Source organism: Theropithecus gelada, chromosome 11 (assembly GCF_003255815.1).
Source record: "Theropithecus gelada isolate Dixy chromosome 11, Tgel_1.0, whole genome shotgun sequence".
In the NCBI taxonomy this organism is placed as follows: Eukaryota; Metazoa; Chordata; class Mammalia; order Primates; family Cercopithecidae; genus Theropithecus; species Theropithecus gelada.
The window spans coordinates 44,954,519-45,026,607 of NC_037679.1; the positions used below are offsets into that span (position 1 = coordinate 44,954,519).

Sequence of the window (72,089 nt, forward strand, 5' to 3'; positions counted from 1 at the left end):
TTGTGTGAAATAATGGCCATGTAATTTTCTTTCTAAGAATGGTATATTACTTGTGTATCCAACATGTTCATTGCTAAAATAATCCTTTTAAAATTATACATTAAGATAAAAGTAGGATCTAGTCTCTTTCCAACTGTACCATATTCAAAATGTAACTCCTTACATGCCAAAGTTCAGTCATAAATTGCCTCCTCTCTAGCTTAACTAAAGTGAAGTAACATTAGAGGAAGATGGTTAAATGTTATTGATAAACAGATATTTAAAAATGTTATAAATGTTTCTAAAGATTACTGGTAACTCACACCTTATATTAGGTCAAAATCCATGTCTAAGATGCATCTTAACTTAAATGCCATTTGATCCTTTTAAAAATTGTTTTTCTTAAATTTGTATAATCTGACTACCTCCATCTTCTTCAGGCTTCTGGAGTTATCTTTCCTTTTGATATATAAATAAAGCCACTTGAAGCTCTCCTCTCATGTGCTATAGGTAATAAATGTTCTAATATTTCCTACGATTACCAGATGAAATGGAAACTTGCTGCTTCCATCTTTTTCCTCCAGATTTATTTTCCTAAATTAGATTTTTTGTTTTTAAGAATCATATTGGGAGATTTTTGTTAAGTAAAATTGACATTTTAAATTTTGTTTGCCAGATTCTTAGCAAATATGCCTCTATTTGATACAAACTTAATGGTATTGCTTAATATCATAGAATCATGAAGACTTTAAGTTATCAGTGTTTCGTAGTTGTTAAAACAATCCTCAAATAATTAATAAGTTATTTCATTGAAATACTTTTAGAAAGAATATTCGGGAGAGTGTTTGAAAGCTCTTTTTTTACAAATAGTGGTAATATGTAGTGTATTTCATGTTGAAGATAAACACTTCATATGAAACATTGATTTCATACATTTTTCTAATAATAATTCTAGGTATTAGATGTATTTCCAAGACTGTAGAATAAAGTTTTAAATTCATATTAATACTTACTTTTCCCTGGCCTTATCAGTGAAGAACTTTGTATCCAACTAATAAACAGGTATATTGTACATGGCATTCTGTAGGAGAAGCAGAAAGGAAGGATGCAACAAAAGAAACTAGATAACTGTATTATCCATCTTTCACACAAACAGCCCATTGTGAACAGTAGAGTTAATTAAATGCAGACCAGATGCTTTTAAAAGTTTGTTTGTCTAAATGGCAATTACAACCTCCACATACAAACAAGAAAATTAAAAATAATACAGGACACCATATTTGTAATGCTTATAGTACACATATCACTTTTAGTCATTAACTGGGTTCTCCCATATTATAATTTGTTTTCTGCTCAGCGTTTTACTTTCCCCAGCTTCTCTCAACTCCACTTTTTCTGAGAGGTGGACATGGAATCTTTTTTATTCTACAAAATATTATAAAATAATACTTCTGCATGAAAAGAATGCTAATGAGGTTTGAGGATAATGACTCAAGTGAAGCTCAGAAAAGGAACAATTTAATTCAAAGTGTGACCACAAAATCCATTGCCAACTTCTCACTAGGAATCACCTGCCTACTATCACTTTATAAGGCTCAAAACTCAATATTGCAGCATTATTTTTAATTTTTGATCACTTTTTTAAAAATTTTACATCCCTTTGTTAAAATTTGAATCCTCTATTCCACCATGGTTTCTTAAGCAATTTTTTTCAAATAAACAAAAATAATTACTCATACAGAGTACCTAAGACAAAACAACACAAACCACTGAGATAAATTTTTACACTTGCCACAGCAAGTTTTCCTTTGTATAGCAATTTAAATTTTGTCCTGATCGATAGATTTACATAATAATTTTTGTGTTACAATCTTTTGCATTTTTTGGAAATTAAAGTTTTTATTGTAACACTCTTGATGTTATCTGTTATAAAACATGTGTTTAAAAATAAGATATCTGTACTGTACTTATAATAATACAGTTTTTCTAAAAACAGTTTTTGAAGAATAAAATAAATACATGCTGTAATATATTTAGCCAACAACCATATGCTTTTTTTTCTGTTATATTAGCATTTTAGGTCTAAGTGTTCTCATTAAGAATTTCTAAATTGTTCTATATTACTTTTAAGCATTGAGAATTATGATTAATTTGTATGTATATAAAATATTGGTTTTCATAACAAATATTTATGACCTTTATTTCTTTATTTTGAGAAAAACATGGAATATAACAATCTGTAATTCTCCTTGACCATAACTTGATTCCTTAACATAATTAAGTATTACTGGAAAAAATATTTTTCTCTAAAAATAAGGCAGATTTTTTTTTGACAAATTGTCATTCGATACCTGAGCAATAATCTTTATAATACATAAATACATCAGCCTCTCTTAACTTTGAAAATTCTGTGGTTTATTTTGGGATACGTGGATGTTTCTACTGCCTTTAATTGCTCAGCTTATTTTGTGAATAGAAAATCTTTTCAATGACCATATACAGTGCAACTTTATCTTGTCTTATCAGGTGTTAGAAAACTTTTGGCTATTGCCTCAAATTAAGTATAAACATGTGGTCATCCTTCAAGGAAGAACACATGCATTGATTATAATCCTTGTGCTACATCTGATCTCATAGCTCTGTTTTTGTTCTATTTTTATCCACATACAAACTTTTTATTTCAGTGATGGGCTGTAGTAAAATATTATAAATAAACTTTTATGATGGAGTGAAATTTGCATAAATACCCAAATGAAATATCAGTAGAATGAACAGATAGTTACTCTATAAATAATCACCAAGAACTAAGACCAGAAACCGCAGCAAAACCTACTGTTCAAACTGATGGGCACTTACATACTTTCTGACATAAGTACAGTGATGCACCCTTCATTATAAAATCAAGAAAAGGACGGGTACGGTGCCTCACGTGTGTAATCCCAGCACTTTGAACGGGTGGATCATGAGGTCAGGAGATCGAGACCATCCTGGCTAACATGGTGAACCCCCGTCTCTACTAAAAATACACACACACACACACACACACACACACACAAATTAGCCTGGCGTGGTGGCAGGCGCCTGTAGTCCCAGCTATGCTGGAGGCTGAAGCAGGAGAATGGCGTGAACCTGGGAGGCAGAGATTGCAGTGAGCCGAGATCGGGCCACTGCACTCCAGCCTGGGCAACAGAGTGAGACTCCATCGCAAAAAAACAAAAACAAAAAAAATCAAGAAAATATTGGACTAATAATAGTTGCTATAATGATAAGAGTCTACTCTATACAAGGTGAGATGCTGAGTATTTTTCATGCTACGTCTCCTATCCTTAAAGCATTCCAGAAAGTTAGGCATTATTATTATCACAATTTTCCAGTTGAAGAACTTCATGAACAGAATAGTTGAATAATTTGATTAAAACCATGCAAGTAACTAGGGCTTGAACCCAAATTTGAACCGAATATGTCCGGCTTCTTAAAAGAGGCTTGTCTTAGTTATTTTGTAGAATAAATTACTTTTAATTTGAGCCAAGAAAAACAACACTTTTGGACAATTAACTAATATACAAGTCCTGTTAATGTTGTATTTGAGGAAAATAGTGTAAGACACATTAAAAAATATCTGCAGTACTCGTATGATAACAGGAGTTCCCACAATGGTCTAATTTCTTCTATCATTTTCATCTTAGATTAGACACCATTTAAAAAAGAGACAATAAGCCTTGGGTACCTGTAGTCTCTGACGCAGCCCTTTAACACATTTCTGTTTCCCAATTACCCTTGGCTTGGGACCTAGTGCTTTTTATGTTTCTTCCAAGTCAATGAGCTCTATGGATCACTTTAGGAATGCTTGCTCTCCACATCCTTCATTTAGCTTGGTAAAGTGTTTAGTCATCAGCTTTGCTGAGTTAATAAACCACACTCTAATGCCATTTCTTTAGAATCATTTGGCTAGATATTTAAAATCACTAAAGTTAGGGCTGCAATCCAGACCACCTCAATCAAATTCACCAGGGCAAAGTTGAGGAATCTGCATTTTTAACAAGTACTCTTTGTGAGTTTGTTGTGGAAACAGGTTTGGGAATTACCTCCAAAAGACTCATGACTTGACTTGACCTAATTTTAAAACTCCAACTCAGGATATTTTCCTCCTTAGTCGTCTTACTTTTGAACGATAAATCCCAGTTACTATTACCACCCTCATCCTCTGTGAAGCTGCTATTCCTCACATTATTTGACATTTTTGTATTTTATGATTTTTTGGACGATGACTTCAGGAGTGGGGTGGTATGGGTAGATGCGAGAAGAGGGATGTGTAGCTTTGATATCCATCTTCGGGCTCTTTCCCTCTAAGGTAATTTAGAGGTTTTGTGATAAGATTCGTACTTGGAAAGCAGAGCAATTACCAATCACCATGCTATGCACCTGCACTTACTTGAGAAGAGTGACTTGCAAACGTCACAGAATGCTAACAAACATTTCAAAATCTTAGTTTCAGTTCTGAAAAGGTATAAAACTTTTCTGCTCCCTTGTCTGGGATATTGCTACTTAGAATAATTTTTTGTTGTTGTTGTTGAGATGAAGTCTCACTCTATCGCCCAGGCTGGAGTGCAGTGGCACAATCTCAGCTCACTGCAACCTCTGTCTCCCAGGTTCAAGCGATTCTCCTGCCTCAGCCTCCAGAGTAGCTGGGACTACAGGCACGTGCCACCAAGACTAGCTAATTTTTGCATTTTTTTAGTAGAGACAGGGTTTCACCATATTCACCAGACTGGTCTCAAACTCCTGATCTCGCGATCTGCCTGCGTCGGCATCCCAAGGTGCTGAGATTACAGGCGTGAGCTGCCGCTCCCGGCCTAGAATAAATTTTAAAACTTCAAAAATAGTATTTGAAATGGAAAAACCATACCTTGATTGTATATCTTAGTACCAATGTACTTGCCCTGAGTAATGGAAACAGGAGAGGAAGTAGTGTTCTTTTCAAATAAAGTATGTAAGCAATACTTTACCTGTAATAGACATTGAACTTTTCTTTCATTACTTACAATAATAAGGGTTAACATTTATAGAATAACTATAAAGTTCCCGACACTATGCTTGCCCTTTAGTTACATATCTAATTTTATTAACATTTATTGGTAAATATTAGGTTCTAATCTCTGTTGGGCACTAGAGATATTAAAATAAATAATACAAGTTACTATTCTCTCCACCTCTATTTCCAGAATAGCTTTTTCTGTTCTGGAAACACAAACGCTGTTCTTTTTTCCCTAGCCATACATTGTTTAACTAACATAACCGTGACTCTTTTGTCTATCATGGCCAATAATAACAACCCTAGAGCCCCCCCTAACTAATCTGAAAAGAAATGAGAGATAAGAGTAAACATATCAGGAGAAGCAGAGTTTTGAGTTTTAACTCCCTCTTTTTCAGTTAGTAGGCTACTTTAACTTCTTTTTAAGGTGGCTCTATGAAGAATAAAATAAAATAAATAGAGCCATGTCCAACAAATAAACACCTAATATTTGTTGTGCATGTACCAAATCTATTGAATGCATTATTTAATGTAATTTGACCGAGCTGAAAACCTTATAGGTTATCTAATTTAGCTTTTTAATATTTTTATTTTAAATTATTTTCTAGTTTGGAATCTGACATCCTAGAATTCAATTTGTTTACAGCCTTCAGGTTTCCAGTTCTCAGTTAGTTGATTTTGACATTTCCCATTACACTGTAGCTGTTTCATGTTCATAAAGGTCTTTAAAGAGCCTTGGCAAAGAAATAAGAAAGTTAGAAGGATATTATATACAGGAAACACTTTTAAAGTTTTTAAATTATATTTTTGAAATATATTTATAGTGGAAAAGAAATATGTCATCCCTGAAATCATCAAGTTAATACAAAAACTTGTAGAAAAATGTTGCATTTCCAATTTCATATGGATTTGCTTTTAGTTACGTAGGTTTTATTTTTCAGCATAGTTTGTTTACATACATTTGTGAAATAATTCCTTTTAAACTAGATTTTACTATTGTATTGTCTTATAATGATAAGTATTGGTATTTGTAAATTTCAGTAATCTGAACTTACTCCAATAATACCCCAGAACCTACTTAACACTTGCTCTATTATCAGGGTTTTAATTTGCTGTTATGAATAAAGCTAAGACAAGTAATTTCATGCATATATGTTTTCACACATTTTGGATTATTTTCCCTCTACTTATTATGAAATGTAGGAATGCTGATTGAAAGCTATGAATAATTGTTGATCTATACTATTATTTCCAAATTACTTTCCAATATGTTACACCAATTGCCGTAAGTAAATCTAGGGGTTTACTTATCAAGGAAGGCCATTTCGTTCATTTTATTCAAATGGAAAGTTGTTCAATAATAGGAATGGTGGAGCTGTTGCATGATAGAAACGCATAAACTCTGGCAATGCTGAGAAATGAGAACTAAATACCTAAAATTCTGATACTTACAGACCAGAGTCATTATAGACATATTTAGTCTTATTTTTTTGTTTGTTCTGTAGAGACAGGTTCTCTATGTTGGCCTGGCTGGTCTCAAACTCCTGGCCTCAAGCAATTCTCCTACTTCAGCCTCCCAAAGCACTGGGATTACATGTGTGACCCACAACACCTGGCCTTAGAGACACATTTAGTATTTATGACTGCTACTTGTTCTCTAATCTCTAGTCTACCTTTTTGTTTTCTGTATGGCCGCCGTTTGAATTTTTAAGTAGTAACTTGTAAGCAACATTTTCTCATTTCAGAATAATAATTAGTGTTTTAATTTACCCCTATAGATATGAATTAAACAAAACTGAAGAAAAATGTTCTTCCCACATTGAGTCTTTTGGAACTTTTGTTTCATCTTAGTAGAAATTACAGAATACTTGTGCTGAGACAACTGTTTCAATAACTGATAAACTGATCAGCACTTTCTGAAGCACCATACCTATGGAAGCATATGAACAAGATTCTGTAGATTTTGGAATCAACTTGGGCTGCTGAACTCCTGGCAAATGAGGATGATGTCAATCATCACTCAAGAAAAAACCTAAATTGTCTCCTATCTTTATGTTTATGTCTCAGTCTCATAAATTATTATCCGGCTGGATCTAAGGCCCTCCTTCCTTTGATTTAAGCAGATTGTTCTGTGCATTTGTACTTAATATAACAAGCTCTTGTCATTGATTCTTCTTTTAATTTTATTTTTAAAAGATAAGTGGTATTTTATTCTAACAATAGTTGAACTCCCATATGACTTCATTATTTGCAAACAGGGACAATACTAGCCTCTAGGGAATGCTTGGGAACAGGGGTGAGAGGAGGGGTTAGAAGAAGACAATTTTGCTTGTCCCAGTATATAGTGATACCATTGCCATTTTGTAGGGGGCATCCTGGTGTGCTAAATGTTTTTCAGTTAATGGGAGAGTCTCTCAGACAAAAAACTCTCCTGCCAAAAATGCCGATAATGCCACAGCTGAGAAACTCTGCAGGTTAAGCATTTTTCTTATGCAAACATTCATTTCGTAGCCTCACAAAGTTCCTAACTGGACCAATGGTACAATATTAATAGACATCCTATTTTTATTTATGTCATGGCCATTACAAATATTACTAGTTAAACTTAGGTATTCTATACTATGCAAATTAGGTTAAAATCTTAGACTTCTTTGCATTCAAATGTGTTTTAATCTGAATTTTGTTGGTCAGTTAATTTGTTTTTCTAGGGTAAGGAGAGTTGTTTGTTTGAAATTTCAGGTAATTTCCTAACTTTTTCAATTTACTTTTCTGGTATGCAAAATAATGTAAGAGAGAAAGTCTACATGCATGAGAGTAAGAATAATTTGAATAGGTGGTTGAAAGTTTAAAACTTAAGCATGAATGCACTATAAAGAATTAATGTACTATTAATCCACTATATTCAGTGAAGTTATTGAATTCAATGGATACAACATAGTTCTGAAGTGAGGGCCTAAAACAAGCAATGACTAGGGAATTTCCAAATTTTAACTTGGATGAAGATACTTATTAGTTGAATAATTTAATGAGGAGAGACAAACCTCATTTATGACAGTAACACAAAAGGTATGAAATTCAGAAATAAATCTTATACTGCTTGTGCAAGAAGAAAAAGTTTTAAATCCTGCTGAGGGACACAACTGAAGACTTGAACAAAAGGAAACACATAAGGCTCTCAAACAATAAGTCTCAATATTTAAGTAGTCAGTTTTCTCCAAATATATATATAAATTTAGGCCGGGCACGGTGGCTCACGCCTGTAATCCCAGCACTTTGGGAGGCCGAGGCCAGTAGATCATGAGGTCAGGAGATTGAGCGTATCCTGGCTAACACGGTGAAACCCCGTCTCTACTAAAAATACAAAAAATTAGCCGGGCTTGGTGGCGGGCGCCTGTAGTCCCAGCTCCTCGGGAGGCTGAGGCGGGAGAATGGCGTGTACCCGGGAGGCGGAGCTTGCAGTGAGCCGAGATTGTGCCACTGCACTCCAGCCTGGGCGACAGAGCAAGACTCAGTCTCAAAAACAAACAAACAAAATGCATATATAAATTTAGCATGATCTCAATTTAAAATACCAACAGACTATTTGTGTAGCTGTGCAAGATGATTATAAATATTTCAAAATGTATAAAACAAGAACAGGAAAAATTTAAAAATACACACGAGTAGTAGGAATATATAAATAATTAAAATATACCAAATCTTAAAAGGATTATAAAGTCACAAAAATTCAAATCATGTAGATCTTGAATGTGAATACTCGGCCAAATCAATAGGATGATAGAAAAAGTCCAAAAATAGATTCGAAATATGTACCAGAATTTGGTTCACAATAAAGGGATATTTAAAAACAGTGGCACAACGTTATTTGGTAAATAATGTGGAATAACTTGTAATCACCTAAACAAGAGTCAATTATCTCCCTACTTTTAAGCATTGTAACTAACTTAATTTCAGACGGTTGAAAGTTTACAACTAAAGCACGAATGCACTCTAAAGAAGCATCAGAGAAATTATTTTACAAATTATTTATCACGCAGTGTGAAGGCCTATTCAAAAATGACCAAAAAACACTTCATGACTTATTTATCCATACATTCAACTATATAACTTAATTTTTTGCTTTAAGATAAACAAGTTAAAAGACAAATAGCATACGCTGTGGGTGGGAAGAGTACATTAACAACTTGGGTAATAAAAGATTAATTTTTATAAAGATAAATTGTCAATGTTTATTAAATTTGAAAATGCCTTTGTCACCCTTTAAGCCAATATTCCTACATCTGACAATCTAGTCTTACAGAAATGCATTGATAGAATGACATTGTTTATAATAGTAAATTATCGGAAAATATCTAAATTCCCCAAAGAAGCAGATTAGTTAAAATAATTATTATAATTGATACAATGAATTTCCCTGCTGCTATCAAACAGAGTAAGGAATCTCTGTATGAACAATATGGGGCCATCTCCAGAATAACCACATCTCAGAGTGAGTAAGGAGTTATGTAAGAAAAATGTGAGTAAGAGTCTGCATAATCTTCCACAATAAATTGGAACAAATATGTATAAAACCTAATAAGTAGTTTTGTTCAATCTTATTTGCTATATATTTATATTTTCATGAAATAACTAACCTTAAAATAAATTGTGTATTAGATTAGCAATTATATAATTTATGGTTGGGCGCAGTGGCTCATGCCTGTATTTCTAGCACTTTAGAAGGCCGAGGGGGCAAATTGCCTGAGTTCAGGAGTTCGAGACCACCTTGGGCAACATGGTGAAACCCCGTCTCTACTAAAAATACGAAAGAAATTAGCCAGGCGTGATGCTGGGTGCCTGTAGCCTCAGCAACTCGGGAGGCTGAGACTCGACAATTGCTTGAAGCCAACCCGGGAGGTGGAGGTTGCAGAGAGCCGAGATCGTGCCACTGCACTCCAGTCTGGGTGACAAAGCTAGACTCTGTCTCAAAAAAAAAAAAAAAAAAGGTAGCAATTATATAATTCGAACTGAAAGAAGATTTATTTTTAATATAGTCAAATAAAAGACCCCCAAAAACCATATCACATGAATGGTATAATTATTTCTTTTATTATTTTGGATCAGTTACAACATGAAGAAATGATATATACTTAATATTTGTCACATCATGTTTATTAAACCAATCAGGCAGCATGAAAAGAAATAGTCTAATAGTTAAAAACTATATATCAGGATAAAATGTATTTGTCACTAGAAAAATATGTTTTAAATAGAACAATATGTCTACTTGGAAAAAAAATTATAAAATGCAGCCACAGAAATACATTTTGTCATGTACAGTAGATATTTAAATAAATATAAAAATAAAATTTTAATGGATTAAAATAGCTTCTACACACTAATGAAGTGTTGTTATTTTACTTAAGAAGAAAAATGAAATAGATATTTTGTTTAGGATATTTTAAAGTTACTTTCTGTGTCTACCACTTAAAACCTAACTCTAAAGTATGTTTTTTTCTTATAAGCACACAATGCAATAAAAAATTCTAAAATATAATCATTAAATCAGCTAAAAGAGACAACATATGAGTTTTATTAAGTCAGTAATTCTATGAATTAAAAATAAAAATAAAAACTGATGTCACATTTTAAAAAATCATAGTAGCATGAGGATTTAACTTTTCTTTCCCAAAATTTATAAGCTCAATTACTGTTAATGTTTTAAGTCTTCTAAAATACATATTCATTCATGTACAAAATGTATAGGCATCATTTGCCATGTATAAAACACACACCACACACACACACACACACACACACACAAAAGCTACAAACCTCTAAAATTTAGTCACTCAATTCAGAAAGGGAGTAGCGGACAAAGAAGTTAATAGGAAAGAGTAAGGCTAACAAGACAGATGATAAAGTATTATAATAAGAATTCACTGAAGGAGGGGAATTAGGTAAGTGCATAAATATATATAGCCTAAGCCAGAATAAAAATGCTTCTTATGAGAAGTACCTCTAAAATATTTCTGGGTTCAGAGATGAGATTCCAACTGATTGAATGGAACAAACATATCATAGAAGAGCTAGCACATTAAAAAGACTGTGGAAAGGGTAAGACTTCAGAGCACTGCAGAAGGAGAAAAAGGAGAATTCCAAGTGGAAGGATGAACAAGGATGAATCTAGGTCTTGTTACAGAAATTTAGAACAGTCAGCTTTGGTTGTTTCTTCTAGCTGCATATAGCAATTTCATAGTTAACCTGTCAGGTTACTCAAGAATTTATACTTTAACATTTCTATAGATAATAACATTATTTTCTATCAAATTCTATACTTATAATTCTAATTCTCACTTAATTTAATAACAAATAGTTCAGTATCCAGACGTGACGGCATTGTATTTCAGTACTTCTATTTGTGTTAATATACTAACATATAACTGTAAATTAAGAGGTTCACCACAGTAGCTGATGAATGATTAAAGCGTAAAGATTGTAATGATCGAAAGCACAAATGCATTTGTATAACTAATGAGCAAATGGAAATTCTAAAATGAATTTATAAAGCAATGGTACTGCTTTCTGAGACTTGCAAACATTATTTACTGTAAAATGTGGAAGAATTGACCCTTAAATGCATCACTGTGCTTAACTGTATAAAAGGAGAAGTTAATTCAAAGTTTCTAAGATGAAATTATCTCTCCAGGCCTACTTCTTATCAGAACCTTTTTCGAATTCAGATAATTAGTCAAATAGATAAGCATGTTCTTTCATTATTTTCTCACTAAAGATAAGAGTAATTCAAAGAGATTACTTCCACTGTAGGAAAATGTTACAATTGATTTATCATTTATGATGATCTTCTGAATTTGATCCCCATTAGTGAACAATGAATATGTCAGTAGCTAATATTGTTGAATAATTTTATGGACTCTTAGGCAGGTGAACTTTCCTTTCACAGATGACTATTCAATTCTATCTTTTTGAAAAAATATATAACCAATGTCAGAATTATTACTCTTTATCACTGTATTTTTCCATGGAATGGAAATTTCTATTTTTCTTTCCAGCCAACTTCAAATAAGACCTGAAAATATCTATTTTGGTGCAAGAAATGATAGTATAAATGCTCATGAAACTGAAGCAATAAGAAAAATCTAAATATCTTCCCAAAGATGAGTTAAAAGACAGGAGAAGGCAGGAACAAATAAATATGTTAAGAAAATTTAAGGAACAATAGTTTTTTTTAATGAGTTAACAATAAAGTTGCTTTAAAAAATTAAATACTTTTCAAATGTTGAAAGTAAAACAATAAGAACACTGAGTTAAAACCTGCACTGAAGTATGCATAAGAATAAAAGAGAAGAAATGAGAAAGATTGGGATGCTTAACCAATGTCCACATATTGAAACTAACTAAAATAATATTTCTACTTACATGTGCACTGACACACAGGAAAGGTATCAGCTAAATAAAAAATAAACTGCCGCAGTATTCAGTTAACAGTACAATAAAAAATAATTATTTCATTATGATTGCATCATGTGTTCATTGGCAGGAAGGAAGAAAAGGAAAAAAAGAAGACGGGAGAAGGAGAGATGAAGGCAGGAAAAAAGAGAGGAAGTAAGGCAGACAGGAAGGCAGATAAGAAGAAAGTAAGCAAAGAAGGGAGAGAGAAGAAAGCACATTTCTAATTAAAAAACAAGCATCGTCGGCCATAATAATGATTGTCAGTCAAGATAAGACCTAAATAATCCCTTCAGTTTCTTGGATTCTTACTAGTGTGTCTGGGATTTTGCTAGTACTTTTTTAGGAACTAAGTTTTTTAAAGCACTTTAGACGAAGAAATAAGACAATCTGAATTATGGCATAGCAGAATAGGTCTTTTGTCCATGTGGTTTCCTCTCTGTAGGTTCAGAGACAAAATGCTAATAATTACAGCAGATTCTATTTTATCCACAGAAGGTTTCCAAATTCCATCACTGCAACTTTTGTAGACAAGACATAAACAAATAACACTTTGACTGATTTTCTCTGTAACCCACACTGTACCTCACTCAGTGAATGAACATGGGTTTCGTCAGGAGATCTGAATTGCCAGATAGCAAATACCCATGCATAGCTCTTAATAATTTTAGACTTCTTTATAAAAATTGCTGTTTGCATGCAGCACTTGGCCCTGCCTCATCTGTATCCTATATATGTCTGATTCCCTGCCAGTGTTTATACATGTCCCAACAGCAGCTTGTTTCATAGGCCTCAACAGGTAGAAGGGTTCAGGAAGTGATATACATGATATGTTGTATTATCAAAGGATCAATTAAAAAAACCAAAATTTGAATTAATGCAGTTACAACACAGTAGCTTCCATATACTTTACAGATATAAAAACTCCAATGATACAGTTTTGGAAAAATATATATCACTGCACATTTTAATTCTACTTCTTCATGTTTGAATATTTGGGCTGTCTAATATGGAGGATTGCTTTTAAAGTTTACGTAAATCATTTTCCATAGACGCTAAAGAAGATTATCATATGATTCCCATCAAATTATTTCTGTGTTCTCCACCTACAAGCTATCTGTGCTGCATTTGTAATAAATAGTTCATCGCTTGAAATTGTAATATTTAAAGTCCCCTTGGAAATTTCACATCAAAAACAACACATTTCTTTAGTTTTTATTAACTATTGAATACTATAATATGATTTACATTTTTTTCAGAGTGTTATATTTAAAATAAGGTTTCCTATTAAATTAAACAAACATTAAAACATGAAAGCAGGTCAGAAAGAAGGCATTGGAACTATGTTGACAACAGCACCACATCTCCCACGGTTGTTTCGGAGTCCTGACTGTGGTTAGAACTGATACCAGTGTCCGAGTCCGTGTCATTTGTGTAATTGCTAAATACTCTTTGAGTAAAGGGAGGAATCTCCCCGTTGCTACTGGAAACCTCAGATTCCTTCACTCTGTTTTCCTTTAACTGGCACCCATCTTTGTTGCTAATATGAAGTGAACTGAATTCCTTGGCCAGGAGTTCATATTCTTTTTCTTTCATCTGAAGCAATGAGTCACTGTATTTAATCTCTTTCTGGATGCCACTCAAATGAGAGTGAATTTTCAAACCAGCTTTCATGCTTTTCTCCAAATCACACTTAACACTCTCTAAATTAGAATTTTCCAGTTCACTTGCAACTGCCCCTTCCGCATCTTCATTTATATCAATGCAAACACTTTTTACCTCTTTTTCTATTTCAGCAGACAGCCTATCAATGAGTATTCGGTAATATTTCAGTCGTTCTTCCAGCTGTTCAATTCCATCACTTTCGCTCAGGTCCTCCAGAGTCTGGTTTTCCTCATACTGCAAGTCTAGATTTTGCTCAACTTCACTGAAACTGGGCATTAAATATGCATCCTGAACGTAGTTTTCTCCATCATTTTCTACCCGATCAAGATGGAACTTAGCTTCACACTTTTCAATTTCCAGATCCAGCTCCTTCATTCTCTTGACTTGCTGATGAATAGTATGGTCCTGGGAAATGATGAGATGAACTAATGTCTCCATATTATCTCGCTCATGAGAAACTGTGTCCTGCTTAATTTTAGCCAGTTTCCGGAAAGTTTTTCTGACTATTCTTTTTTGTTTATCTGGTGGTAATGTCTTCATGTAGTTTGCTGGGCTGAGCTCCCACATTTTTTCTGTGTTTTGCACTAATTTGGCTTCAGCTGTCCGCCACAAAGGAACTGGTAAAAAAGCATCTGCTTTAACCAAAACAAATTGCATATTGGGCTGCTCATCTCCCCATGCTTTCCAAAGCTTCAGGATTCTAGTTAATGGAGGAAGAACCCGTTCTGAGCCTCTCCACTTCTCTATGATGCAGTAATCACTGGGCTTCCCCAAAAGAAATCGTTTCTCTCCAAATGTAGCCTCATGTTCCTCAAGCAAAGCCTGGATGACATCAGCAGAGGTGGTGCGTTTAGTCAGCCCACACACAATCTTCTCTTCTTGGCAAACCCAAACCACAATTTCCTTCTCTTCTGAATCCATGTCTTTAGTTGGAGATCTGAAAGAAAAACAAAAGCACATTATATTTCTGTCATCACCTGTGTAAACTCAGAAAGATGGTTTAACATTAATACGCTTTCTAGATTTTTACCCTTAATGAAAGAGGCATTTTAAAGTTGAGAATAAGAGTCAGAAGATTGGCCGCGTGTGGTGGCTCACGCCTGTAATCCCAGCATTTTCAGAGGCCGAGGCGGGTGGATCACCTGAAGTCAGAAGTTTGAGACCAGCCTGGCCAACATGGATAAACCCCGTCTCTACTAAAAATACAAAAATTAGCCGGGCGTGGTGATGGACACCCTCAGGCGGCTGAGGCCGGAGAATTGCTTTAATCCAGGAGGTGGTGGTTGCAGGGAGTGGAGATTGTGCCACTGCCCTGCAGCCTGAGCAACAGAGTGAGCTCCATCTCAAAAAAAAAAAAAAAAAGGAAGATTTAATTATTTAATGCAAGAAAAATATAAAAACCATGGAAAGAATCTTAATTATCTTTTTATTTCCTAGCGGGCTCTAGAAAGAGCAAACTTTCATTCAAGACAACTGAGGCTATTTTAATTAAAGCATAGGTAGCAATAGTGAAATCATAGAGTTAAAAATAGTACAAAATGGAAAAATAGTCATTCTTTTTCATTAACAACTGTTTATTTCATGCCAACTATATGGCCAGACGCATCTAAAGGTACTAAGGATACAGTAATAAACAAAGAAGACAAGAATGCTGACATGAATATGTAACTAATGTAATATCAAATTGCAGTAAATGCTCTGAAGAAAATTAAATGGGGTGAAGGAATAGAAAATGACCTGGAAGAACGGCAGTCTATTTTACGTTGAGTGCTTAGGACAGTCTTCCCCAAGGAGGTGACATTTGCATAGCGATATCAATTATCACAAAGAGGCAATCAGAGTTCTCAGGAAAGAATTCCAGGAACAATGAGCAGAAGTATAAGGATCTAGGGACAGCAATAACGTGAATGTAGTTGAAAGCTGAGGATAGCAGAGTTGGAAATTGCTGCCGGTGGGAAGGAGAGATTAAATAATAGGCAACGGAGGGGATGGAGAAAAGCAACATCTCCTTTCTCCATCCCCTACTTTGGAGAAAGAGGAAGCTAAAGAGTTAGCTAACATTTTCCTAAACTCAAGCAGCTGGAAAGTTTTAAGCAGAGGTGAAACTAATTTATTCTTTACATATGTCTGTCTTCTGTTTGTGAAATGGACTGGAAAATAGAATAAAAATTAGAAGCAAGAAGTCTATTGCATCAGTCTAGAAAAGAGATGATGATTTCCCGGACTAGAGTTTTAACAATACAGATATCATAAAGGAATCAGAGTTGAGATATAGATGGTTACACAGATAGATCCCCCCTACCCAGCACACAGAGGCACACGCATGTATTTATGTAAATATACATGTACATATGGGCTTGATAGTACTTTCCTCTGTATTATATAAGGGCAAGGGGGAAAAAATCACGTCAGTTCTCTGGAGAAAAAATTGACACAAGTAGTAAAAGCAGCAAAACTTCCACGGTGTCTAGATCATATCTATTGGAAAATTTTTAAGATCATACTTTCCATCATGACTATACATCAAGTTGACTGTGTCTTTCATAATATCTCTTTAAAAGAATGCTATGGCCGGGCGCGGTGGCTCAAGCCTGTAATCCCAGCACTTTGGGAGGCTGAGACGGGCGGATCACAAGGTCAGGAGATCGAGACCATCCTGGCTAACACGGTGAAACCCCGTCTCTACTAAAAAATACAAAAAACTAGCCGGGCGAGGTGGCGGGCGCCTGTGGTCCCAGCTACTCCGGAGGCTGAGGCAGGAGAATGGTGTAAACCCGGGAGGCGGAGCTTGCAGTGAGCTGAGATCCGGCCACTGCACTCCAGCCTGGGCGACAGAGCGAGACTCTGTCTCAAAAAAAAAAAAAAAAAAAAAAAAAAAAGAATTCTATGAAACAAATGACACAAAATGAATTATGCTACAATGTGATTTACGATGGTATAACAGTTTTGAGTAGTAATTGGCTTCTTGTGAAAGTTAAGTCAAAATCATTTATTGCTTTACTTATATGGTGCACTCAAAGGATATGACTCCAGGAACCACTTACCAAAGAAAATTTCTCTGGCTCCTATAATAATTTAACATTTAGAATTTATAGTGTTTATGTTTTGGTAGCAATAGTGATTAATTCTATGTTGTTATCTTTATTTTAAATTAACTAACTCTTATACTTTGGTTACTAACTCACCTGAAATCAAAAAGTTATTACTAAAGGTGAAAGATAAATCAGGGATGCCAAGTAACACTGAAGATTAGGTCAAACTCCTAACAAAAAATGTCCAAGAAAATGTAAGTATTCACATGGAGGAAGTAAAATGTTATAGTTGATTACTCAAAAAATCACACTGAGTTGTGATAATTCTCTTATAAAATATTTTGCACTTAATGACTCAATATTGAGTATTATATTTTGAAGTAAGTATGATATTTGACAATGTTTATAATTCATCATTTAATAATTGCAAGCAACAAAAGAGTAGGTTAGAAATTAGGACACCAAACTTACTTTCATATTTTGATTAGTAGAGAAATAAGACACAAATACTTTGTAAACAAAAACAAGTAAGTTCTTTAAGTAAGTGATACTACTATCTGTGTTATGGCTATATAGCACGAGTCAGCTCTAAATAAATCCTTACCTTAATATGTTTTAATTGTGTACATGCAGTATCCAAAATTAGTATAAATGTTTTTGTACCATGTAGAGTTAATTTACTTCAACTAGGATATTTGAAAATCAGTAAACAATATTCTATGTACTTATTGCATGTTAAATTGCAAAATTTTATTGTAAACTTTTATAAATAATGGTAAAAATAAAATTAAATAGTTGTCATAATTATCAACCTTATAATGCTAGTAGTTGTTATGTTAAAACTAAGGAGAAATTTGTTTTATGTTATTTTTTAGTATTTAAGATTAAATTCTAAAAGAAATCCTGTTCAAAATAAATAGCATTAAGGATAGTAACTATCTATCATAAAGTATCTACAATGTCCCAGGCACTGTTCAAATCTCTTGCATGTACTAAGTAATTTAATTGTCACCATTCTGTAATGTAGGTAAAAATATTACCCCCATTTTACAGATAAAGTGAGGCACAAGAGGTGTTAGTAACTTGCCTGAGGTCACACAGTGAGTGGTGCAATGAAGGTCCAAACATAAGCAAGAAAACTGGCTCCAGAGTCTGCCGTTTTAACCACTACACTATAAAAACAAATTTATAAGTCTGATAATTTAGATATGTGGATTAATTTGGAAATAAAATGAACCACTTTTTTAATAAGAACTTAAATTAGTCTTAGATACCAAGGGAATGAACCACAGTGCCCCATTAGAGCACTCAATTGATCAAGGAAGAACTTTTTCCACTAGGCAGCCATAAAGAAATGTGTGCAGAAATTATTCTCTTCTGTGCCTTTTTAAATTTTAGTCAAATCTTGTTTTATAACTCAGGCAGTAATAAAAGATTTCTGCTGACCTGGATATCTCCATTAGCTGACAAAACTCTCATGTAACCAAAACCCTCTGTTGTTGTCTTCTTAGACCTATCTCCTGTAGCAGACCTACAATTTTTTCATCCCTACACTAGAGCGCTGAAGGAGACTCAGAAACTGAGCATATAATCATTTTTACTAGTAGAATAATAATGATGATGATGATGATGTATGTGACGATTCCCAAATACTCCCATGACCCCTATTCCTATTGGAATCCTTCCTGCTTTGGAAGGATCAAGTTCTTGTATATTGTGACCTCCTCTAGAGATCTGCCATTTTCAGCTCACATGGAAAGAACACTAATGATCATCATGCACATTGGTTCTATGTTACATATTTAAAAGTAATGCCTTATTAATAACCTCACAATCTGACTGGCTCCAGAACTATCATTTTCTGTCTTTCTTTTTAAAATCTGCCCCAAATGTCCTTGTATTTTCTGCAGTCAGCTATTTCTCAATATTTTGGGGAAATTTTAGAATCATGCAAACAGAACAATTTTTAAAACTTCTTCTGAACACATTTAAAAGTAATAACCATCTATTACTGAATTTAGGCAATAAATCATTCACAACTATTATATGGTTCGCCAGGCCTAGAGTCTACTTTATAGCAGACTTAGGATTTATTTAAAATAAACCATATTTTATAATGTGGCTGTGGCTGAGTTTGTATTCATTTATTCCACAAATGTTTGTTAAGCACCTCCTCTGTGACTGGCACTGTCATGGGAAATGTGTATGATACAAAGATATACGTAATTTATAAGAAAATGTTTCTCTCTTATTGTGGGGAAAGTGCCAGGATTGAGAACGGAACATTTGTTTGTTTATTGGTGGTTCCAGTGCTGAATTCCTTAATACATTAGTAGCACCCAGTTGCTAGACGGATATAGACTTACGACCCTCAGTATCATTTCATAAAGTTAAAAAAATTTAAAAATATAGAAAGTATATGGAATAAATATCCATCAAAAATTAAATCAGTTTAGAAATCTTAAATAATCATTACTTTATAGACATAAATGTTTTCATTTGGTCACAGTCCTATGAAAACCTAGTCATCTGATATAAATAAATATTTTAACACTCGATCTGGGCCTAAATAAAATGTTCCCATCTCAACCTTTCAAAATGTACTGTTTAGTAGAAATAATGATATCCACAAATGCAAACACAACAAAAGGTTAAACATACAAATTTAGATTAGATAGCTTGGTTTGTTATGTAATACCATGTAACAAACAGTTCTTATCTAATGGATTCAAATCTAGTAGTTGAGACACACAACCTCCAATTCTAATGCAACAGTGGATTGCATAAAATATACACATATATTGCATGTGTAAAATTGTTATTTGTTCTGTGTTACTTTGCTTTATGTGTGTGTTTCTTGGGGCTGAGCAGATAAACATTGCTTTATTCTGTTTTTAATTTATAAAATCTCATATCCCAAGATTTATGTCTATTTTCTATTCTTATCTGTGTTTTGGTTTCATGATGAACAATGCCACTGCCAATTTGATTGTTATTATTCCTTTTTTTTTCCTTTTCAGCTCACCACACTCTGCTCTTGCTCACTCAATACTTTTTAATACCTCAAATATGTTTTCCTGTTCATTGGAAATATGTTTATTGATATTTACTATTTTCTATCCAATGAAGATATTTCTATTTTAGAGGTTTCTTGGGCAACAGCCCTGAAGTTAGGAACCCATGTATAAGGCATTACTAATGTTATCCCCATTTTACAGATGACATAACTGAGGCAAGGAGAGGGAAAGTCACTTGCCTAGTCACAAAGCTAGGAAGTAGGAGTTTTCCTTCCAGCTCTGGCTTTATACTTTAACCTATAATCCCTGAAAGTGGATTACAATAGCTATTAAGACTACTCACTTACAAATATTTTCCAATTTATATGAATTGATTACATGTCAATAGTTACTTTTAAATTAACACATGGAACTCAATGTACTTTTCTTCATAAAATTAATGTTTTACCTACTATAGTTAATCAAACTCCTGGGTTGAATGCTTTTAGGTAAAGTATAATTTTGCCTTCCTTTAACTTTATTATCTTCTTCATGAACATTCAGTATAAAGGCAAGCATTGAGAGAGTCCCCTGTATCTGATTCTGGAATACTAGATGAATAGGGGCTGAGATTGAAGGCAGACGGTAAGACTGATACTGATGTTGGTTCCAGGAGTGATCCTCACTAGATACTCTGGAAGGGAGTAACCAACAGGTGGATGTCCTGATGGGCACCTCTATAGGAATACCATAATTTGTTTGCAAGTGTAGATTAGTTTAAATTAACTGGTTATAAAATAGAGATTTCCTGGATTATGGAATTCCAAATGTATTACTCCTATATTACATTATAGAGGAAAAGCTTTTACTCAAAAAATTGTACATTTAACAGAATAAAGTAACTACCACACTCACACTTAATTCATGCCAATTTCAGTTTAGAATTTTAGGTTAATTTGATAACTGTTATCTTCACAATTTGCCAGTGGATATAAAATTTCATAAGCCAGAATTCAGTGGGGTCATGTCTTCAAAGTATAGTAGTTAGCATGCTAATAGCTTATCATCCATGAACTTTCTTTAATAAATTATATGGTCAAAATATTTGAATCAGTTATCTACATCATTACTTATAACAAGGTAATGTACCAGATGTCCACCTTAAGCAGGTAAAACAATGAATAAATAAAAACTCAGAGTATCACCTTACACAATGTTAATTACGGTATGTTACATTTTGTTTCTGATTAAAACACATCACAATCAATAAAACTTAAGACATTTTACAATGAAATATACGTTCAAAATTGAATAACATTATAGCTGTGATTGCACTTGATTTGAACTAGTTTGTCCATTTCAAGAATGGTTCCTAACAGAAGAGAAAATGCTTTTTACTCATATTTAAACTATGACTCCCACCAATTCATAACTACTTCACACAATTATCTTTTACTATGTTTTAGTTATTGGAAATTGAATGAAAAACAATTCAAAACATTATTGAAAATATTTTGTTACACTATATACATATATTATGCAACAACTATAATTACATAGTATACATTTATGAAATTTCTTATGCACATAACTATCCTTAGTTGTATATTTGAAACCTTGTTAAATTTGAAAACATTAAATACATCCTAAGGTTTCCACAGAAATATTTTGTTGTGTTGCTTAACATACTTCTGTTTATTTTAAAGATAGTTTATAATCACATAGTATGTTTGAAAATTATCAATATATACACAAGAAAAATTTTTAATGTTCATAATGCTATATAATGTACATTTTAATTTAATGACCCCCGAAATATTGAGATTCATTTGCAAATATTTTGAAAAATATATAGCAGGGATGATTGGACTTGAAAATTTAAATTTAAGATTTTATCTTAATTTTTATGAACAGATTTAAAAAATTCAGCTACATGATTTTTTCATATTCTATATATTCTTCACTATAAAACTGCAATGTAGATATATGACATATTTCTGCAAGTAAAAATACGAGTAATAGAGGTAGAAAATTGTGGAAAATATACTGTATAAATACAGGTATTAAGAATGATAATAAAGTAACCACTATTATTAATTATACAGAGAGTGGTATAGTGTTTTTAGTACTCTTATTCAGTAACCTTATTGATTTTACTATAGTAGTTAACAATATTATTTTATAAATATTTTCTAACTTATACACAATATTTTTTCACCTGTTTCAACCAGTCTATTTTTTTTATTGGCATGTACACTACCAAAATAAAATAACTCTTAACCAAATAAGAGACATTGTAAAAAATCATTAATATACACGTTGGATCAAAGATGAGCCAAGAATGTTTTTAATCTTCCCAGATTTATAGTTTTCTGGTTTTGATTAAATTTGTGCTAATGAGACACACTTCACTGAAAAGACAGATATATACTTGGTTATTCGCCTACACCAGTTTCATTATTCAGGTTTTGCCTTTTTCGAATATCTTCATCATAAATTCAAGAGGATTTATATACTACATGAAACTTTCAACAACATGTGTTAGCCTCAGAGGTATTTTTCCAAAATAACTTTGAAATATTAGTGAAAAATTGAATATGGGACTTTTTACATTGACTCTATTGTGAAGCAAGCACTTAAAATGATTCTCCACTGATAATTAGCATTAATAACACAGAAACAATTACACAGAATTAAAATGAGTTGGCTTGTAATAAAAAAGACACATTCATACAATCAAATATTCTTTCAAAATACTTTAATTGACTAAGCACAAAGCATCAAGACATAAATTAGCAGTTTAAATCCTGAAGTTTTAAGATAAAATATTGTCTATGATATTGTAGCATCAAATTGGAGATTCAACAAAATTTATATTTATAGAAAAGGAATTTAGTGTGGAGGTAGAGAAAAATGAAGCTAAGTGGATAACTGTATAAAATTTGGCCATCTTTATTCAGTGGCCCAAAGATAAAAGGCACGAAAGTTGGCCCTGGAAAATCAATCAAAGAGCAAAATTTCTTTCTAGTGTATCGTAGACATTAAACTTTGGCTAAAATTTTATGTATAAAATTTAGCAGGAACCCACTTTCAAAACAATAAGAATAAATAAATATTAAATTATTAAGAATAATTACATTATAAGATATGCTTCTAAAATCCAGTATATGAACACCAGGATGTAACCTGTAAATATTTATGGAAAATATTTGGAACTCTGAGTGCATTTTTCCATAGAATATGTGAAACAACTCTTGATTTCCCAGGCCAGCCTGGAAAGTATAATACTAACACAATGTAGCTACTATGTAAAGGAGTGATTCCAAGGGACATGCTTTTATTGCTTGAGTCTCTGCAGAACAAGACTTTGTGCTTGAAAATCAGAGTCTGGACTTTTTCAGTTTCAACCTATTGGTGGCACCTATGCCTAGAGATTGTGAGGGAAACTTCCATCAGATTGAAGGATGAGACCTGTGAAGCTTTGGGGGCATATCTGAGTCTTGGCCAGCTTCCCAAAGACTAGTCTTTGTTTCCTTCTTATTACCATTGTTTATTCTTTAAACTGAAATTTATCTCAGTGGTTCCCTACCAAGGGTGATTTTGCCCCCGGGAGATATGAGACAATGTGTAGACACATTTTTGGTTTTCACATCAGGTGGCACTGTTGACACACCCTCTTCCAGATTTTAAACAAAACAGTATGTATCCAGTGGTTAGAAGCCAGAAAGATAAATATCCTACAATGCACAAGACAGCTTCTCATATCAAATAATTATCTGGCCTGAAATGTCAATAGTGGCACTGTTGACAAGCCCTGTTCCAGATTTAAAATAAAACATACTTTCAGCACAGCTCCCCTTTTCCCTCTTTTTTCTTACCACTTCTAGGAATCTAATAGTAAAATGTATTAAAGCAAAAATAACAAGCCAGGGAGATGCAGTAATCTCAAGTAGTCTAAAACATATGATGAAAGTTGGCATTCTATTTAACGAAATATGAATAGGACTTTTTTTTTTTTTTTTTGGCTCCTTTTCATCCCACCATCAACCTTTATACTTGCTATAATTAATTCTACCCAACTGGGCCTCTTTGTTAACTCCAGAACTGGTTCTAAGGAACAGGATTAATTTTAGTTCATGGAAAGGCTTCCATTCATAGCCTTGTAAATTTTTCTTTTTGATTAAGAAATTGTATTTGAATATATGGCCACTATATACGGGAAATGAGCTATGGGACAAAAAGAAGATGTGTGGATGACATGACATACTTGGAATGGTTTAGACCCATGCAGTGATGGTTGTGTTAGGGATGGGAGTCAGCACAATGGTTTATTGCAATTCTCTTATATGCCTTCCTTGAAGTTATTTCTGTCCTGGACAGAAGGGACAAACAAAAATCAGAATTAGGAAGGAAGATTTCTAGGCACTCAAAGTTTAAGGAAAGAGGTGGCCAAGAAATTATTTGCAGTCTTTACACGGTGAAAGGGAAATTCCACAGACAACTGTAGGAAATAAGAGAGAGAGAGAAAAAAAACAAAAACCTCTAGTTTAGGGGAGCTGTAGGCATAAAAGATAGGTCTAAACAAGTCAGGGACAACCTTTAAAAATAGCCTAGCAATAAAATTAAACTGAATATAACATTATGTTGCTTTTGTTGTCCAGAAGACATTCTGGAATCTAATATGGTCACAAAGTCACCCTTATTCATGTGAATTGGTGACATGCATTATTCCATGCATTGTGTTTCTGATTGCTGAATATAAAACAGTGGTTACTCCTTTGGGTATACACTCAGTAATGAGATTGCTGAGTCTAATGGTATTTCTGATTTTAGGTCTTTGAGGAATTGCCATACTGTCTTCCACAATGACTGAACTAATTTTCACTCCTCTGAAAAGTGTATAATCATTAATTTTTTTCCACCTTACCATCATCTGTTATTTTTGATTTTTTTAATAGTAGCCATTCTGACTGGCATGAGATGGTATGGTATCTCATTGTTGTTCTGATTTGCATTTCTCTAATGATCAATGATATTGAACTTTTTTTCCTATGATGGTTGGTTGCATGTATGTCTTCAAAAAAAAGAAAAATACACATTACATTAAACCAAACAAAACTGCCTATATTCTGACTTAAAAAATAAAGTATCTGTTCATGTCATTTGCCCACTTTTTTATGGGATTGTTTGTTTTTTACTTGTAAATTTAAGTTCCTTATAGAGGCTAGATATAAAACCACATGTACTCACGCATATGTTCATTGCAGCACTAGTCACAATAGCAAAGACATGGAATCAAACTAAATGCCCATCAATGGTAGACTGGAAAACGAAAATGTGGTTCATATACACCATGGAATACTATGAAGCTGTAAAAGAATGAGATCATGTCCTTACAAGGATATGAACAGAAATGGAGTCCATTATCCTGGACAAACTAACATAGAAACAGAAAACCAAGTACTGCATGTTCTCACTTGTAAGTGGGAGCTAAATGATGAGAACACGTGGACATATAGAGGGCAACAACACACTGGTGTCTTTCAGAGGGTGGAGGATAGGAGGAGGGAGAGGTTCAGGCAAAATAACTAATGGGTACTAGGCTTAATACCCAGGTGAGGGGATAATCTGTATAACAAACCCCCATGACACAAGTTTACCTATGTTACAAACTTGCACTGGTACCCCCAAACTTAAAAGTTAAAATAAAAAAAACAATGGTTACTAATATTCTACATTTCATCAGTATTTGACTAAACTAAGCTTAGTGTTATAGCCTGATTTTTTTCATGCTATAGAAGGTAAACAAATGTTTTCAGCCAAAATTTTCTTTCCATAGAGAAAAGGGGATTATCTTTCTCATATTTTCTTAAAACACAGTGCACATAATTACCTTCAAAATCTTCATTAAATGTCAGTACATTTTATAATAATATAATCCTCAGTAGACAGAAGCTGATTTTACTCTAACACCATTACAGAATTTTTTTTTGAGACAGAGTCTTGCTCTGTCGCCCAGGCTGGAGTGCAGTGGCGCGATCTCAGCTCACTGCAAGGTCTGCCTCTTGGGTTCACACCATTATCCTGCCTCAGCTTCCCAAGTAGCTGGGACTACAGGTGCCCACCACCACGCCTGGCTAATTTTTTGTATTTTTATTAGAGACGGGGTTTCACCGTGTTAGCCAGGATGGTCTCAATCTCCTGACCTTGTGATCTGCCCTCCTCGGCCTCCCAAAGTGCTGGGATTACAGGCGTGAGCCACCGCGCCCGGCCAAATGTGCAATTTTTAATAAAAATTTTAACAGTAAATTGCATTTATTCTATATCACTTTGCCTCCAAATTCACTGTTCATTTTAAGCTATGGTACATAAATTATTATAATTTGCTTCAACATGTATTTGTTAATGGAACTTCAGTTTTAACAAATATGATTTGGTGTTAAGGATGTAAGAGAAATGGAAGATAAAATGATCTTTATATTCAGAATATTGTCATATAGCTGGAAAGAAAAAAATATATGTTTAGAGAAATAGATTTTTAAAATTCAAGACCACATTAAGCACTACTAGAAATCATAAGATATGCTCTGTACAAATGTACTATACAATTTCAGAGAAGAAAGGCAACAACAAAGTTAAGTAGTCTTTAATAAATAATAAAAAAGACATAGAAGTTGTTCTCCATAACTTCAATTCAGTCACAACCTCCATAACCCTTTGTAGAAAGAGCTTCAAGAGATTTAATGTGGGACGAAGGTGGTAATTTAGATCTTGTCTGTAAAGGGGACCTATTCAAATTGTGCCTTGCCTTAACATGATTAATGTGGGCATGGTAGCTGAGGAACAGCTACTTAAAAAATGGTAAGATAACTAAAGAACAGTTGAGGATAGGTAAAAGATACATTGGGTAATAATAACTCATATTTATTGTATGCTTAGTAAATGTCAACAATTGTGGTAAATGCTTTATGCATATAAATTCAGTTTTCATTACAACCATATCAAATAGGTTGTATTATCAAACCCATGTTACAGATTAGAAAAGTGAGGCACAAGAGATTGTTTGTTCAATGCTACCCTCAGCTAATAAGTGGAGTAAAATAAGTTTCGATAATTGAATTAGAAATGAGTCAGACCACTGATGAACTCTCTAGTAAATCTAAAATAATAATCAATATGTTTTAGTAAGTTTTTTTCTGAAAACAAAATATAATATCTGAGTTAGATTTGAACTTATTGAGAAAAGATGCTTTGTGGTATCATAAAAACACAAGACAGTATACATTTATTTATCAACTACATCAATGTATTATCAATATACAAAGTTATCTATCAATGCAATATTCAATAATTGATTTTCTTGAAATCAGGTGGCTTATCATACACAGACTCCTCATTTTTTAAATCAGTTTAAAAAGGAACTATAAAATTGGCTGGGCATGGTGGCTCACGCCTGTAATCCCAGCACTGTGGGATGCCAAGGCGGGAGGATTACGAGGTCAAGAAATCGAGACCATCCTGGCCAACATGGTGAAACCCCATCTCTACTAAAAATACAAAAATTAGCTGGGCATGATGGCATGTGCCTATAGTCCCAGCTACTCTGGAGGCTGAGGCAGGAGAATGGCATGAACCTGGGAGGCGCAGCTTCAAGAAAAAAAAAAAAAAGGAAATATAAAATTATTTTGTAATTTCCATGGTGAACACCTGAATAAAATATTGAATTGCCTGTTCAATTCAAATTTCTAAAAATATTTTTAAAACTGGATTAAACAGAGTTTCTTCATGGTATTGTAAACCTCCAAAACAATATAATGAGTAACTTGGAAGGAATCAAATGCACGTATCTTTGATTATTGGCTTTTTCACATACTAGGCAATTTTTTTTTTACCTCAAGCATTCTTTTTTTTTTTTTTTTTTTTTTTTAGGAGACAGGGTCTCACTACGTTACTGGAGCTGGTCTCAACTTAAGTGATCCTCATGTCTTGGCCTCCCAAGGTGCTGGGATTACAGGCACGAGCCACGGTTCCTGGCCGCTTTAATCATTCTTGATTATACTACAATGTTTACCATAAAAATTAGCAAAATACGGATTTTAAATAAGAAAATTTTAAATGACTTATTCATTCCTGCACCTGGAGATAACTCATATTTAATTGTTTTCTAATAAAAAATACCAATATTTAATGAACATTTAGTATGTGCTATGCTCTGAGTGCTTTACATGTTTAAACCTATTTAATCCATTTCCCAAACCAATGAGGATGTACTAAAATTACGCCCATTTTATGGATGAGTGAATCAATAAGTACAGATAGATCATTATGCACATCTAAGCTTAAATTTTCTCATCTACACAACACACCCAAATCACAAGTTTGTGATAAATATTAAATTACACAACATATGTGAAGTTCCTAAGCCAGTGACTGATACATAGTCAGCATTTATAATGACTAGTTCTCTGTCTGCTTTAGAAAAAAAACAAAAAAAATAAGACAACAATAATGTGGTTATATGAAGACCAGCAGAGCGCCAAGTTCATATTTGTAAATATTAGTACCTTGTCTAGATATTTAAACATACAAAGCTAAAATGTCTCTGCTAGCTTTGGAAATGGAAAATTGAAAAGGACAACTGGTTCAGTTATTTTTCTAGTTTTCTTTAGACTTGTTCATTAGTCAATAGATAGGTGATAAGTCAATGTTTTGATGTTCAAATAAATTTGGAAATTATTTGGCTACCACGGTGTTGGCAAACTATAGCCCTTTGATCACATGCAGGCCACCACCAGTTTTTGTATGGTTCATGGTCTAAGAATGTGTTTTACATTTTTTCATGATTTTAAAAATCAAAAGGAAAATAACCAGCTTAGACATGAAAATCATAAGATTCAGATTTCAGTGTCCATAAAGTTTTATTGAAACCCAGCCATGCTCATTTGTTTACATATTGTATATGACTGTTTTCATGCTGCAATGACGAAGTTGAGTATGTGACAGAGAATGATCTTATGGTTCACAAACCTTGAAATATTTACTATTAGTCCTTTACTGAAAGTTTGTCAACCCCTGGATAAACACAGTCAAATAGATTTCTTTACTTTAGGAATTCTGAGGGCATTTAATATGATGATGTTACATCATAAAACCCCAAGAAAAGGAAAATGATTTCAGTATACAGTACTTTCTAAATGTATTTGACCTTGTCACATTTCACAATATTTAAGGTTTACATGAAACGTCTGTAACGCACAAATTAAACTATTTTTTACCATATAAAATGAAAAATGTCATCTTTTTTCCTCAGAAGCCACCTGTATTTGCTAACAATAAATTAAATAATATTTCCCTCATGTAAATAATGTATGACTGCATAAAACTGTATTAAAATGCCGATGGGATCTCTTACATAAAACATTAAAATTTTTTTCAGGAATACATATTGAATGTCAGTCTAGGAGGACCTTTGACTGTCTTCTTTAAGTTTTAGAGAACTGTTCAATTTAGTTTTAGTAAGTTTCAATGTTCCCCCACCTGTTCAGCCTTTAAAAGTTACATTGAGGCCCAGCGCAGTGGCTCATGCCTGTAATCCCAGCACTTTGGGAGGCCAAGGTGGGCAGATCACGAGGTCAAGAGATCCAGACCATCCTGGCCAACATGGTGAAACCCCGTCTCTACTAAAAATACAAAAATTAGCCGGGTGTGGTGTTCGGCATCTGTAGTCCCAACTACTCCGGAGGCTGAGACAGGAGAATGACGTGAACCTGGGAGGCGGAGATTGCGTGAGCCAAGATGGCGCCACTGCACTCCAGTCTGGTGACAAAAAAAAAAAAAAAAAAAAAAAGAAAGAAAGAAAAGGAAAAGAAAAAGAAAAAAAAAAGCTACATTGACCAATAAATTCTAAGTTTGTCTGGCTATTCCTACACTTAAAAAATAAACACCTCAGAAAAACTGAAGGCAGTTTAGGTAAAGCAAATATGCTACACATGAAATAGGAAGCTCTGGCCCACAACTAACTCTGCTTAATTTTACCCAGTATGTGGCAAATGTCTTCTGAAGTAACATTTGTTTTTGGATCATACAGCTGCAATCCTAGGGAGAGATAAATACAGAACTCATAAATAATACAGCTCTTAGGTTGCTAAGGAAATTTGAATCACTGTTTTGATAGATAAAGCATGAAAATTAGTGCTATGAAAATAGTTTCCTCCAAACTCAAACCATTAACATTTTTAAAAAATAGTTTGAAAATTGGAGTCTTTAGAAAATTAATGACTCTGTGGAAACTTAGGACAGTCATCACTTAATAAAAACAAAAGAAAAAATTATCTTGAAAATTAAAATTTGATATATATGTTTGTGTGTATACAAGTGTGTGTGTGTATGATTGTATTTATTAGTTCTGTGCTCAACTAATGCCACTTCAATTTTCCAAGAAGTAATATTATAAACCAGACATGCGGGATAAGAAAAACCCTAGACATTCCATAATGGCAAGGTAGCTATACAACATAATTCCCATGTACAGAGAAAAGGGAAGAGAGTGTGTAAAGAATGTGTATTGGAAACCACTTGGGGTTAAGTAAACTGAGCTCATAGTTCAGATTCCGGAAACTGATTATAATCAAAATACAAATATTTAACATGCGGTATTTACCAGATGAAATGGTGAGAAAATATCTAATCTTGTTGAAAATTCGAGTGTTCACTTCCCAGTATTACCTGCACCTGCGAGGTTGCTAAAGTGCCCTTAGTGTTTGGTATTTTGTAAAGAAATATTTCGCAACAAAAAATAAGTGCTTATTAAAAGGAAAGTCACCTACCCTTAATGTTTTGTTTACTGATAACTATTGTTATTTCAGCTATTAGTACGATATTTTCTTTTGACAGCCGAATCCATATTGGCTTTCCCTTCTTAGTGCAAGATATTTCCTAATGATAATGATTTTGAGCTTGTATTTATGTGCAACCACCTGCTCTTCCCCTCTAAATGTATTCCGAGATAAGCTGGTAAACTGGAAGGGCATAAGTCACATGAAAGAATTTCAGTTATCCAGTTGGATAGCTGAAAACATGAGGTGAGCCCCGTTATCCCTGACTTTCATTTTCTGAATATACCCTGTAATGAACTGCAACAAAATAACTTCCAGCTGGAAGCTTCATCTGAATAATCAACTATTTACATTAATCACAAATAAATTTCTTGAAGAGAAAAAGAAAATTATTAACTTGTAGAAATGAGAGGATATCAGGGCTTGCCATTCTATTTTGTTAAGGAAAAGGAGAGATATTATACTTGGGAACATTATTGGTAAGAGAAAAATACGAATCGTCTATATCAAAAGTATTGTGCGTTTATTTTTCTTCCCTAGGTTTTAACTCTTTAATATGCTTTGAATTTTAACGTCTCCACCTCTTCTAGGACTTTGCTTTATAATTTACCCCTTCATTAACTCTTTTTATCTTCTACCTTTTTCTCTGGTTCTTTCTACTATCTTGTCACATTAAAAGAACCTTCGCTTGACCACATATTCCCCTCCACTATCTTTCCTTCACACACCAAATAGCAATCCATTGTTATTCTCTCTAGTACATCACTTTCCAGAAACTCCTCAACCCACCACAAAATGTCTATCTACTGCCTCCACTCATCCTCAGTAGACACGGGCCTTCTTAGGGTTTTCAGAAATCTCCTAACTGCCACACCCAATAGTCACTTGCAGAACTGATCTGACATGACCTCTTTGTAACATAATGCATTGTGACCTCCTCCTTCCATTCTTGCAACTCTCCTCTCCTTGACTGTTACGATGCCATTCTCACATGGGTCTTCCTTTACTTTTCCAGCTGCTTCTTCCCAGATCCCACATGGACGTTGCTTCTTCCACATAGTCAATAGATGTGGACGTCATGCAAGTTAAGATTAACATGGCCACAAATACTTGGCAGTTCTTCCCATTAAGAGAAGCTCTCTATTTCTTCACCCCTTGAATAGACCTTGGAACTTGCTATGACCAATGGAATGTGACAAAAACCATGTTTGCAAGTTCTGGAGTTCAGGCTTCAAAAAGTCTTGCAGCTTCTGCTTACTTCTTTTTGGAATGCAGTCTGAGACTCCTATTTGATGAAAAAAGCCTATATGGAGAGAAAAGAGGCAAACCATCGAAATAAAGTTGCTCTACCTGAACTGAGCCCTCAGCCAATCAGCTGCTCATGAGAGAGCCCAGGTGAAGCCAGCAGAAGAACCAGTCCTGCTGACCCACAGAATTATGGAAAATAATAAATTGTTCTTTTAGCCACTAATTTGGGGAGTGGTTTTTTTTTTCTTTTTTTTCTTTTTGAGATGGAATCTTACTCTGTCGCCCAGGCTGGAGTGCAGTGGCGCAATCTCGGCTCACTACAAGCTCCGCCTCCTGGGTTCAGGCCATTTTCCTGCCTCAGCCTCCCGAGTAGCTGGGACTACAGGCACCCACCACCATGCCCGGCTATTTTTTTTTGTATTTTTAGTAGAGACAGGGTTTCACCGTGTTAGCCAGGACGGTCTCGATCACCTGACCTCGTCATCCGCCCGCCTCGGCCTCCCAAGTGCTGGGATTACAGGCTTGAGCCACCGCGCTGGCTGGGGAGTGTTTTATTATGCAGTAAGTGATAACTGATACAGTTGGTATCCCCTAAGTTTTCGACTGTGACTCATTTCTTGTCTCACTAAACACAGTCTTGTGTGTGACTGCAATAATAGTTACAGTCTGTAAACCAGTTGTATGCTGATGGTTCTCAAACCTAACTATTACGACCTTGAGTTCTAGACCTATATTCCCAGCTTTTTTTTTTTTTGAATCTTGATATTTTCATTTTCGTAACTTACAAACACCTCACATTTGACCCGTGAAAACTAATTCATCATACTCTTCTTTCAAATATCAAACTATTCCATTACCTGAGTTCCCATCCTACTGAATGCAATTATTAATAGTATTCTCCATCTGTCCACCCAGCTTGAAAAATGAGTTTTCCTAAACTCTTTCCTTTGCCTCTCTCCTCTTTAACAACCAATCACTGTTTATCTTTTCTCTTAAATAGCCCAAATATCTGCCCTCATATTCATCACTACCACAATTCAGACAACATTTTTACTATTTATTACTGTAGTAAGATATTGTATATTCTGTTATTATAAAATATTTCCCCTTCACATTTGTGCCCCATAATCTTACCAGACTGTCATTTTTAAAATGTAAATCTAGTTTTAATTTCTTTGATTGAAATCTATAAATTATTTCTGAGTCTTGCATTTTAAACCTGTCTCTGTCTCCCTTTATCCCACTCTCTATCTCTTTTCTGCTCCTAGGATTTCTTCCATAATCTGACTCCTCTAACTCATAGCCAAGCATTAATTAATATACATATTGAGTTAGCCATTCCTTACTTCTTGCTGATCTCTAACAGGTCTACTATGAGAACAACCTGCTGTTACACATATCACATTATTGATTGCTAGACTCGAACGGACCGCATCTGCTATGCTTTTATTTTGACTTCGAGCTTTTCCATAACCTGTTGCATTATCCTGAAACATCCTTTGATCCCTTCTCCATCTAACTCTTACTCTGCTTTAAGTGTTAAGTGTTGCTTTCAGGAAAGTTCTCTGACCTTCTCTGAATAACTTCACTCCCACAAACCCAAATGGAAATGTGTGCTTATTTATGTATTTATTTATTTATGACAGGAAGTCTCACTCTGTTGACCAGGCTGGAGTGCAGTGGTGCGATCTCAGCTCACTGCAACCTTTACCTCCCAGGTTCAAGTGAGTCTCCTGCCTCGGCCTCCCTGATAGCTGGGATTACAGGCGCATGCCACCATGCCTGATTAATTTTTGTATTTTTAGTAGAGACGAGATTTCACCATGTTGATACTTCTACAAAATCTAATATACACTTAGTAGCAGCACTTTGTACTTTAGATAATGCTTCCTTTTTTGCTAATTTGCCAGTCAAGTCCTGGACTAAGTCTCACTTTCGACTAAATGCCTAATACAGTAGGTATTAAACTTGGGAGTGGGGTGGAGATGAGAAGGGGGAGTTGTAGGGAGATATATAAAGGGAATTTCTCAGTCAATAATCTAGATCGAGTGTCTGTAAACTAAGGTCCTCGTGGTTATAACTGCCCCACCACCTGTTTTTGTAAATAAAAGTTTTATTGGGACACAGTCACATCGATTTCATTATGTATTGTCTATAGCTGTTTCCATACTACAAGGACAGAGTAGTTGAGATGGAGACACTATGTCTGGGAAAATATAAGATATTTATTATGTTTTTTACACAAAAAGTTTGACAGCTCCTGTCCTAGATAATTTGGCTGCCCCAGAAATCTACACTGTATTTATTTAAATAATAAAATGTTTATTGAACTTCAATATCTACACAAGTTTTCTCTGTGCCATTCTCCAGAAGATAAACAGGTAAAAATAATGTGATCTTTACACACACACACACACACACACACCCTTACAGTCCATTGGAAATAATGGCTGTGTTTGAAAGCAATTTCAACCAAAGGTAATGATTAAAGGATCATTAAAAGGGTGACTGCCTCATGTGGCCTGACTGTGATTCATGTAAGATTAGTCAGCCTGACAGCCCTGACTGGGAAACCAGTTTGTGTTTTGCCTTTGAAAGCCTCACTCCAGGTGCATCGTGCTATTCTGTATTAATCAGCCCCATATGGATGTCAGGAGGGACAAGAGTAGGTTGAATGAAAGGCTGCTCTCACAGTCCCATCTCAGGTGCAGTGTATCCAAACACCAGGTGTTTACAGGTGGAATATTTGGAAACATTAAAATCACACCTTAATTTTCTTCACTCTTCACCCTGATGTTCTTCCCTCCCAAAACCTATCTCTGTCATATTTTCTGTTCTTTATGATGACACACATGTATCTCCAGTTACTCAGAACCAAAATCTAGTCACCAATGGTTCTTTTTTCCCATCCTGATACAGGTCCTATGCATTGAATTTTGAATTCCTATAAATTCTGCCTCCATGGTGACTCTTAAATCATTCTTCTCTTTCTGTTTAAGAAAGTCCTTCAACTCTCCCATACCTGGCCCACTCGTATTATTTCTCTATTCCTTCCAATATTTTTAAATATATTTCTTCAAGTTTGATATTTATGTGACATAATGGTCATATCATTTTCTTGCTCATAGCCCTTCAGGGTTCCCACCACAATCTAAGGAAAAAATAAATTAAATTTAAAAGTAAAATAATCTGTTTGGCCATTCACAAACTCACTGATATTATTATGCCAAATATTTTACATTTCCTCCTCTTTCTCTTTTACCTACAATATTCTTTTTCCCAACTTGTCATATTCTAACTTTCCCTCTCATTTAGATGCCAAGATAGACGCTGTTTTGTAAAACCCACAGAGGTTGTTTCTCCTTGTCACTCTATCTATATGTCAGTCCTGAATTTCAGGCCCTAATATCTTACTGAATACCTCTACTTTATATATTTAGCTAATCTGAAACTTAGCAAGGCTGGAGAAGAATCATCAATTTTCCACACATTCTTCCCAACATCTGCTCTTTGACAAATGTCTTCAGAATCATCCCTGTTAAAACTGTCAGAGTCATCCCTCATTTTTCATCTTCCCTCACTCAGTACAAATTTAACTTCTCCTTCCAAACTGCATCCATTTTGTCACCTACATTCCTTCTCTACTATCATTACACTAGTCATCACCTTTTGCCTGTACTACTGTAATGTCACTGCAACTAGATTCCCTGCTTTCACTCTTTGTCCTACTACAATTACCTCTCTACATACTAGCTAAGTTGACCTTTTGAAAAATGTAAATAAGATTATATAATTCCCCCTGGTTAACACCCTTCAGTGGATTTCCCTTGCATTTAAAGTACAATCAACATCCCTTATGATCCACAAATATCTAAATGATCACACTCCATCTAGATCTTCAACTACTTTCCCTACTAGTTAAGCCCCTTACTAACTGGTCTTCCTTCATGTTTTCCACAGCTCCAAACCATATTCTGTCTTAGTGACTTTATACTTTCTGTTCAACCTGGCTGAAACAGTCTTCTACCACAAGCCTGACATGCCTGATTTCTTTGGTTCATTACAGTCTTAACTAACAAGACAACACTTCCCAGACCACTCTCCACTCTCCACTACACGACTCCATTTTTTCCTTATAACAGTAATTACTATCTCAAATGTCTAATTCACGTATTGTTCTTGCATTGTCTATCTGTCTACCACTGCATTACACATGCAATCAGAGGAAAGACCTTGATTATCTTTCTCACTACTTTATCCTTAGCATCTAGAAAAATATATGGCACATACTACAAGGTAAATAAATATTTATTATTCAACATGTGGATTTTATTATGACACTTTAAAATGCTTGCTTTATATTTCAATTGTTTACATATGGCTTGTGTGTCTTGTTAATCAGCAAGCTCCTTAAAAACATAATCCATACCTGATTTATCATTAATACTTCACAATATAACTCGATATAAATATGTGTGTGTGTGTGTGTGTATTTAAATAGGTCACAAGTCTGATGGAGTGAGATTTGTGATCTACTTAGAACATCATGTATGTTTTTTTCTGAAATGATAAAATAAATTTTCTAGTATCTAATAGCACAAGAGTGTGGTTGTAGCAGTAATAATTTAATTCTACATTTAAAAATAACTAAAAGAGTGTAATCAGATTGTAACACAAGGATAAATATTTCATGTGGCAGATACCTTATTTACCCTGATGTGATTATTATGCATTGTATGCTTGTATCAAAATATCTCATGTATCACATAAATATATATATACACTTACTATGTGTCCACAAAAATGAAAAATAAAATATTATGAGCATATTCTGTAAAACACTACATTCCAGAGTCAACCGTTTTACTGAATCTTCTAAATTGTGATTACAGCAAGTCCTCCTAATTAAAAGTAGAACCACAAAAAATGCTTAACATTGTTAAAACAGTACTTAGTCTAAGTCTCATGGCTATTAGTTATAGTTCTAGGAAGAAATTCCTTGACTTCCACTGCTGGAAGAACAGGCAGTCAAGGAATAAAGTTGAATGCTTTGTGGTCTACCTCTGTAATGTGCCTAGTTTCCTGCACTATTGACAAAGATGAAACCTCAACATTTTACTATGGCCTTTTAAATGTTTTTACTAATCATGTACAATTCTTCTCCATATGAGAAGGTAGTTATTACATGTCTACTCCATAAAAAGTTCCATGGTTTACTAATAGCATCTCTCTTACCTTCCAGGCAAACACAAGGTCTTATGTGCAGAGCTGAAATAGGTATCCTTTTAGGCTTTACTGTGGAAGACTGTGTTTTGCCAAAACAAATGCTCTTCTACTGAATGCTAAATTACCACAGTTAACCATAATTTCAGGGATTCCAGTGGGATTGAAAAAGATCAGAATATATAAGGAGCATTAAGAGTAACTAAAGGTATATGAGGTGGCTACAAAACGTCCCAACCATTGGTTGAGAACAATAAACATGCACCAGAGGGCATATCAATAGGCCTCTGACACAAAGCTTCTACCAATCATACACCATAATTAATGAGCCTGAAAATTTGCTGAAGTTGGACCACTATCTGCATAAATGGAAATAAAATTTAAAAGACTCATAAAATGGTAGTTATTCAATTTCAAGATCTGATAAACTGACCAATTTAATGTGATGATTAGAATAAACAGAAGTCAACTGCCATTGACTTTCAACCTGACAATGTTATATAAATACATGAAAGTATTTTAAACGCTTTTATTGTAATTGTAAAATATTGTTTTCCACCAACTCAACTAAGATTATTGATTATTGCCAAACTGACCATATTATTGCCCACTTCTTGGATTCTTCTCTTTTAATTATCATATGTGAGTCAATCTTAGCCCTGTGTGATTCAGCCCCCTCCTACATATTTTTCTAAATCTATTGCATTCCCTTCTCTTGTTCAAGCCTGTTGCCTGTGGGAGTTTAATAAATGCTAGCTAATTACGATGATGCTCATTTTATTTTCCTTTACCTCCATTTACTCCTCTCTTAAATATTTCTACATAGAGTTAATCAACATTTATTGAGCACCTACTCTACAGAGGAATAGCCTTCATCAACTCCAAGAGATTATACTCTAATTTTCTTAATTGTATTACAAAGATTATGATTTTGTCTACCCTGTCAAAGATAGTTTTCCATGGAAGAGTGATTTTTAAAAAGTTCTTGCATGAGCTATTTTACTATAATTCTGTTTTCTCAATTAGGAGTTTAATCTCTTAGGAATGGGGTTGTGTCTTTGCATGCCTGGTACAGTACTAAACACAGTTTACCCGTCCTAAAGAAATAAAATTAAAAGGTAGCCACTCAGAACATTCCTATAACTGTGTTGCTAAACTATCTCAAATAAGAAGGAGATATGCTCCATATTCAACAGTGAGGTCTTTAGAAGCCATTCAGTCTCACCCACCCAACTTCCCTCATATGCCTACCTGGCTGTGCTCTAGGAGGATGAGGGGAGGTAAGAGCATCCCTAGAGAACGAATGACCATGCTCCTTGATTTGTTTTTCTACCAAACGTCTGATAAAGTCTCATATCATCGATTTATTAGATATGGCCCTTTACCACTTGAAAGCCAGGAGCTGAGCCTAAGAACAGGGAAGATGAGAGGTCAACCTTGCATTAATGGATTCATGTTTTAAGGTACCCACGTATCCACTTAACAGAAATACACTACTGACCAGCTGTATTTTGAGAGTATATGTTGAATGTCTTTATTCAATCAACAAATATTTTTTGAGCACTTATTCTCTGGCTATCTAGGACGGAAAAAGACAAGTAAGGTCCCTGCTCTGATTGGACCTACACTCAATGATTTTTTTAAACAAAATGCTTAAATCACTTTATTTATAAAAGCAGGGTGCATTCTAGTCTGAAGATACAAACTTCTGAGCATAATTTTCCTTGTTTTTCAGCAGATTTAATTTACATTGCTCATTCTTATACTTGAAATATCTTATTACTGCCAGTGCTAAACATCTTCGCAAGGCTCTACTCCATTCTCATAAATACTTTGTACTTGTATGATCATTTATATTAGTAATTGCTTTCAATTTTATCCAACAAATACACAAACTTTCTCTAGAAGGTGTAGTACTACAGCAGACTCCACGAGAATGGAATCACAATCTATTAAAAATAGTAAAGAATTAGCACTTAAGAAATCAGTGTTGTGTTTTGCCAATGTTGTGTTTGGCTGTCAAGAAATTAATTAAGCAACCATATATTAAAGTCATTATAATGCAAAAGTAAGCTGAACTTTTTCCTCTGACATATACCTGGTGCAGATATCATGAGGTTTCATTTTAGAAAGCTGATATGTAAGAAGCAAAGAGATTCCTTGTCAAGGACTGGTATTCATATACACCTGCAAGAGTTAAACACATACCCCTACTTCAACCTTATTTCATTTTCGGAACTAATATCAAAAGAATAGAGCCACACATTTGTGAATTATTTAGGGTTATCATCAGATCTCCTGGAACTACATGACAGTAACATAACATCAAAACTTTCTGAGTTTTATACAGCCAATAAATACATTATCTAAATTAAATTATTAGACAGCTTCAAACTTTTTAAAACTTTTCTCCAAAAATTGATTTAAGTACTTCTCACCTTGACATGTGTCCAGGCACTGATACTGTATATAATATATTTTATGTAACACAAAGCTGGCTTAGTTTTTCTTCAGAAACAATTCAGGTTTAACCTAGAGCTCAATTTCACCCTTGCCACAGCTCTCAGGATATTTTTGCTAGGGATAAAGCATTCCAGTCATTGTTCCTAATGAGCTATCCACTGCCAACTAATAACTACTTGAGTTACCAGATATAATCAGGGGAAATCACTTTCAGGAACTCCTGAGAACTGTGAAGATTTATATACTCAAATATCTGGCACTTCTCCATACAGTTTTGGGAACATTTTGAATCTTAATTGGAAGGATAAACAAAATAGTGCATAATAATTTCCCACTCTGCAGAATACACAAATTACCATACTTCTAATTACAGAGAGAAGACATCCTTCTTGTCAGCAACTTTTGCCCTAACCACAAAACTTAATTCTTTCTTCTGATGAAGCAATCATTGAATGATTTACTTCTAGTGACAATATAATGTACTTGGCTTTAAAAACTTTTGGCTAAATATGTTCTAATTGATTAAAAAGCAACCTGGAATGCAAATTTTATGTATCAATTATAAAACAATAAAGTTATAATATTTTATGCTCATAAATTCAGGACAAGCAAATTTTTTGGAGTCTTTTAATTTTAGGTTGATATTACAAGTATGTCTGCCATAGCCTGTAGTGGGTATTCATATATCAGTACGTTTTGTGAAAGTCAAAGGAAACCCTCGAGATGAAATTAAGGGAAAATGAAGACAAAACTAAATAGTACTTCAAAATAATTTTAAATGCCCTTTGAACTGGATTCAATATTTTTATATTCATTATGTTTTATCTTACAAATCACCTATGCAAACTATTCTCATTTCCTATTTTGAAAAACACATTAGACACTATTTCATTATGGCAATGTTGTACTTCCAGCAAGGTTTGGTGAAAGTACCAACCAATTCTCTGTCTCCAAACTTTATTAATTAAAACACTACAAAATCATACCTTACAACCAAGTGTTCCGAAAAAGCTTTATAATAACATTCTAGTTATCTGAACTTTTACAAAATTTCTGATAGTTACTTAGACATATTAACATTAAAACAATCTTTACCTTGAAAACATAATCTAATATAAAGACAATCACATTCACAAATGGAATCTATGTGAATGGTAAATAGGTTAATAATCTAAATCCAATTGCTGAATGTCCACATGAATCTCAAATGGATTGGTGTTTCATTATTTACTTCTTTAGCTTTTATGTGAGGAACATTGGCTCCCTAGCAACTTTTAGAAAACACTGTCAGAACTTGAACAGCTTGTTGAAATATATCTATACTCTCAAACATTTGTATTCTTTGTATCTCTCAAACATTTGTATTCAAACATGTTGAACAAAAGTCTGATGAAGAAGATATGCATCAAGAATCTTTGGAATTCAGTCATAGAATATTCTGTTTTTCTGGAATCAAAGTAATAATTCAACTCCTAAAATCAACAGATTCTCTTAAAATCGAAGTCTTCCAATTAAACATTATCACACTTAGAAAAATTTAAAAGATTAACTCTCATTGTAAACAGAAAAAAATTTAGATTGGTTCCATGTCTTTATATGAAAGTTTGAAATGAAATGCCTAATTATATTTGGGCATACAAACTTTTCAGGCTTTTTATTTAGGCATCTATTATTCTCAAATTTCCTGAATACTATTTCCTAAATTGTTGAACTAAATAATCTTTAAATTTGGGAAAAAAATTATCTAGTGCGATCAAATTTGCTTGGTTTCAAAATCCATATAACTATGTGTCTATCTCTTTAGGTTTTGAATTACATTAAATATCAACTAACTCTTTAAAAAGTATTCACTTTTATGTAATACCAGCTAGTGTCACATGATGAATAGAGAATACAATAATTAGTATATTTATAGTTTGAGTACAAATTATAATTCAATTTACAAAATTGATAATTGTATTGTAGTTCTACTACATGGCAGGCACTGTCTTGGACATGAAAACACAATGGTGTCTAGACAGATGTGGCCCCACCTTCTCCAAGCTTTATGGTTTGTATTTTCTAAAATTTTGTATTGCCTCATACTTTGAAGTTTTAATTGCATCCTGTTTGTCTCTAAAGCTCTCAACTATCCATTTATTATAAGAACATTTATAGTACTATCTCATAAGGTTCAATTCTGGGTGATTAAGTATCACTCCAAGAGTGACCAAAAGTGAAAAGAGAGGCAGAGAATAGCATGCAGAAAAATTCTGTAAGCAGACTTTCTCAAAATTTTATGATCTTTAATCTCCAATATTCCTTGTAACAGTACATATATTTTCCTGCTGATAAAGATGCAATTATGCTCAAGTAGTTTTTTGTTATTGTTGCCTGTCATATATCATAAGGCATATAAATATATTTGTTATCCAAATTCTTACTTTACATTGTACAAGAAATTTTATGTCTGTATTTGAAGAATATAGTGACTCTTATCAGATAACTATCTTATCATAAATCACATTTTCCATGAAAGGATAAATCACTCATCATTGAAGAAAAGATATTTTGTTTCTGTGCTTTAGAGTGTGGTTATTCAAATCATTATGGAAACTGTAAACAAAATGAGCAAACTTAAACTTGCAAGTAATTTTCACTTGTGATCTCACCTCTGCTAAGGTGAAAAAACAAAACCAAAGACCCCGTATATAGAATTACTAAATACCAAAACAAATATTAATTCTATTTCAATACACTCTGTAATTTATTTACTGCTTAATTTGAAATACCCATATTTTTGGGTCCTAGACCACTGCTGTGGTTTAAATCTTTCTTAAGGACTGAATGATACAAATCTGTAGAGGGAAATACTTTCATTAGAGAAGCTTACGCATATCCTTACTATTGCCACCTTTTCCAAAACACTTGCCTTCATAACAAAGCATCATCTTTGGGAGCCATTCCATTTTCTGAGAAACTTGAAACACTATTAAACTCTCTATTTTTTATCTTTATTTTCACCTTTTCATAATTTTGCATAGAAAACTTTTAAAAAATGTTTGTATACTCACCTCCTCGAAAGAAAGCTAGTTTTATAGGTAGAGTAGATAGTAGAGTGGCAGAACTGATGTAATGAAATTGAAGAATGCACTTCCCTGAGGGAAACTCAGGGGCGCATGCAAAGTTTTATTGTCCTGTATTTGGCATACCAATGACAGAAATCTCAAATTGCTAAAGCAAAACAAAAAAACCTCAAACAAACAAACAGAAAGACCTGACTACAGGGATAGTATGCCAGAAACACAACTTGATTTATGAAACCATAAAGTTTTCCAGAGTATTTTTGTATATTTTGATGACATTTAAACAAATGCCAAAATAATACTACAAAAATACCACTACAAAAATATCATTTAGAAACCAGAATATTTTTATTTTTGGCTTGGGGGAGGCTTTTCTGGAATATTCTAGAATATTTTAAAATACATTACCACCATCAAAACACAGATTTTAAATACTCAAACCACTTTATTTTAATATACAGTTTCATTATCTGCAATTATCATAAATACCATATTTGTGAAATATTGTCAAATTATTAGAAAATAAAGCTTACTTAGAAACTTTTACAGTATTTATCAAGGCCATTTAATTTCTAAAGGAAATTTTGTCAACTAAATCATGAATACATTTGGAATGAGTTAAAAACAGGATTTTCAAAGTAGACATGTGTGCACAAAAATAAAATATGGAGATTTACTTTAAAGTTGTTATTACTGTATATCGTCAGGTAGACACTTTAAAATAATTATATCATTTCCTACCATGTAATTGTATCCTTTTAAATCTGCACTGAGCAAATTATGACAAGTACAAACAGGCATGATTGAAAGAAAAGTGGTGGACAAGTCCCTATGCCAAAATAAATATATCTTAAAAAATATAGCCCATGTCTAAATTTATTCTCAAGTTTTTGGCATGAAAACGTAACATTTGATGTGTAAATAAAATATTTAACAAGACTAAAATAGACATACTGTCCCTAGGAAAATATGTGTGTGTATGTGTGTTTTAAGTAACTTATTTATACTACAGGCATTTCAAGCTTGAAATATCAAATCAAATCAAAGTAAAATAGTAATAATAAGGATTAGAGAGGATAGCTGCTTGAATCCTTCTTTAGTGCTTATAACTTCCTAAAATTCTCAAAGATTTTTGAAAGAATCAGTTCACACAGAGTTTCTCTCCAGAGTATTTTCACTTTGGGAACATTCCAGCTTTCAGGAATGCCCCGCTCTCAGGGGAACCAAAGCATTGTTTCTGAATTATATCAGCAGATTTATTTCTCATCCTATTTAGTGACTATAAATTTTAGTTATCTCTTTATCAAAGTTTTAACTCTTTCTATAATATTCTAAAGCTCTGTTTGAAACAAAACGACACTTTTTATTCTACTACCCTCAAAAGTCCAGGGGCAACAAAAAGAGAAACTGTTTATCTTGCTAATTGTGGAGCCAGGACTGTTCAAAAGGGGAGAAAGGAGTAAAAAATATTCACTCTTTATCGTCTGCGATTCTTGAGCTGGTAAATGCCATCATCAATACTGGGGGAATATCCTTACCATCTAGGTATTCATACTAGCCTAACTCTTTAGGCCAGGGCTTTGTCCCCACAAAGCCTTTTTTATCAGAATCTAACAACCACAAAACACAGGCTTTCACAAGTAGGGTCCAGACTACACATAGCAGACACATACACACACACAGACACACACACACACACACACACACACACACGCTTTACTTTACCTGTTTTTATGCCGAGTCTTTAGCAAGTTTCTTCCAAAGGGAGCCATGGTCTGTCGGGCAAATGAATAAAGAAGTTATGTTAAAGCGATCTGGGGGTAGGGGTGGGGGTGTCTGGATTTCCAGGGTAAAGGGAGGAGGGCTGGAAGCTTTCTCTTCTCCTCGAATGTTCCTGGCTTTCAGCTCATTAGTAGCCGGCTGAGAAAGTTGCTGGAAGTTGTGCAACTGCTGCTTAACTTTGAACTGCGGGATTGTTGTGGCTGCTGCACCTTTGGAGACCTGCCCGGCTTCAGCCTCGAAGAAGGCGTTTGGAAGCAGGAAAAGAAAAAAAAAAAAAAAAAGAAAGAGAGAGACAGGAAGGGAGGAGGACTCTATTGTGTTCTGTAGTTATTTGCAGACTAGCTAAACTTAAAGAACTGCCAACCCCACAGGCATGGTAATACCAATGGAATGGGAATTTCACTCGATCTGGAAACCCCCATCCCCCGCTTTCCACACCCAACCACACAAGGTGTACTGAAAGCACCTAAACGGATTAAAAGTAAATATCCCCCAACTCCTGCTCAGCTCCAGTGTGTGGTAAGTCATCTCATCATGGCAAGAATGAGGGAGAGCCGAAAACTCTGTTTGCCAAGGCATTCGACCCCCAAATCCCCTGCCAGGGTGTCAGGACTTTAAAATATATTAGGGAGAGCGAAGCTGGAAACCAGATCAAGGTGGACTCACAGACAATTTAGGATTTTAAGTCCCTGAACTCACGGTCTTAAGAGCTTCTTCCAGGTCCCTCCTCCACACTCTCAAGTTCATCTTGCAAAAGTTGAAGGACCTGAAGGACCACAGGGCTCCAGGGCTGATGCATCACAGTTTGGTCTAGGAACCAGCTGGAGTTCAGTGTTTGACTTCCACGGAGTTTATGTTGACCCCTACCCCATCTTTGACATTCACTGGGCCTTTAGAGCCCTGGGAATTTCAGAGGAAAAGCAAACTGCTCCTGCCCTCAACGAGTAAAGAAGACACACCTAGGGGATCTGCTGGAAGTCGAAACGTGAAGGGAAGTCTAAAGGAGGGAAAGTTTCACCTAGTCCCAGGAGAGCTCCAACCCAGAAGCAGGGCAGGGGAATGGAGCTGGGAGAGTTCAGGGGCCTGCAGGAAGCCCAGCGCAGCTCCCACCAGGTACCTGGCACTTACGGGAAAGTGCTGTTTAGGGGCAAGGGCCAGGAGAGCTTTCTCATGGACGTGTTTTACTGGGATTTTGCCCGCCTGAAACCACCCCACCACCCTCCACCCCACCAGGCTTCCCAGGCTTCCCAGGCAGATGATGAGGGAGGGAGGGAAAAGAAAGTCAACAAACTTGTGAGTTCCTTCTGAGCCTTGGCAAAGAATATGAATGGCTCACGCTTACTTTGGGAGTTTATCCCCTGCCCCCAACACCAGCAAACAAAAAAGTGATCTCAAGGGCTTCCATGATTCTGATACACACTGATTTATGCAGTGCTCAGATAAATCATGTTTTCCATTATTTATTATCATAATCTTTCTCTATTCATCTATATTTCATGTTTCTGTATGTACATATACACGTGTCATATACTATTTTATTATTTATAATATTTATTTGTAATTTTATATAATCATATATTATATCCATATATACATACAAATCATTATGAAGTGAAAAACATCACAATAGCTAATGTTACAGTTTAGTTACCTTTTTCTATCCCTGGGAGTTAGGATAATTAAAAAATACACACCCATCTTAATTTGATAGGGTCAGTGATTCCAGAGAAAATCAAGGCACCAAAAGTAGTAATGACATGTTCTGTGTATATATATGTATAAATGTACACATATATACATGTATAAACATCTGTATGCACATCTTCATCTTTGTAAACATAAGTGTATATATGTGTGTGTGTGTTTTATATATATTACATACTGTGTATATATGCACTTCCGATGCAACATAAGTTACTTAATCTTGGGTGTATTTCTGTTTTGGTTCTTGATTTTGTTTTACTAGCACCTCACAAGAAATGATTTAAACTGTTATGGAAGTTTACCTAGTTATTCTAAGTTGTTCACAATGTAATCCCTTAAAGCTATACTGTTTACTTATTAATATAATTGTTGCAGTCAATTTGCAAATAATTTCACATTTACAAATATCCCTACACTTCCTTTAGTTTCGATTCTGCACACTTATTAACATTTTATATACATATGTGTATTATATTTTTCAATAAAAGAGTTTTAATGGGGAATGAGGAAACAATACTGTGTCTTTACTAGCATAATCTTACGTTGAGTTTCAGGTTATCACAAATGAGTTTCATTTAGGTGTCATTAATCCTCACATAAAATGCCCTATTAATACTTTTCATGGCAAGCTCTTTGATGTATAAGAATTACACATAAAAAGGTTTGTACTCACTAAATATATACCATTTTTATTTGCCAATTATACCTTAATAAAGCTGAAAGAAAAAGCACAAAGGGTTAATGTCTCTCAGATAGTAGAAGCGGAAAGGAATTTTAAAAAATGAATACTAATACCTTAATAGAAAATTGAGCAAAAACAATCCTAAAAGAAAGTAACAAAAATCATTCTTTTTTTAAATTTTTTATTTTTTTATTTTTTTGAGTTAGAATCTTCCTGTGTGGCCCAGGCTATTCACAGACACAATTGTTGCACACTACAGTCTCAAACTCCTGAACTCAGGCAATGCTTTTGTTTCTCCCATCTAAGTAGCTAGTACTACAGGTATGCTCCACCATGTCCAAGTAAAAACATGTTTTTAAAAATTGACTACAATCTGCAACAATTTGTTGTATATTTTAGAAAAACGAATAACTTCAATTTAGGAGTACAATTTAAAATGTTTGGAACACAAATAATGAATGCTTGAAGGAATGAAAACCTCATGTACCCTGAGGTGATTATTACACACTGTATGCTTGTATCAAAATATCTCATGTACCCCATAAATATATACACCATATATGTACTAATAATGTTTTTAAAGTAACCTTCACTAGTAACTAGATACTCTCTAGTTAAATTGAAACAAGATTTTGTTTTACCTCTGCCAAACTGACTACTTTGTAAAATAATGATGCTCAATAGTGTCAATACGATGAGCATAGTATACTACTCTGCATAAATATTAAAAATTGGCATATCATTTTTCAGAAATGAATTTGGCTATGTAGAGCAATAACCTTCAGAATAGTCAAACTCTCATTCACGTTTTTCTCATAAAAACTTTTTGGAAAAAAATAACAAGTTTCAGAGAAATCTTATACTCATTGATATTAATTCTGAGAACAAAATGAAATAATGCATACCAATTGCTGACATATACTGTTAACCTAAGTAGTGTTTTTATTATAGGGTAGAGGTGGTTAGGAAAAATTATCTCACACTTGAAACTAAAACAAATGGATGACTGCATGTTATCTCAAACATATAATGGAGCATTGTCTAATAGACTCTTTCAAAGATTATTTAATTCTCTGGAAGAATGCATTGTTTCTTTTACTTACTCTTTTTTTATTTGGCTGAGACTCCATGAGATTAGATATTAAACCGGTTTTTAACAAAAGAGTAAATTTTGTTGTTCAGAAGCAATATAAATTATTTTATCTAGTAGAAAAGATAACACAAACGTAGTTTTATTGCATTGTAGAACATCAACCAACTTTACATCTATTTAATTTTCTCTCAGCATTCTGTCTTTAATTCACTTTCTGTCCATAACAGTCTTTCTTATTCTCTTTTAGACCAGCTTTATAATTCTGCTGGATCCCTCACTAATGAGTTAAGTCAATTTTTGTCACTTGCTCACTACACATTTGTATTAAATTCATGTTTTGGCTTCCTGAAAATTATACCCTGAAAAACTATGAGAACACAGTAGTCCTTTATAGAAGAAGTCCTTTATAGAAGAAGTAGTCCTATATAAGAAGTCTTTATAGAGGAAAGATGGCTACTTAGCTATATAATTTCTACTTTTCTTAAAACATAAAATGTGCAAAAAGGATTTTGATGGTAGAAAATAGAGTGTCCTTTCATTCATTTATGATATGAAGCTCAGCCAAAATAGATAGAAAAGATGTATTCCCTTACAAATAGATTAACATATGAAAAATCAGCATTGAAGATGGTACATTATACTTGATAAAACAATAAATGTATACTCTCTGCAATTAAATGAAAATGATTTAATCTTTGGTTGACTTGATATCAAAAGCTAAATATTGTTAAAACATGTTGTCTGATAGAGACCCAGCCTGTTTCCATATGAAGTCTTGTTTGTTTGTCTGTTTTGAGACGGTGTCACTCTGTCACCCAAGCTGGAGTGCAGTGATACCAATCTTGGCTCACTGTAGCCTCGGCCTAAAGGACTCAGGTGATTCTTCCACCTCAGCCTCCTGAGTAGCTGGGACTACAGGCATGCACCACCACACACAGCTATTTTCTGTGTTTTTTTGCAGAGATGGGGTTTTGCCATGTTGACCAAGCTGGTCTGAAACTCCTGGGATCAAGCGATCCACTTGCCTCAGCCTCACAATGTACTGGGATTTACAGGTGTGAACCACTGCACCTGACCCATATGAAGAGGTATTAATTTCATTTCTGATAACTAAATTTCAAAATTATCTGGGCTGATCTAATGCATGCAAAGAATGGAGAGTAAAGTCTTTGCACAGCTCCCTGACCGTTTACATCGATGTCTTGATTTTCTTCCTCCTACAATATGTTATAAAACTAAAGTTTTAAAAATACCACTCTTATTTTCGTCTTAAATCCTTTAAAGGCTCTTTTTGAATTCAGCACAAACTCTGTAGGTTATCATTCAAGGCTCTTTATTACACAAGCTTTTCTGACTTTTAGCTTTAGTATACACGACTTCGCTAAAAGGGCGGCAGATATAACGCGGGAGTTAAGAGTGCAAGTTTTGGAGCTGCACAGACGAGGATCCATGTCACGGCTCTGTCATTTTCTAGTAGAGACCTTGGGAAAATTATTTAACCTTCCAAGCCCCAGTTTTCTGATCTGATAAATGGAGAAAATAATAATAATGTAACCTCATTTTCTTATTAAATATAAGTCTAAGATAATTTTTTCTTCTAAAAAAACTCTTATAAAGATGTGCTCTCTTCTTATTGCTAGAAATTTACTTCTCACAATTTAATTATTAAATTGGCTTACTGGTATAATTACAATAGACATCTGTGATAAGAGCCACTTGTCCCCAGGGCCTTCATAAAAAGAACAGCAGAGCTGAAATTCTTCTGATCACACAGATACTTGACTGTGAGCCAATTTGTCGACACTTACATGGTAATCTGTGAGGAAATAACATACTAGATAGCTTGTTATAATCAATCAGTTCATCTGATTTACTCAAAACCCCATTCTCAATCAAGCGAATAGTAATAAGATAGAATTTCTTTTGTATGGAAAAGAGAGAGAACAACTCAGAAATAATTAGAGCTGGCCAGAGGGTAGGATCATAATCTGAGTGAGAATCTTTGTACAACAGGTTGTGGCAAAAGAGCATTGTGCAAAACAGAGTTGTTTACAACAAAAAGTAGGAAAGCCCCCAAAAGTCAGTAAAAATAAATTCTTAAATTGAATACCAGAGCCACTACAATTATTATTATTATCTACAAGTACCTATCTTCAGCAGTTCTTTCCTGTCTTAAATTTGCTCATGGTAATAGGAAACTGTCTCTAAAAATTGGAATGGATGAGGCTTTTCTCACAAAACCTTTTAAATATGGATGATAGGTGTCATGGTTTGTAAATTAACCTCTCTAAGAGGTTTTAAGAATAGAAGAAATGGCCGGGCATGGTGGCTCACGCCTGTAGTCCCAGCACTTTGGGAGGCCGAGGCGGGCGGATCACGAAGTCAGGAGATCGAGACTATCCTGGCTAACATGATGAAACCCTGTCTCTACCAAAAATACAAAAATTAGCCAGGCATGGTGGCAGGTACCTGTAGTCCCAGCTACTCGGGAGGCTGAGACAGGAGACTGGCATGAACCTGGGAGACAGAGCTTGCAGTCAGCCACTGCACTCCAGCCTGGGCGACAGAGCGAGACTCTGTTTCAGAAAAAAAAAAAAAAAAGAATAGAAGAAATAACTATCTTGAATGGATTAGGTGTATCTCAGAAGCCGGGATTCCATTTCAACTCTAGGTTTCTATGGTGTCAATGCTCTTTTGATTCTCCATAAAAGTTCAGAATGGCACTACTAAGTTTTGTAGTACTTACATGGAGTCAGGTGGTATAATTAGTCATCCAGCTTTAATAGATGATTCCATTAAAAATCTTTTTTAATAAATTAAACTTAATATTTGAGTAGCTGACTGGCTGAGTGTTGGTCAGATAGCTGTGTCCTAAATAAAAGTCCAAATTTCCTCACTAAGGAGCTATGACTGTTATTAACTCTAATTAGATAAATCCACATAAGGCTGGCTACTGGCGGAAACTGCTCCACTTCAAAGAAAGTTTTGAAGGCTATGAAACATAAAGTATGCACATAACATAAAATATGTGCATATAAGTATATAAACGCCACCAAATATACATTCACCTTCTATGGTAAATGATATAATATTATGTTGTAGTGCTTTACATAAGGCATTTTTATATTTGGTGTCTTATTTGATCATAGCATGCTGAGCAGGAAAGAAAATAGAATCTCAAATTTGTGGATAAGAAAAGTGAGGTTGAGAGCTATGTGATGATTGAATAATTAATCAAAACCAAATCAAGGCCAACCTATTGTTGTTAACAAAAATAATAATTTATAATTATAATATAATCACTTAATTGCCTTTGGAAAATTTCCTTAAGTGATACTTTACTTTTATTAAGTAGATTTGGGACTCTTTCCTTTTTAAGACTTATTAAAGATTTTGTGAATGTAATGTGAATTCACCATGGTACAAATTTTATTTCCTTATGATATGGAGACCATCATAGGCTCAAATGTATCAGAGCACTAATACTAACTGTTACTGATTGAATTGTGTCCTCCACAAAATCCATATATTGAAGCTCTAAACCCAATGTGACTGTATTTGAAGAGAGAACCTTTATGGCAATAATTAAAGTTAAATGAGGGCATATGGGTGGGTCTCTAAACTGATAGGTCTGGTGTTCTTACAAGAGGAGGAAGAGACAACAGAGTTATCTCTCTCATTACTCATAAACAAATAAAAAGTCATGTAAGGATGCAGCAGTCAGAGAAGATGGCCATCTACAAGCCAAGAAGAGAACCCTCACCAGAAGCTATTTTCGGACACTTTGATTACGAACTTTTAGCCTCTACAACTGTGAGAATATGAATTTATGTTGTTTAAGCCACCCAGTCTGTGTCATTTGCTCATGACAGCAGACTAATACACCAATAATATGAAGCAAATGAACTTGGACTGACTTTCCTTGGAGAAGGACACCATAGTACCGTTTGCCCTTTGAGTAAAAGCTACCTCCTCTTACTATCCCTTTGTGTTCTGGAAGAAGAGGTGGATGATTTGCACCTGCACCTGGAAGCCTCCTGGGAAGTGCAGGGTTCTGAATCCACACTTGTCCTTTGAGCAGCAACGTTACAGAATTTTTCAGTGAATTAAGGTTTCCTATTGAACTGAAAAGATACCAGTGATGCTAAAAGTGATCCAAATCCAAATGTAAGTGATGGCAATGGCAGGCCATCTGGAGCAGCCGCTGCCAAGACGCCGGCTGCAACGGGGAGGCACAGCCGGGGCTGCATTCTCCACGGAGCCAGCGGGAGCCAGGAACAAGTGGGAAACCCACCGCTACCAAGGTGGCAGGGCAGGAGCTCCCTGGGTGCAACTGCAGCTGTCCAAGCCATGGCTGCAGACCCCGGCCTCCCTGTGCTCTTGGACACTGGGAGCAGGCCTCCTGCCTGCTCTCCTGGGCACTGCTGAAGTCACCCAAGTCACAGCTGCAGACCTGGGCTTCCCTGTGCTATGTTTCCTGGGGACCAGAAACAGGCGGAAGCCCTGCCCTCCCGGGTCCAGATGCAGTCACCCAAGCCGTGACGGAGGACCTGGGCATCTCTATAGTCTTGGGGACCTAGAAAGTACCCCCCTTCGTGCCTCCTCGGTCTTGAAGGTGTCTGCTCCAACTGCCTGGACTCTCCCCACTCTCGGCACCGCTCTGATCTCGGGGCAAGATTGTGGCTGAGCCCTGGTGCTGTCACAGCCCAGTCGAGTGTGTGCATGCTTGGGGCAGCACTGCCATGCCAGACCTCTGCTGTCTCAGACCCCTCTGGACTTTGGGCTCTGATAAGCACAAGAGGGAGGCCCAGTGGGGACTGAGGGAAGCTCGGCACTGGCCTGCCTGGACCTTCTTCATGAACAGCCTGGGCACCACAGAAAGCAGTAGAAGGCAGACAGGCTCCAAGGAAGAAAGGGATGGGTCCCTTGTGAAGCCCCGCCTTCAGGCTGGGGAAAGCCTAAAGCCTGGGGGCCAGGCGCCAGTCTCCTGGACCAGAGAGAGAACTTGTGGTGGTTTTTCCTGTGCCCGCCCATGGCTGCCCTTGGACCAATCAGCAGGTACTTCCTCCCCTCTGAGGCCCATAGAAACCCTAGACTCAGTCAGATTTGGGAAGACAATGGGAAGACTTGCCTGCAGAGAGGAGCTACCTACTCTAATGCCTCCTCTCAGATGAGAGTTGAACCCTGAATGGGGCAACCTGCCTGCAGAGAGGAGCTATCCACTCCAGGGTCTCCTCTGAGCTATTCTGGCACTCAGTAGAGCTCCTCTTCACCTTGCTCACCCTCTACTTGTCCACATACCTCATTCTTCCTGGAGGCAGGACAAGAACGCAGGACCTGCCAGATGACAGGGTTGAAAGAGCTATAACAAGGCTGAAACACTCTCCTTGCTCACTACATTGCAGGTGAAGGGGAGAGAAGAACTGTGGCCCTTCGGAGAGCCCAGACCTGGGAAGCTCCCGGAGCCAGGGCTGTTATTCCCTCTTTAGGGGCCTGCAGGTCCTGGAGTCTCCAAGCTTCTTGGCACTACAACATTCCCCAGTGTCGGACATGGAAGCTGCTTGCAGTCTACCTGGTCCAGCCGCAGCCTCTCAGTGAGCTGGTGCCCGTGCCAGCACCTGGAGCTGCCATCCACTGCAGCAGCCAGTGTGCCTGACTGTGCAGTGGTCGGACCCCATGCTCGCTTGCTTACACACCCCTCACCACTCCACATGTGGCTCGCCCTTGGCAGGAACGGAATCCAGGCAGGTAGCGTGAGCCGAGCACAGCCTGACAGGCTGAGTGGACAGAGCAAGCCCAGCGGGCCTGAGCAAAACTCAGGCAAAGGTACCACTGTTCATGGAGGTTTCTGGCCAGAAAAGTAACATCCCAAGGATCGTGTGACATAAGAAATTTCTCAGGTTACAGCTTTCTCTCTAGAGTTCAACAGAAAAACCTGCAGGCTTATGAGCAAGGATTCTTTCTGGAAACCACTCAAAACAAAGCCACTATGGATCTTCAAATTCTAGCTAAGTGTGCGAGTTTCTGAGAGTACATCAGGAAGTAATGTTTGACTACATGACCTTAAGGTTACTTCTTCTACACTTGCCGGTGTCTGAGCTTGTTAGGGCAGTGGTCGCAGATCTGACTTTGTTCACCTAGTGTTTGAGACTGAAACCTTTGAGAGCAATAGAAAACATGGCAGCTAAAAAGCTAGAACTGCAGGTAAGCTGTTCACATTTGTCAATCTCGGCTCACGGGAAACCTTCACCTCCCAGGATCAAGCAATTCTCCTGCCTCGGCCTCCCGAGTAGCTGGGATTACAGGCATGCACCACTACAACCCAGCTAATTTTCATATTTATGGTAGAGACAGGGTTTCAACCATGTTGGCCAGGCTGGTCTTAAATCCTGACCTCAAATGACACACCCTTGTCAGCCTCCTAAAGTGCTGGGATTACATGTGTGAGCCACCATGCCCGGCCAAGTGTAGAAGGTCTTATTAAAATACTTGTAATGAATAAAAGTGGGTTAGTTTCTAACAAATATTGGCAGAAGTGGTTGTGGATCATCTTCCAGTATTAAGTTTTAAAAGACTGGCTTCTGTCTTGCTCTGGGGGAAGCCATTTTGTGACCAGCCCTATGGAGAGGTGCGCATGGTGAGGAACTGAAGCCGCCTACCAATAGCCATAGGAGTCAACTTAGATACTCCAGTCCCTTTAGAGATTGCAGCCCTCATCTACAGTTTACCTGCAATCTCGTGAGACACCTTGAGGCCTTAGCATCTAGCAAAGCTGCTCCCAAATTCTTGACTCTTACAAACTGCTTTAGTTAATAAATGTTCCAAGATGCTAAGTTTTGGAGTAAATTGTTACACAGAGATAAATAACTGTTACAATTAGATTTAATAGGTATCAAAGAAAGGCAGCACAAAACAACAAAGGCAAGTCACTTTTTAAACATTAGATTGGCAAAATTTTAAAAGAATAATACTCCCCAGTATCTACCAGGCACGCGCTATTGATGTGTATTTAATTGAAACTCCCTGCTTGGGGAATAATTTGCCAAAATTACATCTGTAAAACTTTAAAGTGCACATTTCTTTTTTATTTAATGGTTCTAATTCTAAAATTCTAACCTAGAGGAGTTCAACATTGTAAATGCCCCAGAAGGTATATTTTGGCATCACTGCATGCAATAGTGAAAAATGAATTGTCTAACAACTATCTATCTATTATAACAACTCTCTAGTGTCATATGCTATCTCTGTAACAACTATCTATTATATGTCAGACACTTTTCTTAATGCTTACAAAAATCTATGAGATAGGCTCATGTTCAAATCCATTTTATGATAAGGGAAACTGGGAAGAGAGATGTGAAATAACGTGCTTGCAGTTACAAAGCTACTAAGAGGAAGAGAAGAGATATAAAGCCATGAAGAAGAGATATATAAAGTACATATATTGAATGTACTTTAATAAGTGAATGTTTAAACACAAAAACACACTTCAATTATGAACCATTTGATACAAATGTTTAAAAGAATAAGATATTTCTATAGACAATTTTACAAACTGATATCAGTGAACTTTTTATTTTCAAGTGAAACTACATTTCAATGGCTGCTAACTAAATTGCCGAAGGGTGTTAAACAGGTTATGCTAATGAATATAATGAACTAGACAGCTCTAGCAGATTACCCCTATGTGGAACATGGGTCCATTATTTCTACAGTTTCTGAGTTTTTTTTTAAGAGAAACCTAAAAATCTGACTTTTTAAAAGTAAATTTTGTCATATTAAATGAATGGCAATAAATTATATTCTTAAAAATCTAAAATCAAATAAGACATTTCTGAATGCAGACTCCCCCCGCTGTGTTCCAGATTGCAATCTCCCTGTGCATTAACAATAATAAATTAAGAACAGTTATTCAAAGTCACCTGACAAAACTTCACTGAAACATGATTGACTCCGTTATCACATCTAAATGAATAATGCCTTAATTAAAATGACATTGGCCACCCACTGGAAGCAGAGAAAAGGAGAAAGAATTGCTGCATCCAAGCAATCTCAATACAAATATTGCCATCCCAAGAATCTATGTATCAGGTACTTACATATTGTGGACCCTGCGTATGTTTATAGCAGAATGGTTGAGAACGTGGACTCTTGAGCTAGAATACATCTGTTTGAAGCACAGTTCCACCACAAACCACTTATTCAAACTCTGGGCCTCCGTGTCTCTATTTGTAAAGCAGGATATAATTGAATCCCATAGAGATGCTGTAAGAAAACAATGACTCCATAAATACCAGCTATTATTAATGTGGAGATAAAGTATTGTATTACCACAACCAGGTGCCAGAAAGCATTCTTATTATTTACCAGCCTTTCTGCTGACTTCATTCTCACAAAACAATTCCTGGTTATAATCACTTGTGTGCAATGAAAGAATGTCTTGGCCTGAAGGTGTGAAAGCACACACTGTAGTAAAGATCTTAGTATATTTTTTAAAATTGCTACATTTTACTTTTATTTTTTAAATATCAACAGATAAAATTGTATGTTCTTACTATTTACAACGTATTTTTGGAGTATGCATCCATTGTGGAATGACTAACTTGGTTAATTAATATATGTATCACCTTACATAGTTATTTTTGTCATAAGGACCCTCTACATCCATTCAGTATTTTCAAGAATACAATATATTGTTAATTATGGCCAATATGTTGTACAAGAGATCTCTTGACATATGTCTCCTGTCTAATTGAAACTTTGTGTCCTATTATCAACATTTCCAAACATGCACCCCCAAAACCATTCCAGTCCCTGATAACCATCATTCTACTTTCTACTTACCTGAGTTCAACTCTTTCAGATTATGCAGTATTTTTCCTTTTGTGCTTGGCTTATTTCACTCAATGTAACATCTTCCAGGTTTATTCATGCTGTCAAAAACTACATAATTCCCTTATTTTTATAGCTGAATACTGTTTTATTGTGTATATTTATTACATTTTCTTTCTTCATTCATCCGTTGATAGACATTTTGGTAGATTCCCCATTTTAGCTACTGTGAATAATGTTGCAATAAACATGGAGATGCAGATATCTCTTTGAAATACAGATTTCTTTTCCCTTGAATATATGCCCAGTAGTTAAATTGATGGATCAGATGGCAGTTTTAGTTTTTTATTTTTTGAGGGACCTCCATACAGTTTTCCATAATTACATTGTCACTAACTGTGTGAGGACTTCTTTTTCCCCACATCCTAGTCAACATTTGTTATCATTTTTTTATAATAGTCCTTCAAACAGGTGCGAGGCAATATCTCACTGTGTTTTTAATTTGCTTTTCTTGACGCTTATGATGTAGAGCATTACATACAGACACACACACACACACACACACACACGTTGGGCATTTTGTCTTATTGAGAGAAATACCTATTCAAGTCCTTTGCCATTTTATTTTATTTTATTTTATTTATTTTATTTTTTTTGAGACAGAGTTTCACTCTTGTTACCCAGGCAGGAGTGCAATGGTGCAATCTTGGTTCACTGCAACCTACACCTCCTGGATTCAAAGGATTCTCATCCCTCAGCCTCCCTAGTAGCTGGGACTACAGGCATGCACCACCATGCCTGGCAAATTTTTTTTTTTTTTTTTTTTTTTTTTTTTTTTTTTTTTTTTTTAGTGGAGACAGGGTTTTTCCACGTTGGTCAGTCTGGTCTCAAACTCCCAACTTCAGGTGATCCACCCTCCCAAAGTGCTGGGATTACAGGTGTGAGCCACCGTGCCTGGCCATTTTGCCTATTTTTAATTGGTTTATTTATTTACTTGGCATTGAGTTGAGTTACTTATATATTTTGGATATTAGCACCTTTACAGTTGCATAGTTTGCAGATATTGTCTCCCATTCTATCAATTGCATATTCACTGTTGATATAGTCTGGCTGTGTGTCCACACCAAAATCCTATCTTGAATTGTAATCCAAATTGTAACCCCCACATGTTGGGAGAGGTACCCCATGGAGAGGTGATTAGATCATGGGGATGTTTCCTCCTGCTGTTCTCATGATAGCAAGTGAGTTCTCATGGCTTTATAAGGGTATCTGCACTTTCCCCACTTTGCTCTGCAATTCTCCTTCATGTCGCCATGTGAAGAAGGACTTGTTTACTTTCCTCTTTGCCATGATTGTAAGTTTCCTGAGACCTCTACAGCTGGCAGAACTCTGAGTCAATTAAGACTCTTTCCTATATAAATTACCCTCTCAGGCAGCTCTTTATAGCAGTATCAGAATTGACTAATACAACTATATTGATTGTTTCCTTTGCTGTGAAGCATCTTTTTAGTTTGATATAATCTCATTTGTCTATTTCTACTTTTGTTATCTGTTCCTTTGGCATCTTATTAAAGAAATCATCACCCAGATCAATGTCATGAAGCTTTTCCCTTATGTTTTCTTCTTGCAGTTTTACAGTTTTAAGTGCTACATTTAAGTTTTTTGTTCATTTTGAGCTGTTTTTTTATATATAGTGTGATATAAGAATCTAATTTCATTCTTCTGCATGTGCATATCAGTTTTTCCAGTACCATTTATTGAAAAACCTGCTGTTTTCCTATTGTGTATACTTGGCATCTTTGTTGAAAATCAATTGACTGTAATAAATGGGTGGATTTAATTTTGAGCCCTCAATTCTTTTATTTTTAATTTCAACATTTATTTTAGATTCAGTAGCTAACTGTGCATGTTTGTTACATGGGCATACTCCATGAAGTTGAGGGTTAGGGCACATTTGATCCCATCACCCAGGTTATAAGCATCGTATACAATAAATAGTTTTTCAACCCTTCCCCTCTCTCTCCCCTCAGACCCAAGTAGTTCCCAGTGTCTATTGTTGTCATCTTTAGGTCTGAGTGTACTCATTGTTTAGCTTTTTCTTATAAGTGAGGACATGTGGTATTTGGTTTTCCATTTATTCACTAATTTGCTTAGGATAATGACCTTTAGCTACATCTATGTTGCTGCAAAGGAAACAATTTTGTTTATATTTATGACTGTGTAGTATTCCATGGTAAACATGTACCACATTTTCTTTATTCAGTCCATCATTAATGGGCACCTGAGTTGATTCCATGTCTTTGCTACTGTGAATAACAATATGATGAACATATGACTGGACATGTCCTTTTGGTAGAATGATTGATTTTCCTTTGGTTATATAATAAGTAATGGAATTGCCAGGTTGAAAGGTAGTTCTATTTTTAATTCCTTGAGAAATCTCCAAACTGCTTTCCACGGTGTCTGAGCTCCTTTATATTCCCATCAACAATATATAAGCATTCATTTTTCTCCGTAACCACACCATCATCTGTTATATTTTAACTTTTTAATAAAAGCCATTCTGAGTGGTGTTACTTATGTCATTGTGGTTTTGATTTGCATTTCTCTGAGGATTAGTGATGTGGAATATTTTTTCATGTTTGTTGGCTGCTTATATGTGTTCTTTTAAGAAATGTCTGTTCATGCTTTTTGCCCATTTTAAAAAATTGGGTTATTTGTATTTTACTTGTTGATTTACGTTCCTTATAATAAGATTCTGGACACTAGACCTTTGTTGGATGCATAGTTTGTGAATATTTTCTCCCATTCTGTAGCTTATCTATTTACCCTGTCGATAGTTTGTTTTGCTGTGCAGAAGCTCTTTAGTTTAATTAGATGCCATTTGTCAGTTTTCATTTCTGTTGCAGTTGCTTTTGAGGACTTAGTTACAATTTTTTTGCCAAGACCAATGTGATGTCTAGAAGCATATTTCTTGTGTTTTCTCCTAGTATTCTTATAGTTTGACATTTAAGTCTTACATTTAAGTCTTTAATCCATCTTGAGCTGATTTTTGTATATGGTGATAGGCAAGAGTCCAGTTTCATTCTTCTGCATTTGGATAGCCATTTGGATATCTTCTGCCTATGGATAGCTATTGCAGTGCCATTTATTGACTAGTGAGTATTTACTGTATTGCTTATTTTTTGTCAACTTTGTGGAAGATCAGATGGCTGTAGGTGTGTGTTTTTATTTCTGGGTTCTCTATCATGTTTCTTTCATGTATGTATCTGCCTTCATATCAGTACTATGCTGTTTTGGTTATTATAGCTTTGTAGTATAGTTTGAAGTTGGGTAATGTGATGCCTCCAGCTTTGTTCTTTATGCTTAGGATTGCCTTGGTTATTCAGGTTCTTTTTCGGTTCCATATGAATTTTAGAATACTTTTCCCTAATTCTGTGAAAAAGTGATGCTGGTAATTTGATAGGAATAGAATTGAATCTGTTGGTTGCTTTGGGTAGCTGGGCCATTTTACAACACTAATTCTTCCAATCCATGAGCCTGGAATTTTTTTCCTTTTGTTTGTATCATCTCTGACTTTTTTCAATAGTGTTTTGTAGCTCTCCTTGGAGAGCTCCTTCACCTCCTTGGTTTGATTTATTCCTAAATATTTTACTTTTTGGGGACTATGGAATTGCATTTTGATTTGGTTCTCAGTTTGAACATGTTGGTGTTTAGAAGTGCTACTGCTTTTTGTACATTGATTTTGTAACCTGAAACTTTACTTAAATTGTTTTATCAGCTCTAGAATTATTTTGCAGAATCTTTAGAGTTTCCTAGATATAGAATTATAACTCAGTGAAGAGAGTTTTTGTACATTGATTTTGTAACCTGAAACTTTACTTAAATTGTTTTATCAGCTCTAGAATTATTTAGCAGAATCTTTAGAGTTTCCTAGATATAGAATTATAACTCAATGAAGGGAGATTATTTAACTTTCTCTTTTCCTATATGGATGCCTTTTATTTCTTTATCTTGCCTGATTACTCTGACTAGGACTTCCAGTTGAATAGGAGTGGTGAGAGTGGACATCCTTGTCTTATTCTAATTCTTAAGGGGAACGCTTCCAGCTTTTGTCCATTCAGTATGATGTTGGCTGTGAGTCTGTCACAGATAGCTCATATTATTTTGAGATGTTCCTTTATGCCTAATGTGTTGAGAGTTTTTATCATGAAAGAATGTTTGATTTTATCAAAAACTTTTTCTGCATCTGTTGAGATTAACATATGGCTTTTGATGAGACACACAGATAGAGGGTGTGGGCCAGCACAGCAAGCGATGAGAAGTGAAGAGGATAAAAAGGAATCCCTATGGACATTTTAACAATATTAACTATTTAAATCCAGAAAAACAATATATCTTTCAATTTATTTGTGCCTTCTTTAATTTCTTTTATCGATTATTTGTAATTTCCAGTGTACAGATCTTTCACCTACTCAGTTAAAGTTATGACAAAGTGTGTATTACCAATAACATAAATAGTCCATTAATACATATTTTGTATGCTCTATATATGTATATAATATACTGTATTCTTACAATAAAGTATGATAGAGAAAGAAGGTTATTAAGACAATCACATGCAAGAAAAAATATAGTTACTCTTTGTTAAGTAGCAGTGATCATCATAAACACCTTCATCCTTATCATCTTTATGTTGAGTAGGCTGAGGAGGAAGAGGAAGGGAATGGTTAGTCCTTCTGTCTGGAGATGACAGAAGCAGAAGAATATTTTTACATATGTGGACCCTTATGTTCAAACTCACATTGTTTAAGAGTCAACTACAGAAGGAAATAATGTCAAGAATATAAATGAATAAAATTGAGAGTAAATGATAAAGTCAACAAAAGCCAAAAGCCAGTTTTATAAAAAGATGAAGAAAATTGATACATCTCTAGCAAAATTCGTCAAGAAATTAAAGAGAGAAACACAATGTCAGAAATGATTAAGAAAATGTTACTATAGATCCTACAGAAAATATGATATAATAACTAAATATTATGAGTAAATACATGTCAATGAGTTTGATGACTTAGATAATATAGGAAAACCAATAAAGGATACGAGTTACTAAAATAAGGATTATCGACCCAGGTCCTATCAATGCATTTAAAACCAAAAATACTTATCTGAGGCTGCATCTCAAGCTGGTATTGTGACCATGTTGTCAGAATTAGTAGAGAGCTTCCTAGAGTGATCATATTGAAAGATAATTATTAGGATGTGTGAATTTTATCACTTGTATTTTCTTAAGCCATTGGTTGTCCAAGTCTTAAGTAATTTGTGATGTACCATGACATCTTGTAGGCATACATTAAAGGACTTAAAAATAAGCAGAGGAAAACTTCTGTCATCCTCTGTGATTAGTTTTTGATGAAAGACAGATTAGATAAAAGAAGCAGAACACATGAATAGGCCTAGATTTGTTTGGAAAAAAAAATTTACAAGTTTGAACTTTCCCACCAGGTCAAGGTGTTTTCACTAGTAGACTCTAACTACTGGTAAAGCAATGATACCAATCTTACACAAATGTTTCACCTATAAAAGGAAAGAGATCACTTTCTATATAATTTTATGAGGCCAGACTAATTATGATACAAAAATTAGTTGCATATATTTCAAGAAACAAATAGCACAGAACACAATCTCTTATGAAAAGACATGTAAAAATCCGTAACAAAGTACAAAATACATTCTACATTATATAAATAGTATAAGACATGACATTATGCTGTTATCCCAACAATATAATGTTGATTTAATAGTTTAAAAATTAGTCAAAACCATTATCAAAATAATAAAAAGGACAAAATTCATATGATAATCTTAATACATGTGACAAAAACATTTGACAAAATTGAACACCCATCTATGATTAAAAAATAAAAACCTCTCAGCAAACTAGGAGTAAAAAGAAAAACCTACAGTTAGCATAATGCTTAATTGTAAAATACTAACTGCTTCCACTTAAAATCAGAAATCAGATAAGGATTTCTGCTCTCACCACTTGATCAACACCTTTGTACTGGAAGTGTTAGCTAATTCAGTAAGAACCAATAACAAGTAACTAAATGACTTATGGGTTAGAAAGAAAGAAAAAAGAAGTGTCTTTATATGCATACAATATGGTTGTTTACGTAGACAATCCAAAGGAATCTACATAAACATAGCTAATAGATCTAATTAATGAATTTAACAACATTGCAGTGTAGAATGACAATTTATAAATATCATTTTGCTGTCTATATGCTAACAATTATTAGAAATAAAACTTGCTAAAACAGACCTCTAGTTTGAAAACATAAAATATTTCTGACAGAAGTTATGGTTTATAAGATACATATAAACTCTCTCTATCTTTTTTTCTCTCTCTTATTTAAGAAACAAGATTTTGCTGTGTAGCACAGGCAGAAGTGCATGGGGTAGGGTGACTATTTACAGGAACTATCATCGCTCACTGCAGCCTGGAACTCCTGGGCTCGAGGGAACTTCTTGCCTCAGCTTTCAAAGTAGCTGGAACTACAGATGTGCCTCACCATGCCCAGCAGAAGTTAAATTTAAAAAGATCTGAAGTAATGGAGAACATACTATATTAATGGATGAGAAGACTAAATGCATTGAACATATCAATTATCTCAAATTAATCAATTTGATTTAATGCAATCCCAATCAAACCAGGCTTTTAAAATATAAACAAAAAACCCGACTCGAAAATGTATGTAGAAATGTAAAGAATCAACAGAAACCAGAATGATTTTGAAGAAAACAAAGCTGAGGAACTTAAGCTTGTTGATTTTAAAGTTACTACAAAGATACAGTAATCAAAATACTATACTATTTACATGAGGCCAAATAAAGAGACCGTTCAAAGAGAGTAAACTTCTATGATCCAATCAATGGTTTTTCAAAGGCGGCACCAAATAATTTCAATGGGGAAACAATATCTATTTAACAAATAATGTGGAGGAATGAAATATAAAAATGAAAAATATGAACCTGACCTCAACAGCCTGCACAAAGATTAATTTGAGAACACTTCATAGAACTATATTGTAAAAGCTAGATTTATAAACCTTCTAGAAGCAAACATAAACATTTTTGTGACATTGAGGTATGCAATGATTTTTAGGCTATTAGGAGCACTAATCAGAAAGAATAAAAATGGTCAATTGATTCCATCAAACTTAAACACTTGCTCTTTGAAAGACATTCTTATGAAAATAGGTAAGCTGCAAATTGGAAGAAAATATTTGCAGTGCATATACCTGGAAAAAAAAAAAAAACCCTCATAACTCAACAATAAAAAGGCAGCCCAGTTAAACAATGGGTAATGGTCTGAACAAACACTTTCCAAAGAAAAATATGAGAGTAGCCAGGGCTGGGTGCGCTAGCTCACACCTGTAATGCCGTCACAGGATCATTAGAGTGTCGCTTTTCCAGCTTGAAACTTCTGTGGCTGGTGGCACTTTTGCCTGAGTTTTTCTTGGGCCCACTGAGCTTGTTCTGCCCACACTGCCTGGCAGGCTGTGCTCAGTTCATGCTACCAGCCCACATCCCATGCCTGACAAGGGTGAGCCAGGTGTGGAGTAGTGAGGAATGTGTGAGCAAGTAGAGTCTGGCCACTGTGCACAGTCAGGCATGCCAGATTCAGTGGGATGAGTAGCTCCAGGCACTACACAGGTACCAGCTCCCTGTGATGCTGTAGGTAAACCAGGCATACTGCAATGGACTTCCACTGTAGGGACCAGGGAACACAGTGTAACCCAGAAGTCTGGGGATGCCAGGAACTGCAGATCCCCAAAGATGGTGTTACAGCTCTGGCTTGGGGAGGTTCTAGGTCTGGGTTCCCCAAAGGGCCTCTAATATGGTTGGGCTGTGTGTCCCCACCCAAATCTCGTCTTTTAGCTCCTACAATTTTCATGTGTTGTGGGAGGGACCGGGTGGGAGATGATTGAATCATGGGGGTAGGTCATTTCTGTGCTGTTCTTGTGATAGCGACTAAGTCTCACGTGATGTGATGCTTTTAAAAGCGGGAGTTTCCCTGCATGAGCTCTCTTTCTTTGCACACTGCCATGCATGTAAGACGTGACCAGCTCCTCCTTGCCTTCCACCATGATTGTGAGGCCTCCCCAGCAGTGTGGAACTGTAAGTCCATTAAACCTCTTTTTCTTCCCAGTCTCAGGTATGTCATTATCAGCAGCGTGAAAATAAACTAATACAGCTGCAGCTTTTCTCTCCTTCTCTCCTTCTTGTCACCCACAAAGTTGTGAGCAGGGGGATGTTTCAGTCCTGTTTGTGTTTGTCTTTCAGTTCTGCCATTCGATGGGTCCTGAGTACTTTTTCTGCATCCAGGAAGAATGAAGTATGTGGACAACTGGAGGGTGAGCAAGATGAAGAGGAGCTTCATTGAGCTAAGGAACAGCTCTCAGGAGATCAAAAGAACAAAGGTGCCACTGGCCACAGATGTTTTGAGCTGGAAAAGTGACACCCTAAGGATCCTGTGACAACACTACAGGTGTGAGACACTGCACCCAGCCATGGCTACTCATATTTTATTTTGGGAAGTGTTTGTTCAGATCATTGCCCATTATTTAACTGGGCTGTCTTTTTCTTGTTGAGTTATGAAGTTTTTCAGATACATGCACAGCAAATATTTTCTCCCAGTTTGCAGCTTATCTATCTTCATAAGAATGTCTTTCAAAGAGCAAGTGTTTAAGTTTGATGGAATCAATTGACCATTTTTATTCTTTCTGATTAGTGCTCCTAATAGCCTGCAAAATAGCTCCTTTCCACAGGCAGGGCATCCCGACAAGTGTCCAGCTCTCAGCAGAGAGGAGACCCATAGTGGGTAGCTCCTTTCCACAGATAGGTAGTCCTGATAAGTGCAGCCCTCAATGGAGACGAGAGCTGGAGTGGGTAGCTCCTTCATGCAGGTGGTAGTCCCAATGTCTGGCTGAGTCTGGGGTTTTTATGGGCTCAGAAGGGAGGAAGTGTGTGCTAATTGGTTCATGGGCAGCCATGGATGGGTCCAGAGAAAACAGCATAAATTCTCATTCTGGGGAGTAAACTCTACTCAGAACTGGCAGCCAGGCCCCAGGATTCAGGGTATCCCTGGATTGAAAGTGAGGTTTTGGCCAGGTGTAGTGGCTCATGCCTGTAATCCCAGCACTTTGGGAGGTTGAGGCGGGTGGGTAACGAAGTCAGGAGAACAAGACCATCCTGGCTAACACGGTGAAACCCTGCCTCTACTAAAAATACAAAAAATTAGCTGGGCATTGTAGTGGAGGCCTGTAATCCCAGCTTCTCAGGAGGCTGAGGCAGGAGAATGGTGTGAATCCAGGAGGCAGAGCTTGCAGTGAGCCCAGATCGCACCACTGCACTCCAGCCTGGGCAATAGAGAAGGACTCTGTCTCAAAAAAAAAAAAAAAAAAGAAAGAAAAAAAGAAAAAAAAAAGTGGGGTTTCGTTGGAGACCTGCCACTCTCCACCCAGGAACCTGTCTGTCTTCTGCCATCAACATGCCATCCATGGCTGAGTGGCTGTAGCTGCATCCTGGAGCACAGGTCTTCCGCCCACCCAACTCGGTAGGGAACAGTGCTCCAGATGGACCACCACCACTATCAATCTCAGAACTTTGGGAAACTGAGGTAGGTGGATTGCTTGAATCGAGGAGTTTGAGACCAGCCCAGACAACATGGTGAAAACCCATCTTTACAAAAAATACAAAAATTAGCCAGGTGTGATGACACAAGCTGTAGTCTCTGCCACTCTGGAGACTGAGGCAGGAGCATACTTGAGCTCAGGCAGTCAAGGCTGCAGTGAGCCAAGATTGCATCACTGCACTCCAGCCTGGGTTACAGAGTGAGACCCTGTCTCAACAACAACAACAAAAAAAATAGAATAGCCACTATGCACAAGACAAAGAGTTCAACATTGTCATAAAAAATGAAAAACCAAGAGATGACACATTACAATGGCTAAAATGTAGTAATACCAAATGTTAGCAAGGACTTTAAAATGGGACAGTCACCATAATGAACTGTTGGTCAGTTTCTTACTAACTTGAGCATACACCTACTCTAAAACTCAACACTTTCATTCTAGGTATTTCATTCTAGGTATATACAAGAACAATAAAAATATATGTCCAGGAAAATACTTACATGTGAGGGAAGGTTCGTAAGAGCTTTTTTCATAATAGCTCCAAACTAAAAACCACACAAATGTTCATTGCACAGGAGAATGAATAAAGTTACAGTATATTCATACAATAGAATAATACTCAGCAATAAAGTGGTATGTACTACTGATGTGTGTAGTACCATAAAGCAATCTTGAAAGCATTATATTGAACATCAGTAGACACTCACTTAAAAAGTATACAAAAGTTGATTCCACTTATATGAACATTAAAAATAGGCAAATTTAAGTGCTTACCTATGATGTCAGAGGATTCTCTGGGAATGTGAATTTTTGGGGGTTTTTGAATTACACAAATATATATAATTGTCAAAATTCATCATCATTTATACTTAGGACTTATGCCTTCCACTGGATGCAAATTTTGCCTCAGTTAAAAAATAATCCAAAGAGGGACAAATGCTATGTATGAAACTAACACTAAAAGACCTCAATATTGGAAAGCAAAGAGACACAAGGATGCTCAACTTTGGAGAGAAGGAAGAGAAATAAGGTTCATATAGAATCTCTGAGACGGAATCTGATTTAAGATTTCATGAACAGATCCTGGAATGATTTCAAGAGATTAAAGTATGTAAATGTAAAGTAGAAGAGGAAAAATGAGTAAATGAGAGGGGCAAGTTTAGTTTCCTGTTGGATGTGTAAGCTAACTTTTATTGTATGTCTGCTACATAACACATTTTGTAATATATGCATACTATATAAGAATAAATATGATCTTTTTTTTTTTTTTTTTTTTTTTGAGACAGAGTCTCACTCTGTCACCCAGGCTTAAGGGCTGTGGCATGATCTCAGCTCACTGCAACCTCCACCTCACGAGTTCCCGTGATTCTCCTGCCTCAGCCTTCATGGCCAGTAGCTACACATTTCAATTTGTCTGCATAGTGTCGTAAATAAACTGAACTAAATATTAGCATTTAAAGATTGTAATATTTTCATAAAATACAATTTTCTGCAAAATCCTGAAAATTGGAAGATTTACCTTTCTTGGTTTCTATTTTCTTTTATAAAAAAACTTTGTGGGCCAGGCACAGTGCCTCACGCCTGTAATCCCAGCACCTTGGGAGGCAGAGGTGGGTGGATCACGAGGTCAGGATCAAGACCATCCTGGCTAACACGGTAAAGCCCTGTCTCTACTAAAAACACAAAAATAGGCATGGTGGGATGTGCCTATACTCCCAGCTACTTGGGAGGCTGAGACAGGAGAATTGCTTGCACCTAGGAGGCGGAGGTCGCAGCCTGGGTGACAGAGCGAGAATCTGTCTAAAAAAAAAAACTTTGTGGGTCAGGTGTGGTGGCTCACACCTGTAATCCCAGCACTTTGGGAGGCCGAGGCAGGCAGATCACAAGGTCAGGAGATTAAGACTATCCTGGCTAATATTGTAAAAACCTGTTTCAACTAAAAATAAAAATAAAAATAAAACTAATTATCCGGTCGTGATGGCATGCACCTGTATGTAGTCCCAGCTGCTCAGGAGGCTGAGGCAGGAGAATTCCTTGAACCCGGAGGCAGATGTTGCAGTGAGCTGAGATTGCCCCACTGCACTCCAGTCTGGGAGACAGAGTGAGACTGTCTCAAAAAAACAAAACAAAACAAAAACTTTGTTTTGCTTTATTTCTTCTAAAAAAACAGGACACATATGCAGAATATGCAGGTTTGTTACATAGGTATATGTGCATCACAATGATTTGCTGCACCTATCAACCTATCCTCTAAGTTCCCTCCCTCACCCCCCATCCCTTCAACAAGCACTGCTTTGTGTTGTTCCCCTCTCTGTGTCCAAGTGTTCTCAATATTCAGCTTCCACTTATGAGTGAGAACATGCAATATTCGATTTTCTGTTCCTGCATTAGTGTGCTGTGGATAATGGCTTCCAACTTCATCCATGTCTCCATAAAGAACATGATCTCGTTCCTTTTCATGGCTGCATAGTATTCCACGGTGTATATACACCACATTTTCTTTATCCAGTCTATATCACCTATGGGCATTTGGGTTGGTTCCATGTCTTTGCTCTTGTAAGTAGTGCTGCAGTAAACATATATGTGCATGTGTCTTTATAGTAGAATCATTTATATTCCTTTGGGTATATACCCAATAATCAGATTGCTGAGTCAAATGGTATTTCTGGTTCTAGATCTTTGAGGAATTGTCATACTGTGTTCCACCATGGTTGAACTAAATTACATTCCTACCAACAGTGTAAAAGGTTCTTATTTCTCCACAGCCTAGTCAGCATCTATTGTTTCTTGATTTTTTTTTTTTTTTTTTTTTGAGATGGAGTCTTGTTCTGTCACCCAGGTTGGAGTGCAGTGGCCAGTCTTGGCTCACTGCAAGCTCTGCCTCCCGGGTTCATGCCATTCTCCTGCCTTAGCCTCCTGAGTAGCTGGGACTACAGGTGCCTGCCACCTCACCTGGCTAATTTTTTGTGTTTTTAGTAGAGACCGGGTTTCACCATGTTAGCCAGGATGGCCTTGGTCTCCTGACCTCATGATCTTCCTGCCTCAGCCTCCCAAAGTGCTGAGATTACAGGCGTGATCCACTGCACCCATCCTGTTTCTTGATTTTTTAACAATTGCCATTCTGACTGGCATGAAATGGTTTGTCATTATGGTTTTGATTTGCATTTCTCTGATGATGATCAGTGATGTTGAGCTTTCTTTCATATGTTTGTTGACTTTTGAGAAGTGCCTGTTTATATACGTTGCCCACTTTTTGATGGGGCTGTTTGTTTGTTTGGTTGTTTCCTGTAAATTTGTTTAACTTCCTTGTAGATTCTGGATATTAGACCTTCGTCAGATGGGTAGATTGCAAAAATTTTCTCCACTCTGTAGGTTGCCTGTTCACTCTGATGATAATTTCTTTTGCTGTGCAGAAGCTTTTTAGTTTATTAGATCTCATTTGCCAGTTTTGGCTTTTTGTTGCCATTGCTTTTGGCATTTTCATCATGAAGTCTTGCCCATGCCTATGCCCTGAATGGTATTGCCTAGGTTTTCTTCTAGGGTTTTTGTGATTTGGGGTTTTACATTTAAGTTTTTAATTCATCTTGAGTTAAGTTTTGTACAAGATATAAGGAAAGGGTTTAGTTTCACTTTTTTGCATATGGCTAGTCAGTTTTCCCCCCAGCACCATTTATTGAATAGGAGATCCTTTCCTTTCTGCATTGCTTGTTTTTGTCATGTCAAAGATCAGAAGGTTGTAGATGTGTGGTGTTACTTCTGAGGTCTCTGTTCTGTTCCATTGATCTTTTTGTCAGGTATGTCAAAGATCAGATGGTTGTAGATGTGTGGTGTTGTTTCTGAGGTCTCTGTTCTATTCCATTTGTCTACATGTCTGTTTTGGTACCAGTATCATGATGTTTTGATTACTGTAGCCTTGTGGTATAGGGTGAAGTCAGATGGTGTGATGCCTCCAGTTTTGTTCTTTTTGCTTTGGATTATCTTGGTTATACGGGGTCTTCTTTGGTTCCATAAAATTTAAAGTAGTTTTTTCCTAATTCTGTAAAGAATGCCAATGGTAATTTGATGAAAATATCATTTAATCTATAAATTACTTTGTGTAGTAAGGCCATTTTCATGATATTGAGTCTTCCTATCCATGAGAATGGAATGTTTTTCCTTTTCTTTGTGTCCTCTCTGATTTCCTTGAGCAGTGGTTTGTAGTTCTCCTTGAAGAGGTTCTTCACATCCCTTGTTAGCTGTGTTCCTAGGTATTTTATTCTCCGTAGTGATTGTGAATGGGAGTTCATTCATGATTTGGCTCTCTGATTGTCTACTGTTGGTGTATAGGAATGCCTGTGATTTTTGCACATTGAGTTTTATACTCTGCGACTCTGCTGATGTTGCTTATCAGTTTAAGGAGTTTTGGGGCTGAGATGATAGGGTTTTCTAAATATGAAATCATGTTGTCTACAAGCAGAGACAGTTTCACATCCTCTTCCTATTTGACTACATTTTATTTCTTTCTCTTGTCTGATTGTCCCTGCCAGAACTTCCAAAACTATAATAAATAGAGTAGTGAGAGGGCATTCTTGTCATGTACCAGTTTTCAAAGGGAATGCTTTCAGCTTTTTCCCATTTAAAATGATATTGGGTGTGGGTTTGTCATAAATAGCTCTTATTATTTTGAGATATGTTTCATCAATATCTACTTTATTGAGAGTTTTTAACATGAAGGTATGTTGAATTTTATCAAAGGCCTTTTCCGAATCTATTGAGGTAATTGTGAGATTTTCATCTTTGTTTCTGTTTATGTGATAGATTATGTTTATTGATTTGTGTATGTTGAACCAGCCTTGCATCCCAGGAATGAAGCCAACTTGATCGTGGGGGATAAGTTTTGTGATGTGCTGCTGGATTCAGTTTGCCAGTATTTTATTGAGGATTTTTGCATGAGTGTTCATCAGGGATATTAGCCTGAAATTTATTTTATTTTATTTTATTTATTTATTTATTTATTTATTTATTTGCTGTGTCTCTTCCTGGTCTTGGATTCAGGATGATGCTGGCTTCATAAAATGAGTTAGGGAAGAGCCCCTCCTTTTCAATTGTTTGGAATAGTTTTCAAAAGGAATAGTACCAACTCCTCTTTGTACTTCTGGTAGAATTTGGCTGTGCATCTGACTAGTCCTGGACTTTTTTTGTTTGGTAGGCTACTAATTATTGCCTCAATTTCAGGACTTGTTATTGGTCTATTCAGGGATTTCTCTTCCTAGCTTAGTCTTGGGAGGGTGTATGCATCTAGGAATTTATCCAATTCTTTTAGATTTTC

The 72,089-nt window shown here is 35.6% G+C and overlaps 1 protein-coding gene across 1 annotated transcript; it reads right to left on the minus strand.

Annotated features, from left to right (window-relative positions):
- Positions 1 to 13,649: 13,649 nt before the first annotated feature.
- On the minus strand, positions 13,650 to 45,142 carry RASSF9 (Ras association domain family member 9). Its single transcript, XM_025403147.1, has 2 exons — positions 44,713 to 45,142; positions 13,650 to 15,062 (listed from the first exon to the last, which is right to left on the minus strand). The coding sequence occupies exons 1-2, from the start codon at positions 44,757 to 44,759 to the stop codon at positions 13,802 to 13,804; spliced, it is 1,308 nt and encodes a 435-aa protein (XP_025258932.1). The 5' UTR covers positions 44,760 to 45,142; the 3' UTR covers positions 13,650 to 13,801.
- Positions 45,143 to 72,089: the final 26,947 nt, after the last annotated feature.

What these genes read in the sequence shown, in the direction of transcription:
- RASSF9 (XM_025403147.1), bottom strand. Translation starts at nt 44,759, where the DNA reads ATGGCTCCCTTTGGAAGAAACTTGCTAAAGACTCGGCATAAAAACAG. An exon ending in AAGACTCGGCATAAAAACAG is followed by an intron (nt 15,063 to 44,712) that starts GTAAAGTAAAGC and finishes TTTTTCTTTCAG; the next exon opens with ATCTCCAACTAAAGACATGG.